At 38.6% G+C, this 72,089-nt stretch overlaps 1 protein-coding gene and 1 pseudogene across 1 annotated transcript; both read right to left on the reverse strand.

Moving 5' to 3' along the window:
• Nucleotides 1-29,586: 29,586 nt before the first annotated feature.
• Nucleotides 29,587-30,912, reverse strand: LOC132418758 (large ribosomal subunit protein uL4 pseudogene; annotated as a pseudogene).
• Nucleotides 30,913-54,749: 23,837 nt separating this feature from the next.
• On the reverse strand, nt 54,750-55,793 carry MAGEB16 (MAGE family member B16). The gene has a single exon (XM_060002133.1). The coding sequence runs from the start codon at nt 55,791-55,793 to the stop codon at nt 54,750-54,752; it is 1,044 nt and encodes a 347-aa protein (XP_059858116.1).
• Nucleotides 55,794-72,089: the final 16,296 nt, after the last annotated feature.

The following is a 72,089-nucleotide window of genomic DNA, read 5'->3' on the forward strand; positions in this document are numbered from 1 at the left end:
CCTTTGTCTCCCTGAAAGCAGGAAATAAATCTCCAATGTGAAAGGTACCCTCCCTGTACCAGGAGGGTAGAAGACATCCGTATCAACACAGGCAGGGAATTTAGAGCCAAGAAGACTGTATAAACGAACCTTGTTAATTCTTCGCCATTTACTACCCCTAGTCCAAATGCCTTTGTCAATTCTTCACAAAAAAATTGTTTCTTTCATTAAAAGGTATAAAAGCTGCCTGCTTTAGTCACTCCTTTGAGCTCCTATTTCTATGAGCTCCTGTACATACAAAATTAAACTTGGCTTTTCCTGTTAACCTGTCTTATGTCAATTTAATTATTAGACCAGCCAAAGAACCTAGAAGGGAAAAAAGGAAAAGTTTTCCTCCCCTACATAATGAATAATAAGATAGTCATTTCATCCTTATGACTCTGAAGCATTTTGAGGAACTGAGGACAAGAGACCAAATATTTTAACAAAAGATGTTCCCAATTCGTCTTATCATTCAGGAAATTCCAAGGGTTTTGGGAGCTCTGAGCCAGGAACTGTGGATGAAGACCAAATATATACGAGAAATAGATTTTGATCATCTGAACGTTAGGCAGGAAGTTAGCCATGAGCGACAAGAGGCGGCCCCGTCGGCTGAACATCCAGTAGCCGCCTAAATCCTGCCAAGCTATTTGCCAACCCCGCCCCAAACACACCCCCATCAGTAACCAACATGGTCAGGGGACCAGAAAAATCTCCCAATGGCCGACTGGAGGGACTTCCCCACTCTGGCACATGCACACACCTCACGCTATCATGTTCATAGATAACCTTTGGTGGCCTTTAGGCTCATTAAATGTTCATAAATATTCTATGAATACATACATCTGATTGTAACAGACAATTATGGGAAGGACATGCACAGCAGAGCCTCTTGTTATATAACCTGCAGCTGTCACTGTCAATCAAAGACCTTGCCTTAAAAACTCTACATCCCAGGGCTTCCCTGGTAGCGCACCGGCTGAGAGTCTGCCTGCCGATGCAGGGGACACGGGTTCGTGCCCCGGTCCGGGAAGATCCCACATGCCGCGGAGCGGCTGGGCCCGTGAGCCATAGCCGCTGAGCCTGCGGGTCCGGAGCCTGTGCTCCGCAATGGGAGAGGCCACAACAGTGAGAGGCCCGCGTACCGCAAAAAAACCCAAAAAAACTCTACATCCCAGCCTCCAGGGCCATTGCCTTCCTTGGCCTGGCCCACCTCTCTCTTGAGGTGTTCTCTCCGTTCTCTCCTTATCTTCAATAAACTCTCTTCCAACCGGTAAGACCTCAGATTCTTCTTTGAGACCTTACCAGGAACAGAGGCCCTGGCAGGAGGGGTCCCCAGACTCTCTTCTGCTAAACATGAATGACAAAATGTATATTTCTTATAAATCACCATATTGCAGAGAGAGACAGAGACAAAGACAAAACATACAATCACAGTAGATGAACTTTATTTAGATGCTAATTGAAACAGTTACTTAAAAAGAAGCATCAGCAACAAGACAAACACAATTATGAGACAATTAGGGAGGTATGAACAATGCCTGGATGTTTGAGGATACTAAGGAATAACTTAAATATTTTTAGTAGTAATGGCATCATGGCTGTGTCAAAAACACAGAGACTGTTTTAGAAACACAGCACTATTTAAGGATAAAATGGTGTGATGGTTAGGATTTGCTTCAAATTATCATGAAAAATGTGTGGCCATGCAATGGAATCTGGGTAGAGGATACAAGAGAGGTTTCTTGTTATTTTATCTCTACAATTATATATATTTTATATTTTCAATAATTAACTTAAAAATCCTTAAATCTTAAGAAATAGAATTATAGTAAGGATGTGGTAAGGACTACAACCCAGAAGCTCTCCATAGAGCTATAATAGAATTACAGAAAGGATGTGGTAAGGACTACATGAAGTAACACATATTAGAAACCTAACCCTTTTCCAGGCACGTATGAGGTATTTAGGGATCCATTTAAATAGACTGGAACCATTCTTTGAGAGCAGGGCTTCATAAACTTTCATGAGCACACACATCACTTGGGGATCTTGTGAAATGCAGATTCTGACACACAAGGTCTAGAAGGACCAAGATTAGAAAGGATCAATGAAAATAAAGGCTGGAAAATTTACGTTTGGGCCTACAGTGTAGAATCTTGCAACTACATGGGCTTGTAACAGGCATACAAATAACTATTATAGGAGGGAACCAACAGAGTATCAAATCCAACTCTGAGGAGGGCTTTTAACTCATTTGAAGTGCCCTGAGGCAATCTTAAAACACTATTAACTGCATGCCTGAGAGCGTATTCCATGGATATCTTTAAATATGCAATCCATTTTTTTTTTTTTTTTTTTTTTTTTTTGTGGTACGCGGGCTTCTCACTGTTGTGGCCTCTCCCATTGCGGAGCACAGGCTCCGGACGCGCAGGCCCAGCGGCCATGGCTCACGGACCCAGCCGCTCCGCGGCATGTGGGATCTTCCCAGACCGGGGCATGAACCCGTGTCCCCTGCATCGGCAGGCGGACTCTCAACCACTGCGCCACCAGGGAAGCCCTGCAATCTATTTTTAAATATTCCAAAATAGTATAAATATATTAGATAAGAAGTAAAACACAGGAAATTGAAAAATAAATAGGAAGACAATGTAGAATATAAATAATTTGTTTGTAAGGTCATATTCCTAGCTTCCTTACCTTCTTCCCAAACTGATACTTGTTGATATTATAATTTATTTAGTGGTCTACTTACATAGGATCAAGTTTCCTAGAATTTCATTAATTAAGATACACAATTTGTCTTCAGTTCAGCTACTCCAGGAAATACATAGTATTTTTATATAATTTGAATATAGAATATTTCCTAAGCAGCCATGTATTTTGCAGGGTACAAAAACCATTTTTTTAAAGTACAAATATAGCTGACTGATCAATGCTAATGATGGAAAAGTTTCAATAGTAATTAGAATAGAGAAGTATCAGCTCAACAAAGCAGAGGCTTGAGAAAACAAGAAATAGTTCTTTTACTTTTATTTGAATTGTCATGGCATCCCTATTCTAATTTAAAGTTCAGTTGTTTTTCTCCAAAATATACTATTCATAAGCATTTAGACTCAGTGATTAAAATATTATCCTAATTTTCAGTGTTTTTGTGTGTGGCTGAATGAAACCTGAAGTTTGTCTACCTCATGCAAATGAGTATCAAACCATGACTGTCTATATAAAAGGAGTAAACTGTTATTTCCAAAATCTAATACAAATGATAAACTCCTTCCCAGCCATTGATTAGCCAATTTTTATGAAGATATCAATAAATTAGTCTCCATTCAATTTCATTTCTTACACAGATGGTATATTACCATTTCTCTAAAAATTATTTTACCTAACTTGTTCATCTTGAATATGTTCTCCTTATTGTATAACAACACTTAAAATAAATGAAAATAATTCTTGTTTTGCTTATGCTAGAGAAGTTATTCAGGCAACTTTAATCTGTAGTCTGACGTAATTATTTTTCTCTATTATTCTCGAAATAAGATCAGACTAAGAAGGGAATGCAAATGTAATAAAGGACAGTTGGAAGTTATGAGATTAATAAGTTCTGGGGATGTAGGACTTCCCTGGTCGTGCAATGGTTAAGAATCCACCTGCCAACGCAGGGGACACGGGTTCAAGCCCTGGTCTGGGAAGATCCCACATGCCGCCGAGCAACTAAGCCCGTGAGCCACAACTACTGAGCCTGTGTGCCACAACTACTGAAGCCCGTGCACCTAGAGCCCGTGCTCTGCAACAAGAGAAGCCACTGCAATGAGAAGCCTGTGCACTGCAATGAAGAGTAGCCCCCGCTCGCCTCAACTAGAGAAAGCCTGTGAGCAGCAGCAAAGACCCAATGCAGCCAAAAATAAAATAAATTAATTAATGTATTAGAAAAAAAGTTTTGGGGATGTAATGTACAGTATGGTGGCTATAGTTTAAAATACTGTATTGTATCAAAAAATGGGCAGAAGACCAAAACAGACATTTCTCCAAAGAAGACATACAGATGGTCAACAGGCACATGAAAAGATGCTCAACACTGCTAATTATTAGAAGAATGAAAATCAAAACTACAAGATATCATCTCACACCAGTCAGAATGGCCATCATCAAAAAGTCTACAAATAATAAATGCTGGAGAGGGTGTGGAGAAAAGGAAACTCTCCTACACTGTTGGTGTGAAGGTAAATTGGTACAGCTACTATGGAGAACAGTATGGAGGTTCCTTAAAAAACTAACAATAGAGCTACCATATGAGCCAACAATCCCACTCCTGGGCATGTATCTGGAAAAAACAAAAACTCTAACTTGAAAAGATACATGCAGCCAATGTTCATAACAGCACTATTCACAACAGTCAAGACATGGCAGCAACCTAAGTATCCATCAACAGATGAATGGATAAAGAAGGTGTGGTATACCATGGAATATTACTCAGCCATAGAAAGAATGAAATAATGCCATTTGCAGCAACATAGATGGATTTAGAGATTATCATACTAAGTGAAGTCAGACAGAGGAAGACAAATATGGTATCACTTACATGCAGAATCTAAAAAACTAATACAAATTAATTTATTTACAAAACAGAAACAGACTCACAGACATAGAAAACAAACTTATGGTTACCAAAGGGGGAAGAGGAGAGGGAGGCATAAATTAGGAGTTTGGGATTAACAGGTATACACCACTATATATAAAATAAACAACAAAGATTTACTGTATAGCACAGACAACTACATTCAATATTTTGCAATAACTTATAATAGAAAATAATCTGAAGCTGTACACCTGAAACTAACATAATACTGTAAATCAAATATAGTTCAATAAAAAAATTTTTAAAAATACTGTATTGTATATTTGAAAGTTGCTAAGAGTAAATGTTAAAAGTTTTCATAGAAAATAATCTGAAGCTGTACACCTGAAACTAACATAATACTGTAAATCAAATATAGTTCAATAAAAAAATTTTTAAAAATACTGTATTGTATATTTGAAAGTTGCTAAGAGTAAATGTTAAAAGTTTTCAACGCACACACACACATTGTAACTATGTGAGGTGATAGATGTGTAAACTAATCTTACTATAACAATTATTTTGCAAGATATAAATTTATCACATCACCACACTGTAAACCTTAAACATACTCAGTGTTGCATGTCAATTATATCTCAGTAATGCTGGGAAAAAAGTTCCTTAATTTATAAGTCTAGAGATCATGGCCAGAGAAATGAAATTCTCTTAAATATAGCAGACACTTGCCACTGTGAGCTGTCCTTAGAGTCATCTGTACAAACTCCTTCCTGCTCTTAATTTCATATTTTTATTGTACTTGATTATTGTAATTATATTATCCGGGGAGAAGCTAAGAAACACTCAGAAAATATTTTGTTCATTCTGTGTATCTAGGTAACTGCATTCCTCAAATAGCACAGCTGCATGCAACTTTGCAAGAAGACCAACTATTAATGACCCAGAAAGGAAGGACACAAAATTTAATGGGCAGAAAAGGTCTAATCCTAGCTCTGTAACTAATTATCTGGGTAACCTTGGACATGTTGTGAATGCCCTCTAGATATAAATAACGTCAATCTTTTATAAAAAGATACTCTCCTAGACAGATATCCATATTGTCTTACAGATCTTAAATTCTACTTATTCTCTTACCTTGAGCCTAGATCCTGTGGGCAAATTACATGAGTCTGAAGGCTAGATAGGCAAATGAGAGCTAAACTGAAATTATAAAATTTTAAATTGCGTACTCTAGAAAAAGGCCATTAATCATTCAAGATGACTACTTGACTTTAAAAAATTATATATAACATGACCAGGGCAGAATAATTGCTATTATTTTGAAAAGAATAATTGTAATTGAATTATTAATAATAATTAACTCAGGGGAATGTGTTGGAAAACTCAGTGCAGGTGAAAGATTCATAAAAAAATTTGTAAGCCTGCAGTGAAAAATTCAGTAATTTGAACACAATCTTAACCCAACTTAATTGCATGCGTCAGAGATGATTCCACAGACATTTTGAGAAGGTAATGTATACTTAAATGGAAAAACATACAAATGGGTTTCCTAATAAAAATGTAGTGTGCTGTATGACATTATCTCAGCAAATACCAGGAAACTGTGTCTAGACTACAGAAGTCATTGTGGTGATAAAATTAATACTTTTCCTCCCCACTGTTGCCATTTCTTGGGGAAAAAAAAAAAAGAGTTTCTATTTTTAAAAATGCCACCAATTTGCTCTGCAAGTAAATTAAAATTTGCTTTCTTTCAACTGTGAATATCAACCAAACCGATATTAAGATTAATCTTTTTAAAAATTAATTTTTATTGGAGTATAGCTGCTTTACAATGTTGTGTTAGTTTCTACTGTACAGCAAGGTGAATCAGCCATACGTACACATATATCCCATATTTTTTTAACATCTTTATTGGAGTATAATTGCTTTACAATGGTGTGTTAGTTTCTGCTTTATAACAAAGTGAACTAGCTATACGTATACACATATCCCCATATCCCCTCCCTCTTGCGTCTCCCTCCCTCCCACCCTCCCTATCCCAGCCCTCTAGGTGGACACAAAGCACCGAGCTGATCTCCCTGTGCTATGCGGCTGCTTCCCACTAGCTATCTATTTTACATTTGGTAGTATATATAAGTCCATGCCACTCTCTCACTTCGTCCCAGCTATCCCCTCCTTTTTGGATTTCCTTCCCATTTAGGTTACCACAGAGCATTGAGTAGAGTTCCCTGTTCTATACAGTTGGTTCTCATTAGTTATCTATTTTATACATAGTATCAATAATGTATATATGTCAATCCCAATCTCCCAATTCATCCCACCCTCCCTTTCCCCCTTGGTATCCATACATTTGTTCCCTGCATCTGTGTCTCTACTTCTGCTTTGCACATAAGATCATCTATGCCATTTTTCTTGATTCCATATATATGCATTAACATACGATATTTTTCTTTTTCTGACTTACTTCACTCTGTATGACAGTCTCTAGGTCCAGCTATGTCTCTACAAATGACCCAATTTCATTCCTTTTTATGGCTGAGTAATATTCCACTGTATATATGTACCACATCTTCTTTATCCATTCGTCTGTCAATGGGTATTTAGGTTCCTTCCATGTCCTGGCTATTGTAAATAGTGCTGCAATGAACACTGGGGTGCATGTGTCTTTATGAATTATGGTTCTCTCTAGGTATATGCCCAGGAGTAGGATTGCTGGGTCTTATGGAATATCAATCTTTATATCCAGATTCATCTTTACAGTTGTCCCTTGTTCCTCTGTCCTTCTTCCTATTCCTTTCTCCAAGTGCAATACTGTCACTGCTTTTTTCACTATTGTTCCTCACATCCTTCTTTGTTTTTACTGCTAGTAATCAAATTGTGGCCCTTGCCAGAATCACAGAAGGAAAACCAAAGGGAAGTAGAAATAGAATGCCTGAGCTTCTTAGCCAGTATGCCTGACTCTGATTTCTTTCTCCAAACTTTTAATGTACTCTCATCATGGGATCCAGAGACCCTTTCTAAAACACAGATTTTGCCTGTGATCAATACCGTCCACTGAGTTCCTGCTTTCAGTAAAACAAAACCTGTTATTCAATTTAAAATTTACTGGTCTCCTCAATTCCATTTTGTCCTACCCATGCAACCAATTTATTGACACTTCTTGTAAACCATTCTCAGAATTATCCACTCAAGTGTCCATGGAATTTCATGCTTAGCTGCTCTTTTTACAGTCTTCTCCCAAGCACATCTGCCCCTTGCCATCTCAGTATTTTATTGGCAAATTTCTACTCATCTTCCTTGATCAAACTCCTCTGTTAATCAACTATCCCCATCTCTACCATCATACAGAAATGCATTCTTCTATTCCAGAAATTGTCAGTCTGTCTGGTTGACTGTATTACAGAAATTAGTAACCATGTTCTGGGATGCCATGTACACTAGTAAAGATTATGCCTAACAAGGGACATCTTGTTGAGGGCAAGGTTGTCCCAGCACAAGGCTCCATCCACCGAAACAAGAGATGCATTTTTCTTATTCTTGCAAATTTGATATATGCTCAGCAAGCTGTTCTCATCCACCTGGAGGAGGCACCTACTCCATGGGGAAGCACTGTCTAAGTTTGCCCTATTCACTTGATTGTGACAAACTTAAGCGCAGGGTTCATGCTCTTTCTCATTCATTAACATTCTCTATTTAATTAATTAAATTTTGTTGGGAGGAGTGAACACAATGATAAATTTATTGAGAATTCAACTTGAAATGGCAAACTTAAAAATTTGCAGCAGTCTTTCCCCATATTCTATGCTTTGCTTCAAGAGTACATGGGTCCATAAAATTAACACCAGTGTGGGAAAATAGGAACTAATGTTCTTTAATCTAGTATAAGGTATTTGAGGTACTGCCGTTATGGAAAGCAGTATGGAGGTTCCTTAAAAAATTAAAAATAGAACTACCACTGATCCTACAATCCCACTTCTGGGTACATATCTAAAAGAATTGAAATCAAGATCTCAAAGAGATATCTGCACTCCTATGTTTACTGGAACATTATTCACAATGGCCAAGATGTGAAAACAAGCTTAATGTCCATTGATGGATAAATGGATAAAGAAAATGTTGTATATTCATACAACGGAATATTATTGCTTAAATAAGAAGGAAACCTTAAAAATAAGAATTAAACCTTATAAAAGAAGGAAATGCTAGAATCGGAGACAACATGGAAATGCTGGATATGAGACAACATGGATAAACCTTGAGGGCATTATGATAAGTGAAAGAAGCCAGTCACAAAAAGACAAATATTGTATGGTTCCACTTATATGAAGTATCTAAAATAGTCAAATTCATGGAAGCAAAGAACATAATGGAATTGTTTCTGACAACCATTTGTAGACAGAAAAGGCACGGAAGAGAAATCTACTAGGGGGAAAGGCGAGTCTAGTTATACCTCAAAGATAGGCCCAAGATTTGGTGGGAAAGGGCTGGTTAGGCCACAGCAAATGGCTCAAACTGGAACCCTCTCTTAACCCAGCCCAAACTCAAGGATCCCTTGCCTTCCCCACATACAGATAATAATTGATGCCCATACTTGATCCCTCTACCTTCCCCATAGAGATAAGCCCAGCAATGCGGGTGGTTTCCAACTCTGGAAACCAGGACTACACAGAGCAGACGTTCCATGGGCACCAAAAGCGAGGACAGAGTCCCAGGGTTGTGTCAGTACATGGCTTTGTGCTGTGCAGTGTTTGTGTGCTCTGTGTGTGGGTCTGTCAATACCTCCTCCCAGAAAGTGCATTTCCTCAGGGACTGGGTCATGATTCTGCTCCAGGTTCCTCTATTCAATCTGCCCCTGTCTACACATGTGCAGAAATTTGTTTCGATTTGTAGCATCTGAGAGTATGAATTTTCAGGGCTTTTGTAGGTTTTCCCTTAATTTTAGAATTTCTATGAATCTCAGTGGGAGTTCTGTAGAACCATTTCTATTTTCAAAGAGCTTTTAAATAAATTATTTCAATATTATTTGAAAGTTCAAATAGAAGAGCTAAAATGAAACAAATGGCCTTTCCTTAGAGCAGTGTAAAGTAGAAATGTTTCTGTTATACATATGTAAAGGTATCAAAAAGAGGCCTAATTACTTTACAGGTTTCAACATGTGGTTCTTAATAGCAAAGAAGTTATTGCACATTTAATTAGAATAAGAGCCAACTAGGTGGACTTAGATGTTGATTTGATTATATATTTAAGTGCATTATTGCATTTTTCAATATGCTTACCAATATAGTTGAGTACATACATTAGTAGATACATTTCCCACATAAGTATTTGTAATTCAATATAATCCATTAGATTGAGAGCAGTATTTCTTATTTGACAGCAATATAATTTTATGATTGTCGCTTTTTCCTAATATTTTTTCTACCAAGACAAAGTATATGTGATCAAGACATGTTTTAATACATTTAGATGCCAAAATAAGTGTAATTATATTTTGACTGATATAAAGTTAGGGAGTAAAATATTAATATTCCAATTGTCTAACTGAAAGAATAAAATTGACTTCATTACTATGCCACTGAGCATTAGCTAAGCTATTAGCATTTTTCTAAGGCTATATTATGAATAAACACAACAAGGGGATTCAGAAGTGTCTGATTAAACCACTGATCACATTGTAGTTTATTTTTTTCACAAAGTTTTATATAGGAGAATTTAGTTAAGTCATATGTTACTTTAAAGGAGAAGATAAACAAGATTTACTATTACCATACAACATCATTGTATGTGTAAAATTAAAGTTTATTTTACATATCTAATATTCTGTATTATTTTTCATGTATAAATGATCCTCTATATACTAGGTAAGTCTGGCTGATGCTTTGATTGAAAATGTGTGAGATCTTAAGCAGATGACTCAGCCAAGTCTTGTTTGGACTCTTAATCCAAGGAAACTGTGAGATAATAAAGTGCATTGTTTTAAAATGCTAAATTTGTGTTAACTTGTTACACAGCTATAAATAACGAACACAGATAAGATCAAGGTAAGATTAGGCATGGTGCCACTCTGCTCCCACGAGACTTTGTATGTAGTCAGTCATTTAGAATTTACACACAACTAGTGTAACTCTTTGCTTACCTGCCTTCCTCACTAGTCTATCTGCAACCTGATGACAGAGATTGTTATCTATAATTCTAGAGTCTCAAAGAGTGCCTGATACATAGTAAGCACTCAAAAAATATTTGTTTTCAGATTAAATTAGGATTCTTAAGGAGGCCATCATGACAGTGAAGTGATGCGAAAGTGCTTGAAAAAACTGTTTACAAAAAGGATAGGATTTGGTTCTTACAAGAATGGTTAAGTTACTGTATGATATCTTTGAATTTTGAGCTCCTCAGGCTGAAAAAAAAATCATTAATATACTATATGTGACTTCAAAACAATAAGAATAATCATATAACCACAATTGAAAATTAGCTTCATTGATTTATAGTAAAGTTTCCAATATTCCTCTGCGATGAGAATAGTGGAGGCAAATATATATATACATTCACACACATATATATATATACATTCACACACACATATATACACATACACACACACATACACACACACACACATATACACACATATATATATATATATACACCAATAAACTCTGAGGTATGTACAAATACATGGGACTATAAAATACTTTTTCAAAAGTGACTGAAAGATACAGGTAACAGAGAGAGCGAGAAGAAGAGAGAGGATAAATTGCTTAATACCTACAAACCTACATTTCATCCTAACAGAACTGGGTTCAATATTATTTAGGTTCACACAATGATGACAGCAAGCAGGGATGGTACATTTTGAGGACACAGTCTATACCTACTGCTAACATTCACTATCACCTTCCTGTCATATGTAAAGGCCTTAAAAAGCTAGTAAATTGCTCTTTTCAAATCAAAAGGCATTTTTGTTTTCAGTATACAGAAAATGAATGTTGGCTACACAGTGAAACTCTCAATTGTTATTGAAAGCCATGGATATTGATTACACATTAAAAGAAACATGTAGTTCATAGATATTAGGCCAAATAGAAATAAGAATGTTAAAATCATTTCCTTTGAGATGCATTATATCTTAGACATAAAAATATTAATAGGTTTCTAGCAGGAAAAAATTATAAACACAGAAAGTATAGAATTTCAACTAATTTTGTATATTAGCTGAAGACTTCTAGTGTTTTTTTTTAATTTTTACTTTATATTGGGGTATAGCTGATTACCAATGTTGTGTTAGTTTCAGGTGTACAGCAAAAGTGATTCAGTTATACATATACATGTATCTATTATTTTTCAAATTCTTTTCCCATTTAGGTTATTACAGAATATTGAGCAGCGTTCCCTATTGTGTAGGTCTTGTTGGTTATCTATTTTAACTTCTATTTGAGTAGACTGATTTTGAAATGATATGTTATACAAATTCTCAAGGGTGTGGCACCTCAGATGAAAAAGTAACCAGTACTGCTTCTGGAAGCATCCAAGACATTTGGGGTTCTAGAGAAAACTAAATCTTCAAATTTCAGGGGTAAAGCAATCCTCATTTGTGAAGTTAATACACATGTAAGGGTTCTGGTCACCCAGTTTCCAATGTGTGGGGAAATACCAACAGTTCTCTGATAGTAGCTGGGTATCTTAGAATTTAACTAATTTCTGACACTATCTACCCAGAGACAGCATTAGATCCCACAGGTTAAGGGCTCAGTCCCACAAGACTGCCCTCCACCTCAGATGCCAATTGCAAAGCCAAGTTGTTATCTGTGCTTCTGACCCACCAGCTACGGACCGGAGGTTCCCATGACCTCCTCCTTGAGTTTGATTAATTTGCTAGAGCGGCTCACAGAACTCAGGAAACCTGTTTACTCACTGGATTACTGATTCAGTACAAAAGATATTAAAGGATAGGAATCAACAGCCAGACGAAGAGATACATAGGGCAAAGTCCTGAACAAAGGAGCTTCAGTCCTCATGGAGTGTGAGACCTGGCATGGTGGCACATGGAGGCATTCTGGTTCCCCAGTGCAGAAGCTCTCTGAACTTCCTCCCTTTGGGTTTTTGTGGAGCTTCATTACATGGGCATGAATTATTAAATTATTGGCCACTGATGATGGATTCAGCCTTCAACCCTTCTCCCCTCAAGGAGTAGGACTGAAAGTTCCAACCTTCTAATCACATGGTTGATTCCCCTGGCAACAAGCCCTCCCCCCTCCACCCCATCCTTGGGTGCTTTCTGAAAGTCATCTCATTGACATAAACCAGTTTTGGTGGAAAGAGGCTTGTTATGAACAACAGGATACCCATTTCACCTTCATGGCTCTGAAGCATTTTCAGGAACTGAGGACAAGAGACCAAATATTTTAACAAAAGATGTTCCCATTCCTCTTATCATTCAGGAAATTCCAACGGTTTTAGGAGCTGTGAGCCTGGAACTCCAATGAAGACCAAATATGTATTTCTTATAAATCACAATATCACAACATGGAATGAGTATATTCTATCGTTTTTCCGTCACAGCAAGTAGGGTTCATGGGATTTGTGTGGATATATGAAGATCACCCACTTGTCTCCTTCACATTCATATAAGAAATCATCTCATCCCATTGAGAAACTAGGCTAATTTGGAAACTCTTTAACTACTGAGATGCCCCCACTCAACTCGGCAGTAATTTCCACTATTTAAGTTACCCTCCCTCCACTCAGATATTTATTTAATATTCAGAAGGTTTCATTTTTTGTTCCAATCTCTATGTAGTGATACTTTCTGTAATTGAAAATTCCTCTTATTTTCCTTAATTTTGCCTTGTCTTTTGTAAGTAAAATAATTCTGCCTTCTTTTAGCCATAAAATTTCTCTTATTTATGCCAAGCCTTCCATATACTTACTCTACATATATGAAAATTTGCTCAACAAAGAGGGAAATCGACAATGAAACTTTAGAGTTACAAGTAACTCATCCTTTCTGAGACTCCATACACATTTTTTCTTCCAGTTTTATTGAGTTACAATTGACATACAGCACTGTATAAGTTTAAGGTATGCAGCAAAATGATTTGACTTACATACACCATGAAATGATTATCACAATAAGCTTAGTGAACATTCATCATCTCATATAGATACAAAATTAAAGAAACAAAAAAATATTTTTCCTTGTCATGAGAACTCTTAGGATTTACTCTCTTAACTTTCATATATAACATAGAGCCGTGTTAATGATATTTATCATGTTGTACATTATATCCAAAGTACTTATTTATAACTGGAAATTTGGAGGGTAAACAGTACATGACTAAAGAAGCAACGAATCACCGAAAAAAATCAAATAAATCAAAACATATCTGGAGACAAATGAAAATGAAAACACAATGATCCAAAATCTACGGTATGCAACAAAAGCAGTTCTAAAAGGGTAGCTTACAGCAATACAAGTCTACCTCAGGAAACAAGAAAAATTTCAGATAAACAACCTAACCTTACACTTAAAAGAATTAGAAAAAGAACAAACAAAACCCAAAGTTAGTAGAATGAGAGAAATAATAAAGATCAGAACAGAAATAAATGAAATAGAGACTAAAAAAAAGAGAAAAGATCAATGACTCAAAATAATAAAAGTTATTTATGACAAACTCACAGCCAGTATAATACTCAATGGTGAAAAGCTAAAAGCCTTCCTGCTAAAATCTGGAACAAGACAAGGATGCCCACTCTCACCACTTCTCTTCAACATAGTATTGGAAGTCTTAGCCACAGTAATCAGACAAGAAAAAGTAATAAAAGGTATCCAAATTGGAAGGGAAGAGGTAAAATTGCAATTATATGCAAATAACAGAATATTATACATAGAAAACCCTAAAGACTCCACACAAAAACTACTATAACTGATAAAAGAATTCAGGAAGGTGGCAGGATACAAGATTAACATACAGAAATTGGTTGCATTTCTTTACACTAACGATGAAATATCGGAAAGGAAATGTAAAAAAACGATCCCTTTTAAAATCACATCAAAAAAATAGCAGCACTATTCACAATAGCCAAGACATGAAAACAACCTAAATGTCCATCAACAGATGAATGGATAAAAAAGATATGGTACATATATACAATGGAATAGTACTCAGCCATAAAAAAAAATATGAAATGCCATTTGCAGCAACATGGATGGACCTGGAGATTATCATACTAAATGAAGGAAGTCAGAAAGAGAAAGACAAATACCATATGATATCACTTATATATGGAATCTAAAATACAACACAAATTAACTTACCTATGAAACAGAGACTCACAGACATACAGAACAGACTTGTGGTTGCCAAGGGTAACAGGGGTAGGGGAGGGAAGGATTGGGAGTTTGGGATTAGCAGAGGCAAACTATTATATATACAATGGATAAACAACAAAGTCCTACTATATAGCACAGGGAACTATATTCAATATCCTGTGATAAACCATAATGGAAAAGAAAATGAAAAATTATGTATATATATGTATAACTGAATCACTTTGCCATACAGCATAAATTAACACAACACTGTAAATCAACTACACTTGAATAAATTTAAAAAATAAAAAAAACTTGCAACAAAGAAAGATTAATGAAACTAAGAGCTGATTCTTTGAAAACATAAAAAAAATTGAGATCAGGCCTAAATCAATAAAATCAGAAATGTAAAAGGAGAAGTTACAACCAACACCACAAAAATATGAAAGATCATAAGAGATTACTATGAACAGTTATATGCCAATGAAACAGACAACCTAGAAGAAAGGGACCAGTTCCTAGAAATGCAAGTTTCCTAAGACTGAACCGAAAAGAAATGGAAAATATGAACAGACCAATTATCAGTAATGAAATTGAATCAGTAATTTAAAAAACCCGACAAACAAAAGTCCAGGAATAGATGGCTTCACAGGTGAATTCTACCAAACACACAGTTCTTCTCAAACTATGCTATCAATGCTTTTTAATTTATTTTTGCATTTTGCATTTAATGTATCAATAAATGGCCTGAGTGTTAACCTTCAAATACCTTTTCAATGAACTACAAAGAAAGCTAATGAAGTAGCAATTTGCTTCTATTACTAAAAGACTGAATATTGTATTTCCCAGACTCTCATTTGGTAGATATATGCAAAAGGCTGAACTGTCCTAAACAGTATCTGCACAATTGCCTGATCATTGTACGGAGAGCAGAATTTATCCCAAAATACGCCTCTCTGACGTGAGGATGATTTTAAGCTGATTTTTTTTTTGATCATTTTTTTAAAAAGCAGACATGAGAGAGGCTCTGATAACCACAGAGAAGTTACCCTTTAGTAAGAGATATTTATAAGGGAAATCTCCATTTGTAAGGGTATCACCCTTGCTGTACAGGAAGAGGGAGATGACTCAATCTTTACAGACCTATTTACTTATGCAGGAGGTGTGGGCCTAAATCTGCATAACAACCTTACCCTTGTTTACTGTGTTTTCCTGGTAACCTTTTATAACTGACCTGCCCAACCCCCAACATCTTTTGCTTTAAGCTGGAGGTAATATTTAAGGTGGTGGCTTGGGCCATTTCAGAGAGTTACTCAATTTTCCTCTGTATATCTCATGTACACTGCAGGTATACATATTATTAAACTTCTGTTTTTCTCCATTTAATCTGTCTTTTTATTACTGGGGTGTCTCGTCCAAGAACCCTAGAAGGGAAAATTATTTTTCTTCCCCCACAGTGTGAACACTCTATGTGAAATTTACTTTGACACAGACATACAGGTGTATTGTTTATATCATGCAATCTATAAACATTTTATGAGTATCTTGTTACTTTCTTTCTTTACAATAATACTTTGCTCATAAATTGCAAAAGTCTGAATTGAAACATATTTCATAATCAAATAGTTAGCTTAGAAACCCCATTAGGGGATTGTAGATAGAGAGGGAACTTTAGGGGGCTTTGGGAGACCACAATAAGATTAATGATCACTCAAGAAAGTAATGGGAAAATCCTGAAACAATGTGGGCTTGCTTGACTCATAAAGCAGAACAAGTTGGTTAGCATCAAAGCCAGATTGGCTTGCTTAACAACAAAATCAAGCCAACTTGATTAGCAACAAAACCATGTTAACAGAAGCATGAGACATGCCCCCAAACAATAAAACAATGGTGGCATGAGACCTGTATCCTGCCCAGTGAGCTCAGTAAGTTAATGACCCCCAAAACATGCTCTTTGACCCCTAGAACATGCTCTTTGCACAATGCCCCCAAAACAATAAAACAATAGTGGAGAATAAGGCCTACAACCTGCTGGTGGTGTCATCAAGTTAATGACCCCCAGGATATGCTCTGTGTACACACACCAAAAAACAGTCATTTATGGAAAGGTGACATTTCAAAGTGAAAGACCCTGATTGTACTGAGACCTGAAATAAGTTTTCCAAAGTGCCATGACAGTCCTGGCCTGACCATGTAGGGACAAGAAAACTCCCCTGTCCACCCTGGAGGAGGAGCTGATGATGGAAATGTGATGTCTACTCAAGAAAGACAAAGAAGGTCTTCTTCCCCTCCCCTCTCTTCCTTTGATTATAAAAATGTGACCCACTAAGTACTCGGGGCAGTGCAATGCTTGCCTGCCCGTTTGTAAGCCTCACAAGCATCCTATTGTAATAAATCACTTATCTATCACTTTGCCTCTCACTGAATTCTTTCTGCCATGAGACATAAAGGACCAGGCTCCTTGGAGACCCCAAGACCACACCTATTGGTTTCAATAGGATATTACTATAGTATAGATACTGAAAAATGATTCCATAGAAATTGACTGCATTACAAAAAATGTGTGTGTGTGTATGTATGTGTGTGTGTGTATTTACTCAACTGTAAATAATAAGGAAGCCATTCTGTTGAAAGGTCCAGGTATCATATAACATATAAATGAAGTGTGAGTGTTTTATTAACATTAACACAACTCTATGAATGAATTTACAGAGCAGAGCTGTACACATATAGATTTTAAAATTATTTCCTAATTCAGTAGAAAAAAATTAAAATATCAGTTTTCTCATTTATATTTTTAAGTTAAAATGTGTAGAGATCTCTACAGTAATAGTATGTTTCATTTTATTTGGGCCTCTGAGTTATAATTCTATTTGGGCTTTCACATCCAGTACACAATTGCAATGACCTAAAATATTTTGTATACTTACTGTATTTTGAGCCATCTACTTTTTTACTTTCCCTTAATGCAATGATATACAATAAGCTGTTCCCTTGAGGAAGAGAAAACTCATTGCAAATATCCTGCATTGTGTTTCATTCCTTTGCTTTTTTTTTTCACCTATAGGTGTCAGTTTGCGACCTATGTGTCTTACTAGTTTTTTGATTCTTTTATTTTCTATTTTATTTTTTAAACATCTTTATTGGAGTATAATTGCTTTACAATGGTGTACTCCTTTGCTTTTTAATAAAATTTCTGCAGATATGTTGAATCAAGATATGTTTATTTTATTGTGTAGCCAACATTTTAAATTTAAAAAATTGAGTATATTTTGTTGAATTTTAGGAGTTCTTTAAATACTTTGGATAACACTCTTTTATCAGATAAGTCTTGAGGATATATTTTCTCTCAGTCTGTGGCTTATCTTCTAATTCTCTTGACAATGTTTTTTACCGAGCAAAAATTTTTTTTTTTTTTCCCCCTGGTACGCAGGTCTCTCACTGTTGTGGCCTCTCCCATTGCGTAGCACAGGCTCCGGACGTGCAGGCCCAGCGGCCATGGCTCACAGGCCCAGCCGCTCCGCAGCATGTGGGATCTTCCCAGACCGGGGCACAAACCCGTGTCCCCTGCATCGGCAGGCGGACTCTCAACCACTGCGCCACCAGGGAAGCCCCCGAGCAAAAATTTTTAAGTTTAACGAAGTCCAGCTTATCATCTCCTTCATGTATCAATCCTTTGCTGTTGTATCTTAATTTTATTACCACACTAAAGACCATCTTGCTTTCCTCTTATATTATCATCTAAGAGTTTTACAGCTTTAATAAATTTTTGTGACAGGTATAAGGCCTGGGTCGTCTAGATTTTTTTTTTTTTTTTTTTTGGTGGATGTCCAGTTTTTCCAGAAACATTTGTTGCAAAGACTATCTCTGCTCCATTGTATTGCCTTTGCTTCTTTGTTAAAGATCAACTGTCTATATTACATGTGCCTATTTCTGGGCTTTCTAATCTGTTCCTTTGATCTATTTGACTATTCTTTCATCAATATTGCACTGACTTGATTATTGTAGCTTCACAGTAATTGAAGTAAGTTAGTGTCAGTCCTCTATCTTTGCTCTTCTCCTTCGATATTTTGCTGGCTATCTTTTGCCTCTCCATATAAACTTTAGAATCAGTTTGTCAATATCTGCAAAATAACTTACTGGAATTCTTACTGGGATTGCATTGAGGCTATAGATCAAGCTGGGAAGAACTGACATCATGACATTATTGAGTCTTCCTATCCATGAACATGGAATATCTCTCCTCTTATTTAGTTCTCCTTTGATTTCTTTCATCACAGTTGTAGCTTTCCTCATACAAATCTTGTACTTATTTTGTTAGATTTATACCTAAGTATTTCATTTTGAGGGTGCTCCTGTAAATGATACTGGATTTTTAATTTCAAATTCCACTTATTCACTGCTAATTCATACTTTAAGAGAAAAAAATTCATCAAAATATTCTGATTCACCACAGAAGGTATGGATACACAAAATGCATGAAGAAAGATATAAAAATAAATAAACATTTACACAGATTTTAGTACACAGCACATGTTGATCACTGGGTACTGTTAAAGGTAGATACTTAAATACTCTAACTTTGCCCTTAAAGATCTATTTTTGTTTTTGTCACTTAGGATTTTTCATCCAAAATAGCAGAACTCATGATTACAAGTGGTTTAAAAATAAGGAAAATTCAATATTTTGTAGTACATTAAATCAGGTGGTAGAAGTAATCAGGTGAGTATTTAATTTATCATAAAAATAAGGGATTTATTTTTGTCCAGCTATTCCCAGACTGATGGCTTTGTTCTAAATACATACACTAATAAATCAAAAAAAAATCTACCAAAGTTCTTACATAACACCTTCATTCAGCTATTCCTAGGGAAAGACAAACGGCATCTCTCCTTGTGCTTCTATTTTTCCAGAAGGCAAACCTTTCCCAGTAGCCATGCAGCAGAGTTCCCCTTGCATCTCACTGTTCAGAATTGTTTACCATGTCTGTGGAAAAAACAGGCTTTGACAAAGGAAATGGTACACCTACAAAAAGTGGGATTATTAGTGAAGAAGAAAGGAGAAATGGCTGTTAAAAAGGCAATCAGGGGGCTTCCCTGGTGGTGCAGTGGTTGAGAGTCCGCCTGCCGATGCATGGGACACGGTTCGTGCCCCGGTCCGGGAAGATCCCACATGCTGCGGAGCGGCTAGGCCCGTGAGCCATGGCCGCTGAGCCTGCGCGTCCGGAGCCTGTGTTCCACAACGGGAGAGGCCACAACAGCGAGAGGCCCGCGTACCGCAAAAAAAAAAAAAAAAAAAAAAAAGGCAATCAACAGAGTCCTCTCTAGGATTACAGTACATCAATGGGTACTGGTAGTTATAATTCAGGTAAAGTGTGAAAGCTGGTGATATCATGAAATCATAGCAAATTAAATCCACCATGAAGCTCATGATCATCTTTCCTTTTCTAGTTACTGATGAGGAAATCGAGGCCTAGGAAACCCAATTTAATACCATCCAATCCAAGGTCATGGTACTGTGTAGTAGTAGGACTTGCTTCAAGTTTACCAGATTTTGACTCCAGCATCTTTTCTATTAAGAAGATTTTTTCCCCCTCATTTGTTGGTTTAATTTTCTGTCTTTCACTAGTTCAGCAGCAAAACACTATCTTCAAGAAGAAAAAAATCAAAGATCTAAACAACTTAGTTCTTTTTGGATAAAGAACTTCTTTTTGGATAAAGAGAGATAGGGAAATTTTATGCTTCGAAAGATAATTCACGAGCGAATTGTGTTTAGGAGAAACTTGGGTTTATTTTAATATTTTTTAAATGTAGGAGAAAAATGTAATTTTTTTCTTCTTTCATTGAAATGTATCATAAGGAAAGTTATGAATGTTCTTTCATTTAAAGAGTTTTATCTGGTTATTCACTGTATAGTCTTAATTATCAAGTATATTTTTCCTTTAAGATAAACTTTTCTTTCATTTACCAAATTACTGCATGCTCACAATATATATCTTTTCAAAGATTCATTTTTGAACTAAGTTTTATATTGTTATCTATTTTAAGTCATGTATACTAAGACAAGTTTCAAAAGAATTTTATTAGTCCCAGGCTTGAGCCCAGAGTTTTCTGCTACTGGTTCTCCCCATTTCCCCAATAAACACTTTTCCCATCACCCCAAACAGACCTCTTAGGATCAAACCTATAGGTTGGTCCATCACACTGGGCCAAGCAGGGACATATTTTTCATTTTGAAATTTACATGCTTAGGCTACAAAAGTGAACTTCAGAATCAAATTCTTTTACTTTGTTTTTGATTTTGTTCATCTCTGCAATCATTTCCCTATGTCTGTTGCCTAATATTGTCTCTACTGGAAAAATGTGGAATCCCAGAATACTGATGAGAAACTTTGGGGTCCTGGTATATATCTTAGTTTTTCTCAAACCATAATCACAAACAGCTTTCTACTCTGCTGAGGCAGGCCAGCTACCTTATTTATTTATTTATTTATTTACTAACAATCCTTTCCCCAGGCACTTTTATTGGTAAACCTTACTGCTTATTGACAAAAAAAAGTGAAAGAACTCTTTCCTTCTTCACAAGGAGGAGCGGAGTTTATAAGAATGTGTGAAATACTGGATTATCAGGGAGAATAGTGTTATTCTCTAATAACTGCTACCAAACATCATCATCAAGTGCATTCCTTCCACATGGCACTTTAGGTCTCCTCTAACATTTTACCATTTGCATTTCCAGGCTAGGCCCAGATCATTTTCAGTTGCTAATTTGAAAGTATGCTTTTAAGTCATAGCAAATCTTCATTTCATCGAAGTGCAGAGAGATGATGGCTCACTTAGTGTCCATGTGTGTCTTAATCCTTACCTCACAGCAACCTCAGTTGCTGAGATTCTTTGGCACAGTTTACCTCTGTGAACCAATATCATGAGATGGTAGTGCCTAAATCACAGAATGTAATTCTTACCAACACTTTCAAACCCCTTAAACAGATTAAAAAGAAACCTCAAGTAACAGCTATTAAAACTGACGGAACAGGGGCTTCCCTGGTGGCGCAGTGGTTGAGAGTCCGCCTGCCGATGCAGGGGACACGGGTTTGTGCCCTGGTCTGGGAAGATCCCACATGCCGCGGAGCGGCTGGGTCCGTGAGCCATGGCCGCTGAGCCTGCGCGTCCGGAGCCTGTGCTCTGCAACGGGAGAGGCCACAGTGGGGAGAGGCCCGTGTACCGAAAAAAAAAACCAAACAAAAAACCCAAAAAAACCTGATGGAACAGTTTGAAGAGAGGTGAGCACAATACCTTTGTGTCACAGACACAATCAGACAGAGTGGCTTCCTTAAGGTCTTAGGAGTGGTTATGGACTATCCAACAGCAGTAGTTCAGTTTAGTATGATTTATGGGTTTAGTATGATTACCAAAACTTCCTGAAAATAGAAATTAGCAACCTAAATAATGTTGCAAATAAATGTCTGAGGCTTAAAATTACTTGGTCTCTTAATGAACACCAGAGAAAAATAATTAGTTAATTAACTGAAAGGAAAACCCTGCTGGGGTAGCCTTGTTCCCTTTTTAATTGATATGTACAAGTGAGCAGCCTAAGATGCCCAAATCCCCAAGAAAATGAAGGTAGAAATTTTGGTAACACACTTTTTTTTCGGAAGTTGCCAGCATTCTTGTGCAACTATGAAAATAGTTAAGTTCCTTTTTCTACACCAGCTGATCACATTGTCTATGTTTCACTCTCAGCATATAATCAGTGTTTGCTGAATGAATGAATCAATCAGTCAATCGAATTACTAAAGGGTCACATTACCTGATTCAAAATGTAGAGCCTTACCTCTGCCTCCACTGAAAAAACTCAAAGTGCTACAGCTGAGATAGGAGGGAAGGGGGCAGGACACAAATGTTAGGTAAATGAAGAAGGGGCGCAGCTGTTGGGATGCGATAAATCCTAGAACCAACTAGCTGGAACCAACTGAAACCAGGGTGGCTTTGAGAAGAGTCCTGCCATTGAGATTTAGCTCATTATACCTTCATTGTAATGCTCAAAATTACTCCCCGTTATGCCATGACAGTTCTGAAATGAAACATAAAAGGCCAAAAAGTTGGCAGTGGCCCAATTCCTGGGAAATCCCCACCCTTCCCTGAAATAGCAAGACTATTCCTCCCACTCATTAGCGTATGAAATTACTCAGCCCATAAAAACCAATGATCCCATACCCCAGGGCCGCTCTCACTTTCTGAGATGACCCCCATGCCCTGGGGCTGCTCTCACCTTCTAAGAAGGTCTGCATTCTGCCTATGGAGTGTGTATCCCTCTATTTTATCAAAAAAAACTTGCTTTCGCTTTTCTTTGGCTTGCTCTTGAATTCTTTTCTGCAGGAAGCCAAGAAGCCTCACTTGGCTGTCTGTCCTAAGGACTCCCACAGGTCCCAGGATGTGACATTTCCCTCTCCTGCAACACAGCTGTTCATCTAACTTGAGAATTCCCATGTGAAACTATCACACTGAATATCATAATGGACATCTCATTCCCAGGCCCTAAACTCTTCATCTTAGAGGTGGGAGTGTGCACAACAGGATGATATACTATGCTTCCTGCATTTCACTACACACATCCTTGTTACCCCAGTCAATTTAAGAAGAACATGTGCCATCTTCATGGGTTCTGCATCCAACCTGCAAAGTCTACACCTTGAGCCAACTTCCTACTCCAGGCAGTAACTGGTGCCAATGTAGGCCAGCAATCAAAGCCACAGAACACCTACTCTGTAGTGTGCCAAGCTCTCAGAAACTATGGAAAGGAGTCTGAGCTGAAGACACCATCTGGATTGATTCAGAAGACATGTCTTCCACATCCAGCCTTTCTTCTGTTGAATTACTGAGGTAATTAGCACCCATGTATCCCCCCTTCTAATTTCCAAGTGGAAAAACAAGACATACTTGAACCTGCACACCCACTTCCACTACTCATGGGACTCCTGGCCTGTCTTCCCTGTCATCACTCACCAATATCAACTATTACATAGCCCCAGCATCAGGGGAGGAGGGCCACTGTCCACATGAGAAGAAATACCCATCTCCAGCAGGCAATAAGACAATCCCCAGCAACAACTGAAACATCCATGGGTAGATGAATGGATAAATATGTGTCACCAGCAATGCCCACTGGGGTCCCTGAGAAAAATAAGATGGAATCTAGGTGATAAGATAAAGTTTAACTTCTTTTGTGCTTAGTCTAGTTTCACTTGCCAGTAGAGGGCCATGTGCAGAGGCCTTGCTCCTAACATGTCGGATTAGAGCTCCTAGTACAGAACCTTCATGCCTGATACCCCAATTGGCATGCTGTGTGCAAAAGTACTGAGCAGGACACATCAATTCAAGATGGCAGTAGCATACCGTGTGCAGAGATGCTGCACCCAGTGCTTCAGTCTGAACTGCCATGAGGAGAACAGCTGCACCTGACCCTCAAGGACTCTGCCCCTCCCTCCACAGATGAGAACCCTATAAAGCAGCCCTACTGATGGCCTTTTGGGGACAGTGTGTAATCTGGAGTGAGAGTGCACCTCTCCATTCTTTAATCAAAGAATAAAGCTTTCCTTTGTTTCTGAACCAAACTTGCTCTCCTTCTATTGGAGCAAGTGACATCAGGCAGGAGGACCCTTATTGGGGCCTGACTCGAAAGGGTCAGTAACAAGTTTTGGTGATCCAGATGGGATGGACCATGGCCTTTTTGCCTCCACCTATCCACTAGGCTCTGGGCTCATCCCAGCTCCAGTGGGAGGAAGGCAGAGGCTTTGGGAGGTTCATGTGAGGATGAATGACTGTGTGATCTTTGACTACACTCTGATGGGGTAAAATGGCGGTAACCTTTGGCCGAATCCAGAACAACTCTGCCCAGCAAACCAATAGCCGGATGAGGGGTGCACACAGCGTAGCTCCCAGAGTAATCCAGACTGTGACCCCCTGAGGGGATCATACTCTGGCATCCTTGGGGATCAGAGACTGAAACTCAATAATGAGTATCTTCCTGCTGCCTCTGGCTGGCCTTACCTTGGTACCGGACGCCTGGGGACGGTGAGGATCTGTGGACTAGAGGGAACCACGGCAGTCTTGCCTGCTGTCTCACCAGTAGTGCTGACCTCTTGACCCCTGTACAAGGCAGTAGCAGTAACACCAGGGCTTTTTGCCCTCCTCCCCAACCTCCAGGGGTCAACAGTAGCATTCTCCATAGTCACATTCAGTTTGGTAAGGGAAAGTGGGCAGCCCCGTGAGCCAAGAGGTGAGACCAGAACAAGGCCCAGGTAATAAGAACCACCTGACAAAACAGAATGAGGATGCTCGATCTGAGTTCAGGAAAAGGCATCGAAGACGCCCAAATGCAAACGGGTCCCAAGGTAGGTATGCGACCGGGGTCTTGACCTCTTCTGGTCAGTGCTAGTTTGTCTGAACTGGGATGGGGAGCCCTGTGAGCCACTCACAAGACCATTACTGGGAAGCCCTGTGAGCTGCTGGCAAGAACAGGAAACACCCACTGCCCGACCTCTCCCCCCCACTCTGCTTGGGAGGCGAACCTTGGGTGATTCTTTACCGACTGAGGCTCCACGGGCTCTCCTCCTGGTATCAGCACAGAATACCAGCTACTCCAGTGATCTGGTGAGTACGCTGTGGGAATCCCTCATGCTTTTAGCTCTCACCCGGCAAGAAGCCTGAAAACTCCTCCTCTTCAGCCAAAAGGAGGAAAGAGAAGAGCCCCGTCTCAGACATCTGTGCCACTCCCTAAGGGACTAAGGTGGTCAGGAGCCAACATGGCTAAGCTGTTCTGGCCTGGAGGCACTCCTGTCCAACCTCCTGTGGGACATTCTGACTGAGGAAGGACTGAGTATTTCAAGCACAGGCCATTATGAATTCAAAGGGAACCCCCAACTGTATCAGATCCCATGCCTATTTGGGTCTCTTAAGGAATCCAATAATGGTTTGGTTGCTGGTTCCAAATTTCCCAAACCAGAAATTTATTTGGGTCAAACCTTGGGGCATTTGTGTGCCAACAAATCACTCCAACCGCCCCCTCGGTAACCGGTAACAAATCCAAAACAGAACACCTAAGGTATGGGGAACCAAACATCTCCCATGTCGAAGGATAGCCCATTAGGGTGTATCCTGCAGAAATGGAAGTTTTTCAGGTATCACCCCCTAACTGAAAACATTTAATCTTCCTACGTAATATAGCCTGCCTCCAATACCAGCTGAGAGATGGGTAAAGTTGGCCTGTCTATGGGTCTACTAATTACCAGCCAAGGTCCAACAACCCACCAAGAAAAGTACTCTCTTTGAGTCAGGTCCCTGATGGAGAAGAAGAACTCATCCAGGTATATGTCCCATTTACCACTGTTGATCTGTATAAACACTGGAAAAGTCACAGTAAGGGGCTGATGGAAGATCCAGAGGAGTTCCTGAATCTGATTATGGGAATCTTTCAGACCCATGACCCCACCTGCGCTGACCTGCAGAGCCCCCTCAATGTACTCTTAATGGGGGAAGAAAAGGCCAAGGTCTTTTTAAAAGCCAGAGAGGAAGCAAACAAAGAGAACACAATGTAGTTTGTGTTATTTTCAGACCAGGGAATTAAGTGGTCCCAGATAACGAACCCACCTGGGACCACGGAGACAATGGAAAAGAAACAGAACCAGATACCACTACCTCTTGCCTCGTTAAGGTTGCCCACTGGCTGTTTAAAAACTGAGATACAGAGGAGAAAAAGTCAGAATAAAAAGGCCTGGCCGCAAGCCCATTTACTGCCTATTGCCCTCCAATGTCAACTGGTCGGCAAGGGAATCTGGACTAACAGCCCATGGAGACTCGCAACTCTGTTGCAGGGGATTACTCCGTGGGTACATCACTTGAGAGTAAACAAGCCAAGACAATGGACCCTTCTGACTCCTCTTCTGAAACTTTCTCCAACCTAAAACTCCTTTTCTGAAAAACGGCAAACGATAAGTAACCCTATATGCCTTGCTGAGCAGTAGACATTTGAAAATCTCTTAGCTGACCAGGGAAGGGTCTGTGTGCTGGCCAATACGTCATGTTGCTTTTACTTCAGTGCAAGTGGCCTGACTGAAGAAAGTGCAGACAGGCTACCGGAAACAGCAACTTGCCAAACAGAAGGCAGCCAGCCTCACCCGGCCGAACAAATGTGGAGCCGGGTAAAACAAGGCCTCCCCTGGGTCGCCGGTTTCTACTTTTCCTGGGCCCCTTAATAACCATTGTTCTCTTGCTGACACGTGGGCCATGTATCAAATTGTCTTGCGTCTTTTGTCTCCAAAAGGTTAGAATCTATAAAATGTCCAAGGGTGGTCGCTCAGGAACGCAAACAGGGCTAAGGCCTGGGGAAAATCAAAAATAACTAAAGGCAGCTGTGGGAAGCTCTGCTCCTCTCCCTGGGGTTATGACGACCCCCCAAATCAGCAGAAAACAGTCACAGAAGACAGACCGTCGCCCCTCAGCATCCCTCGAGAATGAGAAGCCGGCCAAAAGGCAGAGGAGGGAATTGTCACCAGCAAAGTTATTAACAATTTCTGGGAAATAGAATCTGGGTAATACAATAAAGTCTAACCTTTTTTTCTGTTTCTTTTCCTCTGTGCTTCGTCTTCTCTTCTCTTGCTCATATGGTGCTACGTGCAGAGGTCTTGTACCTGGCACTTCAGACCAGATTCTTAGTTCAAGATGGCTGCACCGGACACCTCAGCTCAGCGGGCCGTGTGCAGAGACGCCGCGCCCACGCTGGGATCTGGAGCATGAGCAACACGTCTGCGCCTCCCGTGCGAACTCCGCCCCCTCCCCGCTGATCCCAATAAAGCAGCCCCGCCCCTGGCCTGTCAGGGAGAGCAGGTGCTCTAGAGCACAAGCACACACCTCTCCACTCTTTGATTAAAGAATAAAGCTTTCCTTTGCTTCTGAACCGAACTCCGCCTCCTATTGACTTGAAGGACACTAGGCAGAAGGGCCCTTGTTGGGGCCCGACTCTAAAGGGTCAGTAACATATGTGGTATAGACATACAATAGAATACTATTAAACCTTAAAAAAAGAAGAAAATTCTGCCAAATGCAACAATAGGGATGAGCATCATGGATATTATGCTAAGTGAAGTAAACCAGTTACAGAAAGAAATACTGCATGATTCCACTTGTATGAGTTATTTAAAATAGTCAAATTCACATAATTAAAGACTGGAATGGTGGTTGCAAGGGGCTGAGGGGAAGGGGAAATGAGTTACCAATCAACAAACATAAAGTTTCAGTTAAGCAAGATGATAAGATCTAGGATCTGCTGTACAACATTGTACCTATAATCAAAAAATAATGTACACTTTAAAATGTTTTAAGACAGTAGATTTCACGTTAAGTGCTATTATTACACACACACACACACACACACACACACACACACACACACACACACACACGACAGCCACAAGCCCTGGAACACCAAGAGGGGTGCACTGGACTCCCAGTATGTAGGGGGTATTCTAAGGTAAGGTGGCTGTCTTTCATGTCTCTATTCCTTTCATCCAGTAGACTCACCACACTGAGATGTCCCTACTGCTCAGCGGGCAATGGTGATATTTCCCAAACCTATTCATGTAATTTGTCCTGGACCCTCCCCACCCCCCTGCCCCCAAATTCCCCATCTTCTCTACTTCCTGTGCTTTCTCCACATAATGCTGAGCTCTGGATTCAGAATCCTGACAGCTATCCTACACTGGGGTCCCTGGACTTGCTTTGTATGTGACTCTCATGGACCCTGCATAATGCTGTCCTCTTGGATCCTCACTAGCTAAGATTTTCCTGTCTGGCCCTATTCCTTGACACTTGGTCATTCTGATCGAATCCTTGCTTCTCACATGAAGGAGAAATACCATGTTGGCATAACAGAATTTTAAAGCATTCCAAGAAATATCCTGTTACTCAGGAAATCACTGTATAAATCCAGCTTAATATGAGTGAGGTTGTAATATAATTTTCGGCTAAACTTAATTAGAAAACAAGGAAATACAAAATATTAGTGAGACAATATTTTCTCACTCTTAAGTTTGACTATAATTTAAAGGATTGGTAAATTAAAGTGTCCGTAAATGTGTAGGGTATTAAAATACATTAATTTGTGAGACAGAACTAGAAGAAAAATGTTGGAAATAAATTTGGGCTATATTTATAAAAATATACAATCTTCTCCACTTTAACCCAATTTACATTTTGTATTATCTTTCCTTTGAGAAAGCATGCACATGGGCCCTATAATGCATTTCCAAAATGTTGACTTCAGTTCTGTAAATCATATTAACAAATGGGAAACAACTTAGTTTCCAATTAGTAGGAGAACAGTTAAACTCATTATGACACATACTTGCTTTGGGTATAGTTAGATAAGTGAGGTTATCTATATGTGTTATCATGGAAAGATCCACATTCATTTTATTAAGTGGCAAGGGCAAGAAGAAAAACATGTTACTTTTATCCATTAAATTAAAAATAGAACGTATTTCTATACTACATCTCTATATTGTAAATCCTAGAGTCATCTTTTTTTTTTTTTTTTATGTTTCTCACTGCCTCTTTGATCAGGTCTTTATTCAAAATTAGCTGTCCAAAATGATTTGACCTTTACCGAATAAACAAATTTAAGTTTATGCAGCAGCCTTTTCCTCTGTGGTGGGTTTCTTTTCTGTGGGCTTCTTTTTAGCAGGCTTCTTTTCAGCTGCTGGTTTCTTGGTCACTGCAGCTTTTTTCCCACCAAAGGCTTCTTTGGCTTCTTCAGCTTCTTAACGCAAACAGCCTCCTTTCCCTTCTTTCCCACCACAGGCTTCTTGCCTGGAATCCCCTTCTCAACTGATTTGGCTTCTAGTGCTGCTGCTGCCCTATCCATCCGGATTTTGTGGTTCTTGGCCCGGCGAAGAATGGTGTTCCGGCACATGGTCTTTGCATATGGGTTTAGCTTCAACATGATTCTCAGGTTTTTCAGTGGATTCTTCTTCAAGACTCTGCGATGAATCTTCTTGCTTGGTGCTCAGAGGGCTCTTTGGATCTCTGGGCTTTTCAAGATTCTGCTAAGGTCTGTATTGAGCATCTTGTGCGTGGGGAGGTTGTAGTTACTCTTGAGGGAGACAGCTTTACGCCAAGTGCCATACAGCTCCTCTAACTTGCGGAAAAGCACTTTCAGTCCAAATGCAGAAACGTCCCACATGCCCACCAGGAGCCAGTTTCAAAATGTTCAGTTTGCTTACATTAAGCAGAGTAATTCCAGGGATGTTTCTGAAGGCCTTGATGATACCATTGTCCTCATTATAAATGATGCAGGGTCCCCTGCACTGGATACGGTGACGGTTTCTCATTTTGCCTTTGCCAGCTCTCATTCGCTGCGAGCCGTAGACCTTTTTGATATCATTCCAAGCCTTAAGTTTCTTCAGGAGCAAAACAGCCTCCTCGGTCTTCTTGTAGCCTTCAACTTTATCTTCAACCACCAAAGGAAGTTCAGGAACTTCCTCTATACGATGACCTTTAGACATGACCGGCGCTGGTAAAGCCGAGGCAGCCAACGCAGAGCAGATGGCATATCGCTTCTGCGTTGTATTCACTCTGCGGTGCCAATGTCGCCAGGTCTTGGTTGGTGCAAACATGCGGCCCCCACGACACATATTTCCAAAAGCACCCTGGCCAGAATGGTGAGTGCCGCCACCTCGAACCCTGGGAATTCAAGCCACAGCTCTGCCAGTACCCCAAGACTCAGCACTGGTTTGATGATCTGCTAATTCACTGACAGCATAGGGCTGTCTGTTGTTTTTGCGCAAGTTGGTGTGAACAAAGTTCATAATATCTGGTCGAATGGGGGCCATGAACACGGCAGGCAAAGTGACACTTTTGCCAGATGACTCCCCCTTTTCAGAGTACACTGATATCAGTGGACGAGCACACGCCATGGCGGGGAGAGGACAAGGCCACGCTCCTCTCAACCCGGCGGCTCCCACAGGAAAAGCTAGAGTCATCTTTTAAATTATACACACTAGACTCTCATTTGTGGTAACCTCTCGGTGAGGGCATGAATTTTGGAGAAATACTGTAAAGCAGAGAACTTTGATTTATGTATATTGTTAAAACTCTTTTGCCACAAAAATATATGCATCAGTAGCTTTCTTATTAAGATATTAAAATAGGTCAAACAAAGAAAGTAGCTAATAAGATAGAGTATGTTAATAAGATAGAATGATTGCTGCATGATACAACACACAAAACCTGAATTTTGAATGGCTTAACACAAAGATATTTATTTTTGTGAAGATGAAACCTTATGTACATTGTCCTGGCCACACTACTATCAGGTGACCCATGGATCCAGGCTGTTCCACCTTCTAGTTCCACCATCACAACACAAACTCTCTGGGATGTTGCTGAATGAAAGAGAAAGCATAGAGGTGGCATACTGACTCCCATATTCTTTGGCCTGAAAGTGGCAAACTGCTTTTTCTCATATGTCAGCAGCAAGGGCTAGTCCAATGACATGTGATGGGGACAAAAACTATACATACCATTAAATTATACTTTATTCTCATTTTTATCTTCCTATTTTAAGCCTGCATAAAGTACTTTGGTGATAGAGTCCTTCTTTTTATCACCTGGGACACATTATGGAATAGTGGGAAGATAAATGAATTATTGATAAAAGACAGAAGGTTTACCTCTGGCTGGCAGGAGTGGAAGAGTGTGGGCTGTACACCAGTTCAGATCAGGGGTTTAGTCCCAGTATAGTCACAAACTATTCTGTTAATTCAGGCACATCCCAAGCTCTATGAACCTCAGTTTCTTCATCTCTGAAGTTGGTCTAATAATATGTCAAAAGTCTGTTGGAATGCATGTAATGTATGTAAAACGCCTGGCACAGTGCTTGGTATATCTTAAATCTTTATGAATGGGAATTATTACTCTGGTTATTTTGACCACAAACGGAACCACCTTTACCTATTTTTTTAATTAAAAAATTAGTCAAGGATGTATCAGAGTACATGAATCGCTGTAGGACATGAAATATCGAATCAGATAAAAATTGTTACTTGGCAAGTAAAAATCAAATAAAAATTTCCCCTCAAATAGTCTACTATATAATTTAGGTGTGGAGGTGTCATCCCAACTGGATGAAACTCAATGATCCTAGAATTTGTGTCAAGGACTAACTCCTTCCCTGCATGCCATGCAAACCACCGTTTTCATTCATTTCACCCTTACCAAAAATCTAGCCCCAGATTAGATTTGCCAACATACATTCAAGATAACCTGATTAAAATGTTCTATGAATGTAGTGGACTCTGGCCCTCCAAGCCCTACATATACAGTGCCAGCCCAGTGTGTTCTGCACATATCATCTCAAGGGACTATCATACTTATTTCTCAAACACTCCTTGGAGATAATGTGCATAAAACATTTAGGTTGCAATGTGTTCAACTGTGCTGGGACAAAAGCACAGGACACCTTCCATTTTTGCCTTTCTTCATGATCTCAAAGTAACGGCTAGAAATTCTCCCTCCAGGTTTTTATCTCTGAACACTGAGTTATACCATCTGAGAATGTGGCTCCCGCTCACCTCTCTCATAGCTGTATCTTCTCCACCACCCAGCTTAACAACAAATCACCTCATACAACTCAATAGCAAATGAATAAACACTCCAATTAAAAAATGGGCAGAGGACCTGAATAGGCCTGAAGACATACACATGGCCAACAGGTACATGAAAAGGTGCTGAACATCACTAATTATCAGGGAAATACAAATCACAATCAGGTATCACCTCACACCTGTTAGAATGGCTAACATCAAAAAGACAAGGCATAAAAGTGTTGGCAAAGATGTGGAGAAAAAGGAACGCTTGTGTACTGTTGGTGGAAATATACTTTGGTGCAGCCACTATGGAAAACAGTATGAAGATTCCTGAGAAAAAAATAACAATAGAACTAACATATGATCCAGCAATTCAACTTCTGGGCACATATGTAAAGAAATGGAATCACTATCTTGAAGAGATGTCTGCATTCCCTTGTTCATCACATCATTATTCACAACAGGCAAATATGGAAGTGACCTAAGTGTCTGTTTGCAGATGAATGGATAAAGATGTGATGTATGTGTGTGTGTGTGTGTTTGTGTGTGTGTACAGACACATAGATGAGTACATACCTACATGTGCACAATTCTTGGCTTTTGTGTCTCTGATATTCTTACTCTGCTACTCTTCCTGTGGAAATAAGTCTCCAGTTTTATAAAAGAAGTTGAAAGAACTTGCACTGAGGGACTTCCCTTGTGGTCCAGTGGTTGAGACTCTGTGCTCCCAATGCAGGGGGCCTGGGTTCGATCCCTGGTCAGGGAACTAGATCCCGTGTGCCGCAGCTAAGAGAGTCCACATGCCACAACTAAGACCTGGTGCAGCCAAATAAATAAATAAATAAATATTTAAAAAAAAAGAACTTGCATTGAGTGTTATTTTAAAGTCAGCTTTTTAGGATTACATTTGTGCTTTTCATAAAGGAGTCTTTCACTATACACATAGCAACTTATATTTCCTTTTGTCATGGAGACTTATGATTTAAGTTAAAGCAGTCCCTGAGCCTGTCTGTCTTTTTGTTTGGATTAAGAGTTGGAGGTTTACGCAGAAAAGAAGACTTTTCTCTTCTTTGACAGGAGCGTTCATCAATTTATCTTGAGTGTCCTGTAGAGCAAATCCATTATAAATATAATGCTAATGCTGGCATTTAGGCAGAAGTGATGATGTTCCAGGCAGAGTTCTAATGTTTATAGCTCAAGGAGGGGTGGATTTTAAAATCTTAATAAAATTACTGTGACATTATCATGATTGACTTTTGTAGCCATTATCTTGTCTAAATATTATTTTCTACCATGGATGTGTACGGTAAAAAACAAGTAAATTCATTATGTTACTGGATTCTCATATAGATTTATAAAGAATTTTAGGTAGGCAGGTGCAAGAATGGGAAACAGAGAGGATGACACTGGGAGGGTTGAGTAGGCCAGATGTGTGAGGAAAGTGTCAAAATGCTCATGTGAGCAGACTGTCTGATTAGATAATGACAGAACCGGAAGTGGGCATTTGATTGTTACTGAGATATGTGTTGTGATCTTCTGATTTCCTCCTGAATAATGAACACTTATACTTCTCAACCCTCTCTAAGAAATTCTCTGAAACAAGACGTTGCTTTGCAACATGTGGCTAAGAGACATAGCTGATTTTAGCCTGTCATTAACATGGTTCTGGGGCAGAAAAGCTGACACCTGAAGATGACACCTGAAGATTTTAGACATGATCAGTCTAAAAATACAGAATTCCTCAAAGGTTTCCCTCCATGGAAGTCATTTGGGTAATCTGAAGTTTTAATTTTATATCTGTGCTTTTACTACAGTACAAATACGCCAGTGTAGCCACATTATAAGCACGGGCATGCCATGCTCACACACAGAGGTATTCATACACATACACACACACATCAGCTTCTTTTTTATGTCATACATATTAGGGATATATAGATATAGATGCTTGATTAATTACAAATTCAAAATCATGTTCATTCATTAACAAAATCAGTTTTAAAGGACGTCAATTTGCGAGAAATCATTTGTTATTTGGGAAGTTATAAAATGCAAAACACCACAATGGAAAGAAATCACTGTGAATGTCAAAACCCCTTCCAAACTGCTGAGGACTTAAGTTGTCTTGGTATAAACTCACTGAAATTAGCATTCTTCACTCTTAAGAGAAATATGTAATTTTCTTCATCTCTTTGAAAAGAAATTATATGTATTCATAGCTCTATAAACTTATAAGCATCATCAGATAAAAATGAATAAACAATCATGGCAAATCAATTTTCCTTGAAATGCTGTTTGATCTGTACAAAGCAGACTACTTCAGATTTATAAATTGTGTCTTTCTGCTAACTGAGATTCAGCGTTCTGTCAATATTTAAAATTTTATAACTAATAGCCTTTTTTCTTCTAATTTTACTTCATCTGTTAAACATGAAAACTGAAATATTGATTTAAACAGGAAATGAACTTTTACTTAGGGCATCATGATTAATTAGTACGGCACATTCAATGTACATGTGCCTGTCTTGAGATTAACAACAACAACAAAACAATAGATTTGAGATGAAAAAATAAAATGCTTGAATATTATTTATGGACACAATGTAGAAAATAACTTATCTATTCTTAATGAATTTGTCAAAATTCCTACAGTTTTACATGCTGAGGGAGAAGATAGATTATAAGTGAAAATATCAAATGTTAATACTATAAACTCTATTTCACTCAGCTTCAGAAATCAGATCCTCAGATCAATACTTTTGTTGAGACCTGGAAGTTACACATATATCTAATACTTGGTATTTGACATTTTCTATCCCTTCATTTATATGCCCCACATACCCGGCTTGCCAAAGAAACCCAGGGCAGCTACTCACCTGTCTGCCCACTCTCCTTCTGAGAGTGTATTCTTGCTTAAATAAATCCTCACTTTACTTTCTTGACCTCCCTGTCTCGTTTCTGAATTCTTTCTGTGATGGGACAAGAACCTTACATTCACCAGGAGCATTTGTGCCTAGACAACTCAGGGGACAGACAAAGAACACAACTTAATATGATTTTCCAACCTTTCCTCTCATGGCCTCCTCCTTCCCACCTGCAGCCTCTCACCTGACCCTCCATCCCCAAACAGTCCCAAACAACCTTCCCTCTCTCCAGGTTTATTGTGATGGCTAATTTCCTGAAATACATGTTTCTACTCTTTATAGTTTTTCCAGGATTGATATTGGCTAAGAGAGTCAGCAGAACACTTTGCTGAAAAACTATCACTACACAACAAAACTTATATTTACTAACATTTGCTAAAGTCCTTGGTATTGCATAAAATTATTAGTTAAAAAAAAAATTATTAGTTAAACTTAGCACCTGTATCTCATGGAGTTCCAAAAGAACCATGGATTTCACATACTCTGGCAACGGAACATGTTTAAAAGACTTAAGTGTCTTTTAAACATGTCTGCTTGGTGCAACTTAAGGAAATTAACGGTAAGCTGAGAGTTCCTTCTCTACCGTACACATAATACTCAGCATTAAGTCTGTTTGTTGTTTGAATCCGGGGACTGACACTGAATTCTAGCAACTGTTGAATCTATTACTTAATGTAAGATGAAAACAGAATTAATAATGCTGGAAAAAAGGCACTTGAGAAAATAAATCTGCTAACCAAACTTTTATGACTTCATAATCATCTATCTGCCCTGTTTTGCTGGGCAAATTCTCCACTAGTAGTGTTAAAAGGAAAAATCCCTACCTGTAGCAGCATTTGTCTAGGTGGTATAAAACTGAACACTGTGGTTCATCAAAAATGTTCTAACCAGCTGAAGCTGAAAAAATACCATTATCTTTCAATGACTCTTACTGTACCTAACTGAAGGGGCTTTTCTGTCCAACAAATAGCAGGATTTATTTTTTACCCAAAATACATACAGACCTATGGACAATTCAAGTCCTCTCTAAAGTGTTAGTTTTCAATCCTTAATTAGCATAATCACTAAGTAACCCCCTTTCTAGCTAAAAACCTCCAAATCACCTCCACCACCACCACCAGTACTTTGTTAATTTACTTACTGGTAAGTATTATAGCTGTCATATCTCATATCTCTGAGAGTCTTGGTTTATGTTTAACAAAGGTTTAGGTTTTAAAACCTTGCTTCTCAAAGTGTGGTCCACGGACCATAAGCATTGATCTCACCTGGGAACATGTTAGAATCCTCAGACACTTCCCCCAAGAACTACTGAATCAGAACTTGCACAATAACAACATCCCCAGGGGATTTTTATGCAGAATTAAGTTAGAGAGGGGCAGGTCGAGGGCAGGATTTATCAGGGGTGAATCCGTGGACAAGTAACATCAAAAGCACCTGAAGAGTACTGGCACAAAAACAGAAATATAGATCAATGGAACAGGATAGAAAGCTCAGAGATAAACCCATGCACATATGGTCACTCTTTGACAAAGAAGGCAAGAATATACAGTGAAGAAAAGACAGTCTCTTCAATAAGTGGTGCTGGGAAAACTGGACAGCTACATGTAAAAGAATGAAATTAGAACACTCCCTAACACCATACACAAAAATAAACTCAAAATGGATTAAAGACCTAAATGCAAGGCCAGACACTATAAAACTCTTAGAGGAAAACACGGGCAGAACACTCTATGCCATACATCACAGAAAGATCCTTTTTGACCCACCTCCTAGAGAAATGGAAATAAAAACAAAAATAAACAAATGGGACCTGATGAAACTTCAAAGCTTTTGCACAGCAAAGGAAACCATAAACAACACGAAAAGACAACCCTCAGAATGGGAGAAAATATTTGCAAATGAAGCAACTGACAAAGGATTAATCTCCAAAATTTACAAGCGGCTCATGCAACTCAATATCAAAAAAACAAACAACCCAATACAAAAATGGGCTGAAGACCTACATAGACATTTCTCCAAAGAAGATATACAGACTGCCAACAAACACATGAAAGGATGCTCAACATCACTAATTATTAGAGAAATGCAAATCAAAACCACAATGAGGTATCACCTCACACCAGTCAGAATGGCCATCATCAAAAAATCTACAAACAATAAATGCTAGAGAGGGTGTGGAGAAAAGGAAACCCTCTTGCACTGTTGGCAGGAATGTAAATAGATACAGCCACTATGGAGGACAGTATAGAGGTTCCTTAAAAAACTAAAAATAGAACTACCATATGACCCAGCAATCCCACTATTGGGCATGTACCCTGAGAAAACCATAATTCAGAAAGAGACATGAACCACAACGTTTATTGCAGCACTATTTACAATAGCCAGGACATGGAAGTAACCTAAGTGTCCATCCACAGATGAATGGATAAAGAAGATGTGGCACATATATACAATGCAATATTACTCGGCCATAAAAAGAAATGAAATTGAGTGATTTGTAGTGATGGTGGATGGACCTAGAGTCTGTCATACAGAGTGAAGTAAGTCAGAAAGAGAAAAACAAATACCATATGCTAACACATATATATGGAATCTAAAAAAAAAAAAAAGGTTCTGATGAACCTAGGGGCAGGACAGGAATAGAGAAGCAGACATAGAAAATGGACTTGACGACACGGGGAGGGGAAGGGTAAGCGGGGACGAAGTGAGAGAGTGGCATGGACATATATACACTACCAAATGTAAAACAGACAGCTAGTGGGAAGCAGCCGCATAGCACAGGGAGATCAACTCGGTGCTTTGTGACCACCTAGAGGGGTGCCATGGGGGTGTGAGAGGGAGACGCAAGAGGGAGGAGATATGGAGATATATTTATACGTATAGCTGATTCACTTTGTTATAAAGCAGAAACTAACACACGATTGTAAAGCAATTATACTCCAATAAAGATGTTAAAAAAGAAAAAAAAAAAGCACCTAGAGAGCTTGTTTTAAATGCAGGGTCCTGGGACCCATGTCAGATTTATCTGATCAGAATCCTGTCAGGTAAAACCTTGGGAATCTGAACTTTAAACAAGCAGCCCAGGTGATTATTATGTACATTGAAATGTGAGAACTACTTCCTTAGAAACTGCAGTCATCAAGTAGGTTTTTTTTTTAAATCAAGAGAAGCATTGGAGACTTTTTTTGCCTCATAATTTTATGAAATTTAAATGAGAATTCAGTGCCTGGTTTTAAATTTAAATTACTCTGTGGAGAGGATCACTTCCTTATATATTTGCCTAACTGTAACTTTACAGTGATATAGGTACCTCTGAAATTCTGTCATGTGTCTTGCATCATTCATAGCTTGCCTTTTACTATGATTAATTTTATATATTGGACATTTTCTGGTATACACTATTGGTACATCTTACAAGTCAAATAGGAAAGCATTAGAAATATCAAGTTAAAACAAAAGGAGAGAATCTGATGTTAGTTTTCAAGTGTCAGGATATACAAAAATATTGCAGTTGTGCAGGTGTGGGTGTGCATGCACATGTGTGTGTTAAGAAGGGTGAAAAAATCTTTAACCTTATTACTGGCTTGGTTTTTGATTCAATTTTTCTACATTCAGAAGTCATCATATTACTTATTCTAAATGTTTGCTAGTACAGCTATTAAAGAATATACAATATAAACTGGTGATATGAGTAATTCAACATTTAAGCGTCTTGGTATAGCATAACATCATGTATATATATGTTACTGCTTCTCCTTCCCCGTTTTCTTTTCTTTTTTCTTTTTCTTTGAATACTGGCTTGAGGAATAGTGAAATGACTATGAGAAACTTGGCTGGAAAAAGCAACTTTCTCCACTTACCCTTAGATCTTTCTTCTGGCAGGAGTGAACAAGGCGAGGAGTGATTGTCTGAGGCACAGAGGTGGCTTTGGCATTCTAAGCACAGGGGGAGCTTGTCTTTTGGAATCCTGGGTCAGGTAGATTATGGGTTTTCCCAGAACGTCCTCTTGAGGCTGGCTCGTTTTTTCTTAACTTTCTCTGATAAGGCTATTTTACGATATATCTTTTATTTTTACTTCTTTTTTTTTTTTTAAAGAAGCTGATATGGCTTTTTAAACAAATAATTAATTAATTAATTTTGGGCTGCATAGAGTCTTCATTGCTGCGAGTGGGGCCTACTCTTCGTCACGGTGCGCGGGCTTCTCATTGCGGTGACTTTACTTGTTGCGGATCACGGGCTCTAGGCACACGGGCTTCAGTAGTTGTGGCACGTGGGCTCAGTAGCTGTGGTTCACAGGCTCTGGAGTGCAGGCTCAGTAGTTGTGGTGCCCGGGCTTAGCTGCTGCGCGGCATGTGGGATCTTCCCAGACCAGGGCTCGAACCTATGTCCCCTGCATTGGCAGGCGGATTCTTAACCACTGCGCCACCAGGGAAGTCCTGATGTCTATTTTTAAAAAAATTTCTAGGTCCCGTTCTCCACCAATTGAATCAGACTTCCCAGAAGAGGGGCCTGGGAATCTGTGCTTTCTCTTCTTCTAACATAAGTTTGAGTGGTAGAATGAGAAGACTTAGACTCCTTAAACTGTAATTTATTCTGACTATAATTAGTTTTCATGAATGGTGGAAAAAAAGGGAAGCATTTTTTTGTGGTTGTGTGGATTTCTGTGAAGCAGAATTCTAAATAATTCTTTTTTTAAATTTTTTTAACATCTTTATTGGAGTATAATTGCTTTACAATTGTGTGTTAGTTTCTGCTTTATAACAAAGTGAATCAGTTATACATATACATATGTTCCCATATCTCTTCCCTCTTGCGTCTAATCTTGTTTCGTTTATTTTGGTGTCATTTTGGTGGAATCCTCAACGTTTTTAACTTTACTATAACAATTAACTAAACCTGGCCAATTAGTTAACCACATGAACCACTGTAAATATTTGTATTTTATAAATTCTTAATTATCAGAGGGAATTCACTATAATTTGCACTGAATAAATTTACTATAAATTTGCATATTTGTTTTAATTTATTCAAAATGGTTAATTTATATTATTCACATTTTTATTCAAATATATCTCTTTATGTGTTACTAGGTTCATGTGCATGGTAATTGAATAAATATGCACTCGACAGCATTAATATTTAAATTTCTTCCATCTAATTTGTGAGGTCAATGTTTATAGATTTTTTTAAAGAGTCTGAATTCAGGATATAGAAGCGAAGTTTTTAAAACTTAGATTGCTTTTAATTCTAACATCTTTTAAACTACAGAAATCTATTGACAGTAAAGCAATAAAAAGTAGTGCTATGACAGTTAAGGAATGTCAGGGCAAAAGAAAATAATGCAGATTTATATTAATGAAATGGATTTATATATTAACCTTTACTGCTATACTGTTAGTTTACATTACACTTTTGTTTGCCTCTGTCTGTGTGATCCTTTTAGGTGTAAAGAAGGCTCAGCAGGTAAAAATTGGGGCAATTTTGACAACATGGGTTGTGAAAGTTATCTGAAATCATTACAATGCTTGGGCCAATCTTGCTAAGATTGAAATAAATGTATTTTAATTTCCGAAAGTGAAGTGTACTCAAGCCAATATTTTTAAGAAAGTATAAAAATTATATATAGGGCTTCCCTGGTGGTGCAGTGGTTGAGAGTCTGCCTGCCGATGCAGGGGACGTGGGTTCGTGCCCCGGTCCGGGAGGATCCCACATGCTGCGGAGCGGCTGGGCCCGTGAGCCATGGCTGCTGAGCCTGCGCGTCCGGAGCCTGTGCTCCGCAACGGGAGAGGTCACAGCAGTGAGGCCCGCGTACCACAAAAAAAAAAAAAAAAAAAAAAAAAAAAAGAAATTATATATATTATGTTTGATTTCCTTATTGGTTGTTCTGTGAGAAAAGTTGTGAAAGAAGATGCCATTTGGTCTCACTGTATTTGTTTTATCAATGGTCATGTTATGCTTAACTTGGGCATTCAAAGCCTTGTTTTCTCACTCAGCTTTAATAATCAGTACAACACTAATTGATGAGCTGACCTTTAATACTATACCACATTGCTGGGGAGGAGGAAATTTCCCCCTCTACCCCTCTTGAGTCCTTGTGACTGGACTAACTAACAATAAAATTAACACAAGACAGATTAACAGGAGAAAAAAGAAACAAATTTTCATTTGTGCACACTGAGGTCTCATAGAAACAGGACCTAAGAAGTGGCCAAAGTAGGCAACTTTTATACTTTTTAGACAAAGCAATGATAAAGTGAGGAATTTACAGGACAAAGAAACCCAAAGGACAAAGAAACTTAGGCTTTGGGTGCTTAATTAGTGAAGGATCTAAATAGAGTTTGGGCTTTGAGTAGTCAAAGAAGTAACAAGGTTTGTTTATACAGGATTCTTGGCCTGAATTCCCTGTCTCTGGTGATAAGGGTGTCCTTCTACCTCCAAATGCAGGGAGAGCACCTTTCACCTGATAGAGTCATCTCCTGCTTTCAGGGAGACAAAGAGGAGGGTCAAAGTGTCCCTCTCACATTGGCCATTTCTTAAGTAACTTTAATTCAAAATGATTAATATGCCACTGGAGCAACATGTGGGGCAGCCTGCCTTCCGCCCCTATAATACCATACCATACCATACCATACCATACCATACCATACCATATCATACCAGGCAATTCTAGGCATCTTATGTTAACTTATTTGTAGATATCAAATATTATTATTCCCAAACACTAGTAAACAGTTCTTCTAGAAATCTAACTTTTTAGTCCCTTGCATCTTCTTGATTAAACAGTTGCTTTGTCATGTAGATTTTGCCTGAATTGTCTCAAAAGATTTTCTTTACTTTTTATTTTGAATAATTTATGATATCACTTATTAAACTAGAGGTGAACTTCAAAGCAACGCTGTAGGTATCTGTGAGCACAAGTAACAAAAAAATTGACTCAGTTTAATGAACAGCAAAATTGAGTCTACTTTCAAAATTTGGAATGCAATATAAGAATTCTGTCTCACAGACTGTAACTTTTTTTTTTTCTTTACATAATGTTCTGGAATGTGTTTGACTAGATCCAAAGTCCAAAGTTATTTAAACCATAGACAGTAAAGTTACAGGCAGAGGTATGTTTCTTTTTATGGCATATGTGCCAAGTCAAAACCAAAATGGAGTATAAAAACATTTATAATGTAATTTTGGCAGGAAAGGAAACCTTAGAAGTATTTATCTAAAATAATTACAAACTCAGTTTAAAGTACAGGTTAAGAAGTGCATCTACTATGGTCTCAAGATTTATTGATTATTCTTTCTCATATAGTCTCTTCCATTTACAGTGATAATACTGAATATCTCAGTTCTTCTCTCAACCCTCCCTGAGACAAAAGAAACATAAAGTTGCTGAAACACTGAGTGAAGGAGTCATGATCTAACAGAAGTCAGAAAGAACATGATCCAACACAGAGGAGTCATTATTCTGCAAAATAACCCCCAGAGAATAAGTCAGAGCCATTAGTTTAAAGGATTGAGGATTTATTCCATATATCTTTGTGAAGACTGTCCCCCAGATCAAAGGCAAGGGTGGGACTTACAAAGGCAAAAGCCACAGGAGGATTTCTCAAGGAAAAGGTGTTGGTCAATTTATACAAATCCTTGATTTGGCAACTGGCATAGATTGCTGAGCCCGAAATCCATATGATGAATTAAAATAGAGTAGTCACAAGTTCACTAAAAAGGCTGGCTAAAGAGTCTCTTTTTTTTTCTGGGATCCTGACTATTTTTTTACGGCACCTCCAGGCTCTGGGTCATGTAACAGGAAAAGTCCTATGCACCTACTCAAGGCTCAGTGAAACTTTCCAGAACTCCAACAATAATACCCACCTTTTAGACAGCAGAAAAATAGGAAGGGCAGTGAAAAGAGTGTGCCTTCTCTCTAGAAACACAACACAGCCCTTCTGCTTGTAGCCCATGGGCTAAATCTTAATCAGATGACTGAACCTATGCTCACATGCCTAAATAAAGTCAAAGTTTTGTCAGTGAGGAGGAAAGGTAAAATGATTAGTGGGGTATCTGGTCATGTAGGCATAATGAGACCTTCTGATATTTAAATATTTCTTAATAAAATAACAGTAACGTTACAATATCACATTTTTCTCAAAGCTCTCATTATTATTTTTGAAAAGAATTCCAGGCACAAATAAAATATAAGAACGTACATTTAAAATCATAATTAGAATGGAAGTCCTGCATAGTACCTCTATAGTTAACTTTCTTACGTAATCTAAAATGTAATAACATGACATTGTCTCATTAATAACCCCAGGTCTGGTCTCTAGGTTTAACCAGCAGGGTTACGCTGGGAGACAAGAAAAGGTTAAAAAAAAATTCCCCACAAACTGACTGGATTGCTTCTGGTGCTTTTAAAAAATATTCATGTTCTTCTCTTTTTAGGCACATGGTAATATTGCATTTCCTCACCAATGCTCAAGTTATGTGTGAACATAAAATTTATTTGGCCAAAAACATGTGAGAAGTGCTGTACATTATTTTCCACGTTTAAGTGCCACTGGGCAATTTTTCAGATTCCTTTCCCCAGCTGTAATGAGTTTTGAAGCACATGCAGAAATTGAGTCTCCCTCAGCATAGGTCTCCGATTGTACCCTCTCCATCTATAATGGACATGTAGTATGAGGAAGAAATCAACTATTATGCAAATCCACTGATTTGGGGTGTTGTTTGTTACTGCAACATAATGTGTCTCAAAAGAATAAATTTTCTCTTCCCAAATGAGCCTTATGGTATTGAAGTTATCTTTCAGGTGCTGTTACAAATATAATAGAAGCCATTATTAAGAAAAATTTTAAAGTATCTGTAACCTGTTCTTTATTAAATGGTGTGAGAGGTAAACTTTATAGTCATCACACATTTTACTTTATGAGAATATGAAGCATTAGCATAAGCAAGAACAGTTAGCAAATTCTTATTCTAATTAATCCCCAAAGAACTGGTTGGCAAGGATCAGTATAAAAGACTGGTTTTAGCCACAATTTAAAATTGATCGATGGATGAGCTGTTCTCAGAAATGAATCCTTTGAAAATTATTTCCCACACTGATACGATCTGCTGTTCTTACCAGCAATATTGAGTTATGTACTCATTCAACAGATACATACTAGTTGGCACCCCAAGCACTCTTTTTAGTACTGGAAACATATAGTGTGATGAATAAGTCAGATCTGGTCCTCAAATAGCCCACCATCAAGTAGAAAAACAATTACACAATGTTTGCATTTGTACAAGGCAGGATGCATTTGGTATCATACGTTATATGAAAAAAAAATGCTCTATGAGTTGACAGGAGAAGAATATCACTATTTAGATCTGATAGAGAACTTCATGGAAGAGGAGAGGACATTTAAGAAGAATTAAGAGGTACTAAGCCTTTTTCTCACATATACACTGTACTCTGTTCCTTTTATTTATCATATACAAATTGGGCTCCAAAAAACAAATAAGCTCTTGATGGTCATAGTCTAGAGAAGGGGAATAAGTTCCATACAATAAAAGGGAACATGGAAAGAGGGGATGACAGAAGCATTGGGGGTAGCCAAAGGGAAGCACAAGCCATATGTGTGTACATATGGACCACAGGGTCAACATAGGAGAGTGTGAATGAAGGTTGAAAAGATATTAAAGTATTTATCATTCTGCATTGTAATTATTTCTTGCAGGCCTGCATTTTATGGCAGACAGTATGGTACATGAACTTAGGGGCTTCATCATTCAGGCTTGTATCCCAGAGTAGGTTGATCCAGAATACTCAGTCAACTGAAAAAAGGCCCTCATGGAGATATTTTCGTGGGCCCTGATCCTCACTAAAGCCTCACCAAAAGCTGGATCCTGGAGAGCCACAATTTTAAAATATTTCATTCTATTGCACTGAGTTAGCAATTTGAATTAGGCAAGTCTCTAAGTTAACCAGAACAAATCACAGGCAAGTGTATATACTAAGTGGTAAGCTGCCTTGATCCTCTCACTCCAGATCAGAGTTACTTAATTATTTTTTATGCCATCAGCCTCTTTGGTAGTTTGATGAAGCCTATGCTTCTTCACAGTATAGGGTGTTTAAAATACATAAAATAAGAGGCAAGAATTATGGAAGAAGCTAATATTCCAATAGACTATCAAAAAGTAAAAAAATCTATAAAATGTAGACTTCTTCATTAACACAATGCATAAGATCTAATGGTGGATCTAATGACTGTCGTACTTTCAAAGTAGTGATGAATATAAACAATATTTCAAACAACAGAAATGTGATATAAACGGTGGCCAAGTTACAGGTACAACTAATAATACTGTGGTTTGGGAATGCTCTAATGCAATTAAAAGTCAGTAAAAATAAAGTTGGAATTTCACATATCCACTTTGTTCTTAGACTACAGGTTAGGGCTCCTTGCTTAAGATACTCCTCAATTTCCTAGAGGTAAAGCAGTACAAAATGCAGGAAACATCCATTTTTACTGTCCTCTAGATGGCTACTTGTCTCTTTTCTGAACTCTTGGACACGTAAAAGATGGGATGAATCTAAAACTTCATCTCGTATCACTATTCAAGAAGGTGTTTTCTGTTTCACCTTCAGGGTACATATGATACTGGCTTTATAAACAAGATATGTTCATTACTGACATTCTAGACCCAGGAACATTAATCAAGTAAAAACAGAATTTTCCCAAAACAAAATATTTCATCAAGTTTTATTCTGGCATCTCTTAAGTAACACTAATGATAATAATTAGCTTTGTAAACAGGTAAATACAAATTCTTAGGTTCTCAAAGATTTTCTAACCTGTTTTTGCTATAGTACACTTAATTCTGTTTCCTGGGTTTGAGAGGCTCCTTTGGGGATGAAGCAATTTTTTGATTTATTTAAAAAACCACTTTCATTAGCTGCTTACCAACAAAATAGGTAAAGAAAAGTAATGGAGATAAAGCTTAAGTTAGTCTGGTTTTCTACTCACTATGATAAAAAAGATTGAAGTAATGGAGATTGCAAGTGTTGAACAAACTGAGCTTTGGAGATTTTATCAGTCTCCTATGGCTACTTAGCAAATTATCTCAAGCAGGGATTGTTTGCCTGGATACTTACAGGTGGCCTCTCCATGTAGCCCGGGCTATTTCACAGGATGGCAATTTGGTTCTAAAGTCAAGTAAGCCAAAAAGATAGAAGACTAGGCAGAAATTTTGTAAAATTTCCTGACCTAGTACCAGAAATCACATTGCTTCACTTCTGCTGAATTCTAGCATACTATTTGTTAGGATGTTCTAGCATACTATTTGTCACTAAAGCTAGCCCAGCATATCACCACATTCAAGGCAGTATTAAAGAAATTGTGGATATATTTTCAAACCACTCCAAAGATGTGTATGTATATACTAAGACATAGAACAGTCCTTTATTTCCAGTTCAAATTTTCCATTATATCTTGTACTATGAACTATTATAGTACATAAAAAAATGGAAGATTCATTGGTGACTCCTTTGCTATGTATTTAACTGGCTAATTTTTAACCACAGTCAAGCTCTCTTTGTAATGAAATTCTTTAATAAGGGTAGCCATTATGCATTCTTTTAAAAGTTGAGCTGGGGTCACCGATACTTCCTTTAACAAATGTACGTATCATCTTTTAATCTTGTGTGCTAATGCTTTGAGCAATTTTATTGATCCCCAAATGTTCATCACTAATTGAAACAGCTGCTTTATTTAAACAGTACTTACGAAATGACATTCAGACAAGCTCTGCTTCATGTTTTGTCCAGAAGTTAAGTCCAATTTGATCAGAGAGTTCATCTGTTCCATACATACTCTTTACCTGGGAGTGAAAGGGACTTCAAGACTGGAGCTCCACTTTCTTCCCTTTGACATCCACATGTGCCCCTGTGGTGAGAGCAACAAAGAGTTGAGAACAGAATTCTGGTCTGTACTTTCAGCATGGGCTGCCACGTTAGTGGAGTAACCAGTACAGGTGACTTGAAGGCAGCAGGAAGTCTTAGGAAGTATGGGATTATACCTTGTGACCAACAGTATCCTCAAATAGAAGTTGCTCTGGAAGCCCGCAGGTGAAAGCCGTAATTCAGACAATACGTCTGCATTTCTGTTTCCAGGACTCACAAGAGTCAAAAAGTCAGTAGCCTTGATTGTCCCTACTTGGTTCAGTTATATTTAAGACAGCTAACAACAGAGATGAGGGTGACACTGAGATACCACTGATTGAAAAGCTCAATCATTCCCATGCCTCATCCCAACTTCTATTTCTGACCGATCCCACCTCCTCTTATATTCTTTATTTTTTTCAGATTATTGAGATATTGATAACATATGTAAGTTAAAGGTGTACAATGTGATGATTAGTTACATGTATATATTGCAAAATGATTACTAAATTAATTGGCTAACACCTCCATCCCATCACATAATTGCCAGTTTTCTTGTGTGTGTGGTGATAACATTTAAGATCTACCCTCTTAACAACATTCAAGTAAATAACACAGCACCAGTTACTATAGTGACCATGCTATGCATTAAAGCCCCAGATCTTATTCATCTTATAGCTGGGAGTTTGTACCCTTTGACCAACATCTCCCCATTTCCTCCACACCCCCAGCTCCTGGCAACCACTATTCTACTCTTTATTTCACTTAGCATAGTGTATTCAAGGTCCATCCATGTTGTCGCAAAAGGCAGGATTTCCTTCTTTCTCGAGGTTGAATAATATTCCATTGTGTGTCTATATATGTATGTGTGTATACACACCACATCTTTATCCACTCATGCACTGATGGACACTTAGGTAGTTCCCACATTTTGACTCTTGTAAATAATGCTGCAATAAACATTGGAGTACAGATATTTCTCTTCGAGATAAGTGTTTTCATTTCCTTCAGGTATATACTGAGAAGTGGGATTGCTCAATCATATAGTAGTCCTATTTTTAATTTTTGAGGAATTTGCATACTTTTTTCCCTAGTGACTATACTAATTTACGTTCTTACGAACATTGCACAAGGGTTGCCTTTTCTCCACATCCTCACCAATACTTGCTACCTATTGTCTTTATGATAATAGCTATTTTAACAGGGGTAAGGTAATATCTCATTGTGGTTTTTATTTGTATTTCCCTGATGATTAGGGACATTAAGCACCTTTTCCTATACTTCTTGGCCATAGGTATGTCTTTGGAAAAACGTCTTCTAAGCCCTCTAAGCCCTCTAAGCCCCCAACATCTTGTTAAAAAAAACAAAAAAACAAAAAAAACAAATACAAAATAAGTAAGCCTCAGAGATATAATCTACAGCATAAGGAGTATGGTCAACAATATTATAATAATTTTCTATCAGGACACAAGGTTACTAGACTTTTCATGGTGATCACCTCCTAACATATGTAAATGTCAACTCACTATGTAGTTCACCTGAAACTAACATAATATTGTATGTAAACCATATTTCAGATTAAAAAAAATGTTTAATGTGTATTAGTTCTCGACAAATGTGAACAGGGTGAATCACAATTTCACAATCTCTGGCATCCTATCAAATATTACCAGGCATGCAAAGAAGCAGCAGTATGTAACCAAAAATTAGGAGAAAATTAATCTCTCATAATTGACCTGGAAATAACACGGTTGACAGAATGAGTAAATAAAGACATCAAAACAGTTATTATAACTGTACTTCATATGTTCAAAAAACAAAAAGACTTCAACTGGTTAGAGACATAGAAGATATAAAAAGACTCAAAGTGAACCTAAAGAGGTGAAAACAACGTCTCAGATATGTTTTTATGTTGGATATTGAAACAATAAAAAAGATTAGTGAAGACATGTATGTGAAAATACTCAACATATTTTTATAGTACACATATGTATGGAATAAAAACTAGGATCAGGTTTAAAATAATATATACCAGATGTTAGTTATATTTACCTTTGAGGAAGGGGCAGAATTTCTGAGTTATAAAGAGGGACAACTGTGATTTCTCAGTATTGTTAGAATTTCTTGCAATAACAACATATGCAGTTATTGCAGTAATTAAAATATTTGAATAAGCCCAACGCCAGAAAGAGTAGCTGTGTCTTAGCCAGGAAAGTGACTGATAAATAACAGAGCCTGAAATATGAACTTAATACAATAAACATTTCTCTCTCCATGTAGACTAGCAGACGTTCTGTACTAACAGGTGATGCAGGGGTCCAGGCTATGTCCTTCTTGTACGTTCACCCATAAACCCATGATTTCCACGTTTACTGATGAATGCAAGGAAAAACATGGAAAGTGGTAAAGTGGATATCAAATGTTTGGCCTGAAATTGACAAATACTGCTTCTGCTCACAGATCAATGGCAAGAACTAGGGCACATGATCCTTTATAACTACAAGTGCACTTGGTAATATAATCTCCTGAGGAGCCCAGGAAGGAGAGGAAGGCAAAATATGGATAAGCACTTGTAGTCTCCCCCATTAAGTGTTACAAAGTAAGTGCTCAATAGAAGAAATGCAACTAGTAAAATTTATGCAACGGCCCTCTTCATTTCCTGTTAGAGTTTCTGAGGAGGCCCAATTTCCTTGAAATTCTTCAACTTTTTTGAGGTCCTACTATGTGACAGTTGCTTCCAAACACAGACTCACATCAAATTTTCAAAAAGGATCCTGTAGAATACCAGAAGAAAGATTTTGCCTTCTTCACTCAGTAGTACCTTCCTGCACTGACCTAAACCTTAACTTTTTTGTTTGTTTGTTTGTTTTTACATCTTTATTGGAGTATAATTGCTTTACAATGGTGTGTTAGTTTCTGCTTTATAACAAAGTGAATCAGTTATACATATACATATGTTCCCATATCTCTTCCCTCTTGCATCTCCCTCCATCCCACCCTCCCTATCCCACCCCTCTAGGTGGTCACAAAGCACGGAGCTGATCTCCCTGTGCTATGCGGCTGCTTCCCACTAGCTATTTTACGTTTGGTAGTGTATGTATGTCCATGCCACTCCCTCGCTTTGTCACAGCTTACCCTTCCCCCTCCCCATATCCTCAAGTCCATTCTCTAGTAGGTCTGTGTCTTTATTCCCATCTTACCCCTAGGTTCTTCATGACATTTTTTTTTTCTTAAATTCCATATATATGTGTTAGCATACGGTATTTGTCTTTCTCTTTCTGACTTACTTCACTCTGTATGACAGGCTCTATAAAACTTAACTTTTAAAATCTTAATGGGATGAGAGTTTTCTTCTTCCTGTTGGTGCCTGGTCAAAATCTATGAATTTCTGCCACCTTCAAGATGACTGAATATAGCTCAACACTGTACAAGTGTCATTAGGCGCAAGGAAAAACCATAATTTTCTCGCGGATCATGCAGTTAGACAAGAGGCAGTAGAAAGATGCTGAATTATTTTTATCTCTGCCACCCAAAGTTAGCACGTCTGTCAGTAAACAATTTTTCACCTCCTGGAAGGACTGCAGGTCTTTAAGGAAGTTAATCCTCAGTAGATGCTTGCTTTGCGGTGATTTCCATGGTCTTTAATTCTCTTGCACTTCTCACTTACGAAGAGAACTTTTTTTTTTGATATGGACAATTTTTTAAGTTTTTATTGAATTTGTTACAATATTGCTTGTTTTATGTTTTGGTTTTTTGGCCGCGAGGCATGTGGGTTCTTAGCTCCCTGACCAGGGATCGAATACGCACCCTCTGCATTGGAAGGCAAAGTCTCAACCACTGGACCACCAAGGAAGTCCCAAGAAAGCTTTGATTATTAACCACATAGGTAACTACATATGTGTATGTGTTCAATGGCCAGTCGTAAAAAAATATATACTCATCAAAATTCTTTTGCAATATAAAGGTACTTTCAAAATTCCTTCTCCAACTTCAGGGTTCTATCCCCCAAATTAGTAGATTTTATGACAAATTGGACTAAATTCACCAGCACTTTGGAAAACGTTTTGAGACTGAGGCAGAGATGCTCAAAACTGGTGGCCAGGTCTAACTTTCAACATCAGGTTACCTTTTATGTGGAACAGGATGTTGCTATCACAGGGGTACAGGTGAGGGAGGGGACCACCAGGGAACTGGAATGCTCCAAGTCAGGGGGAGGCAGGTGAATTTTGCCCTATTTATTCCAATGGGAGCAGGTACAGCTTTCAGAGGAGGACTGCAGAGCTAGCCAGCAGGTCAGGTTCCAGTGTGAACAAGAAGGCTCACTGGAGAAGACCCAGGGGAAAGGCACTATGTTGCACAGAGAGCAGAAGCTGATAGAAATGCCAGCCCCTAGGCAGAGTCAGCTCTCAAGACATTGGTAAATGAAGCTCAGAGACAATCCCCAAATTGTGTTTCTTATTTCAAACTTCCTTCTTTATACCTGCTTTAAGTTCCTGCCTACTACATTCTTTCTGTATCCTGAGAGGTATTAAGGAGTAGTGAGAAGACAGATAAAGGGTCATAAGGTCTGACTCAGGCTGGGAAGAGTGGAACCTAGTGAGTTCCAGATGAATTCAGAGAAGAGGTCTAGTGGCAGCTCTGTCACAGTCTAGTCATGTGAAATCAGGTACGATCACAAGGTCTTTGAGCCTGAGGATCTTCTTTTATGTGAATTTGGTTTGGTAAGTCCTGTCTTCTGGGACTATTGTAATGTGTATTAAGTATACAAAACACATGGCACAGTGTCTGGCATATCACAGGGCTTTAATGAATCAGAGTTATTGCTGTGACTGTTGATTCCAAATCCTACCCCCTCACCTGTGTATGTGTGTGTATGAGTGTTTCTCTAAATCTACACTTTCTCAGAAAACATACAGTGCTATGGTATATCAAATCAGACAAAAATGTTCCTCAGCAAAAAAAAAAAATTTGTAAAAATTTACCCTCAGAGTTTATGTTCTTGAATTTGGGTGTTGGAATGTCTTCCCCATCTGGATGTAATTCAAATGTCCTAGATACCGTGTCAAGGACAAACTCCTTGCCTCTCTCCCAGCTGCTGTTTGTAGGGGTTCATAATACAGCAGTCCCCCCTTCTCAGAGTGGGATATGTTCCAAGACCTCAGTGGATGACTGAAACTGTGGATAGAACTGAACCCCATATATACTACGTTTCTTCCTATACATTCATACCTATGATCAAGTTTCATTTATAAATTAGGCACAGTAAGAGACTATCCAAATTGCCAGCATCACTTCTCTTGTACTTTGGGGCTGTTATTAAATAAAATAAGTGTTACTTGAACACAAGTGCTGAAAAACCTTGATCAATCTCATAAAAGAGAAAGCTACTAAGTGACTAACAGATGGGATACGCTGGACAAAGGGATGATTCACATCTCAGGCTGGATGGAGCAGGACCACAAGAAACTTAATCACAGCACTTAGAACAGCATAAAATTTTAAATGTGTGAATTGTTATTTCTGGAATTTTCCATTTAATATTTTCAAACCATGGTGGACTGCAGTAAGTAAAACTTTGGACAGCAAAACTGGGGTAAGGAAGGGCTACTGTATGTCACCCTCAAATATGCCACTTTGGCATACAGGTTGCTTTGAATTAAAGGTACTTGAGAAACAGTTAGTGAAAGGAGGACACTCTGACCCTCCTTTGTTCCCCTGAAAGCAGGAGATAAATATCCCTGCACCAAGAGGGTAGAAGGCATTCTTACCACCAGAAACAGAGAATTTAGGGCCAATAGGGCTATATAAACAAACCCTCTTACTGTTTCACTCTTGACCTGCCCCGGTTTAAACCCCTTTGTCAGTTCTTTTCAATTCATTGTTTCTTTGTCTAAAAGGTATAAAAGGCTTCCTGCTCTGGTACTTCTTTGAGTCTCATATATTTGTGGGGCTCCCATACAGACATAGAAAACTAAATTTGTTTTTCCCCTGTTACTCTTTTTATTACAAGAGGGTCTCAGCCAAGAACAAGAAGGATACAGGGAAAATTACTTTTCCTCCCTTACACCTTGCTTGCAACCCTGCCCCACTTTTTCATTCATTTCATCCCCACCAAAAATTAAGCTTTAGCTTATTTTTCTCCAAATTAGACTGAAGACAGCTTAATTAAATTTTCTTTTGAATGAAGTAAGCGCTGGCTCTCCTAGGCGATGGCCAACTGTGAGCCCAGTAGCTTCTGGGTGTCTGATCTCAAAGAAGTATTTATCTTTCTCAGAAACTCCTTAGAGGTGACATATACAAAAAAACTTTGTGCATGCGTTCAGCTGCACAGGAATAAGATTCAGGTAACCTTCCATTCCTGTTCCAGGTGAGAATTTCTCTCTGGTTTACTTGTGATCCAAAAGTAACAGCTAACAGCAGTTTACCACTCCAGACATTTGGGTTTCAACTCAGACAGACCATTAGAGGGTCTGGTCCCTCTCATAATGCCCTCAGCCTCATGTTGCTCACCACCCAGTTTCATGTAAAATTAACTCCCACTGAAAGACTTGAAGTTTCCCAAAGCCCCAAATGGCCACGCCTAACTGCATTACCACGCTGACAGTCTCACAGGACTGTCCACCTCTACCTACACACTTCTTCATTTTACTTGTCCCTTAGGAATTAGAAGATCTCATTATTGTCCATGAAGGATTCTTCCTCCTATATGTTAAAACGCTATGAGCAGGCCCTGAGTTATTAATCCTAGCATTCCCAATACTATCTACAGTTCTTTTCAAAGAGCAGCTGTTCAATAAAGGTTTGTGGAATAAATGATCCAGTGAATATGAGGTCTAATTCATTAACATGTTATACATTCTTTAAAGAGCTTAAGCAAATCTACGCATATATCATTTAATTTTACAGAACAAGAACTAAAAAGAATACGAAAGGCAAATTTTGAATATCTTTTAGAGATTCTTGATTTTTTCTATTGATCCCAGCTATCTTAAAGCTGACCTTTCACGTGTGCAAGGAAATAAATGCCTATAGCAATGCCATCTTCTTATTCCAGAAGATAAAATGGATAGTTTCACAATTTGTTTCACAAAACAACAAAGTTCTTGCTTTAAATATCATGAGTAGTAAATGTATGATCAGTATCATTCATAAATCTTTATATTTTGAAACAGTTAAATTCATAATAAAAAATATGAGTAATACATACATCAAAAAAGAGAATAAACTTACAAGTTATACATACAAAACAGGAACACACAGGCAAATACACTGTCTTCCTTTCTGCCCCCACCTCAGAACTAAATTCTACCAGCACTAACTGCGTCTTCCAACAATGCATGAAGAAAGTATCCCCGACTCCCCTAGGTGTGGGAGAAGCTGCTAGCCTTGGCACTAGAACTGGCAGTGGCTACAGAAGGAGAGACAGCCCTGCCTGAAATTCTGGCTCGGGCTCTCTCTTCTTCATCTTGCAGAGCCTCCTCATACTGAGATGGGAAAGAACTTGGGTCAGTCCCATGAACCTTGGCCAGAAACTCCAGGACCTTCATCTTGGTGGTTTCAGCGTGGGCTCTGGGGCCCCACAGGAACTTAAACTGCACAGGATCAGTGTTGGTCACCTTCCGGTACTCCAGGTATTTTTCCTTCACGAATTCTTTGGTGATGAGCTCCCTGGGCTCCCCAGAGATGAAGTGCTTCATCCCGGCATATATCCCGCTCACATTCAGAACTTTCCAGACTTCGTCTTCGGTAGCACAGTTGCCCTTCATGAAGATCACACCCAGGATAAGTATCAGGATGCCGGTCTTGGGCATGCCCACTTCACGGTGCAGCATCCCATCATAGGTGAGGCCCAATTTGATGAAGAGGCCATAGTGGTGATTGGTGTGATCCACTTCCATCAAATCAAGGCCAAAGACCATCTCCATGCACTCAGAGGCTCTCAGGAAGATCTCAGGAAAGTGGACTTCACACTCTTCGATGACAATCTTCAACATATCTGCCTTTGTTATTGGCTCTTTCATTTGATACTTGAATAGCAAGAAATTTACCAACATAGATACTTTCTTATCTAGAGCATCTATAGGCGCATTCTTGGGGCCTAGCACAGCCTGTGAGGTGCTCAGAGTATACTCTCTTTCTTGGCTATTGGACCCCTCATCCGATTTGGTGGGTGAGGTGGCTTTGATAGCAATGGAAGAGGAGTAGAAACACTGAGGACCCTCAGGAGTGCTGGATATACCAGCCCCAGGAGCCTCCTTCAAATCGCCAGGCATTAGAGGATGGCAGGAGAGATGGGTCTCCTCCAGAGCCTTGGAGACCTGTTCAACCTCCAGGCCCTGGGACTTTCTGAAGGTTTGATGGCATTGATCATATGAGTGCTGAGGACGCTTCTGACGCTGAGACATGATGACTCTTGTGGGTAGCAGTACGTGGACAGGAGGGTGGGCAATGAGATTCACCACCTAAGATAAACAGGGCATATGTGAGTGGCTTCAGCTAGTAAACTTAACTGTGGCGGCTCTTCCTGAGACCCAGAGGAGGAAGGGAGGGGTGGCCTCTGCCAGCTTCACTCCCTGGACCTCTCAGGGCTGTGGAGCCCCCTCTGCCATGGGTTGGTTAGCCCCACAATCCTCACATATGCTTCTCAAATTAGATTCTGGTTGGTAAGGTGCCCGCCGCCATCTATTGCCTGAGGCCCCCCTCCAGTCAAGGCCGCATCTCTGTGAGACCCCCAAAATGGAAGTGAGGAGAACCTCATGACGGGAAATCCACGGCTGACAACAGGGACGAATGCTGTGCACACCCTCCGTCCTGGGGTCTGAGGATTCCTAAGGCTTCACTCGGGGTCCTCACCAGGACTCCTGCAGGGCCTGAGATGCCTTCCTTTGGTGACATGACAACGCCTGTCCCAGACTAAGGCCTCCTCTCCCTCAGACTCCAGTGGCCGCGGTCATTAGCACCACTTCCGGCCGCTCCTGCCCGGGGCCTCCCAAGGCCGACCTCCCGGCCGAGGCTCAGTGAGTCGCTACTATTGTGGGAGACAGTCCCCTCAGATCTCACTCACGGGCCTTTGCTTGAAGACTCGTAGGTCGGGGACCCTGAGCCCCACGCACAAAGGCCACCACCTCAATCAGACGGCCCAACAGGTAGCGTGTGGTAAGTCAGCCTGAACCTGTCCGTGCCTCCCGGGGTCGGGGTGGGGCTCTGACCAGGTGGGCATCCCCCTTTCTGGGGCCGGCGGTCCCCCTCAGTCTTCATTTAGAGTCTCACCTGACACCGAGCGGCACCTGGGGCTGCTCCCACTGCTGACTGGAGTCTGCGCCTCAAACTGAAGCCCTCGCAGCCGTTAGCTCCGGAGGTGGAAGTCAGGGGGCGTGGCATCCAGTGAGGACTGCTTGGGTCTTTCCGGGGTCACCAGTAGCGAGGTCACGCTGTGCACGTAGCGCTCAGTTTCAGAGGGGTGGTGCCTGCTGGTCCGGCTCCCAGCCCTCACTTCGGTTGCCAAGCTCTAGCTGCCTCCCTCTGTTGAGCTGAGGTCTTGACGCTCATGGCAAGGTCCTCTTGCCACTGAGAACCCTGAAGAGTAACTGAGGGCGTATCTCAACCAGACAGACCTGCCTGGCCTTTAAGGTGAAAAGCAGCCGCTAGCCCATCTTCGTGTGACCCCCACCCCCACCCCTTTATTCTTTGTTGTTGTTCTCCTGGGTCCTCATTTATGGGGTTCTCTTTTGGCTCCTTTTTCATGACTTCAGGCTTTCAGGGAAATGCCTGATCCCAGCAAAGCCTTGATGAGTTCACTTACTGCAATCCTTGCAGCGCTTAGAATGGGTCATGTTCCAGCCTAAATGGAAAATGGAGAAGTTGGAGCACAAGGCAGGAAGGCGGCAGGACAGGGGGGTGAGCTGTCAGAGAAAAGTCATAGCCATCTATTCCTGCTTTCACCAGGCAGACTTAGCCACTTTCATAGGTTATCCACTAAAAAGTTTACTTTGTACATGGAGGAACTGAGACGAATGATTTTGAAAGCCCCTGTTTTATGACGCTGTTCCACACCTGTAACATGCAGTAATCGTATGAAGATGATGAATGTTATCTATTTGCATTTTTATACTTCTGGTTTATTTTTCTATTCTTATCTCTGTGGCTTTGTTTTCTAGTCCAGTTTAAAACAGTGGCTTAAATATTCTTTTCTTGAGTCTCCTCATCTATTTGGTTTTTGTATCAAGGGGAGCCTGCTTGTTAAAATGTGTGGAGTAATTTCAAATATTTTTGTGTGATTTGGAAAAGTTTACAGAACATGCTGATTAGTTTTCCCTGATTATATGGTGCAAGTAGCCTCTAAGCCTTATGTGATCTGTGTGGCTTTAGCCTACTGTTTCAGTTTGTGATTGCTGATTTCAATTTTCTATTATTAATGGGCCTCCCTTGCAGTATATGTTTTGCTGAAAAACAGCATTTCTCTTCATTTCTCTTGGGTATTCAAAGTTAAAGGCATGATATTTATAATAAATAATTTTGCATAGAAGTTCTCTGACATTTAGTGTACTACACAAAACAGTACTATGAACCCTGTTTCCCTGACACTCATCATAACCATCATCAATAGTTATAAGTCTGATCATATCAGTATTTTTTTGGTCAATGTGTTTGTTTTTTTGGCAAGAGCACTCCACAGGTGATACTTTATACTTCCATTAGGAGATATAAAATGTCTATGTGTCTTCCTTTTTTGTGATCTTCACACTCTGATAATTATGACCATTCTCCATTCTCCACTATGGGCTAGCATGGTAATTTTCTCATTCTACCATATCTTTAAATTATTAACAGAAATTTTCTATAGGCATAAACCTTTCCCTGTTGCCACTTTTTGCTGAGGTATTGTTTTAAAATACTGTTAGTGTTCTCTTAAAATACTTAACTCTCTGCACCTATATTTCATACACTATTTTTAACTATTATTACTTATTTCTGTTTCTTTTGTAATTGGTAATACTTATAAATTATTGGTCATATAGATCTTACATAACAGAAGAAACAACATACAAAATCTTCACATGTTCTATCAAGTAAAGAGCCGGCAACATTGGTCATTGAGCACATCAATAAATCTGGAGGAGAAAGAATGAAAAGTCTGGGAACATCTATCAGGTCAGTAACATAAGCACGTGAGATGACATGAGTTGGACAGAAGAAGAAATGCCAGCTCTCCTTCCTCATGTGCCACACGTAGTTTTTCTTCTTGGGCCTTTACTTTCAAAATGTGACAACTGGGACTTGGGAGAATGCTGCATTGGGAGAATGCTATCTGAGCCAATGATATGTTCATTTCACCTCCCACTACATCATCCCCCATGCTGACTTGTGTTGCTCTGCACCTCCAAGAATTATATGCTCTGAACTGTACTGTTCCAGAGAAGAGAGACACCAGGGGATAGCCTGTTGATTACAGACACACTGAGAACCAAGAGGTCACTACTGACCTAGATGCAGTGCCACGCCAGGGTGTCCAGATATGATGGGAATAGAATCCCACCTGTTGTTCCACCAGGATGAGTGTTCCTTCTGGAAGTTAGGAATTTGGGGGACTGGGCTTCTCTCCTTTATTTTCCAAGTGAAAGTGTCCTGAAGATTCTGCTGTTTAGCACAGAGACCCCCTTATAGAGGCCCCTGACTGGGCTATGGAGTATTTTAATGTGAAAGGCACAGGTCTCTCTACTTGCTGACGTTAAGGAGAGTCTGATTTAAGAGAGGGCAGGACTCAGGAACCCTGAGCTAATTCCAAAATGGGCAGGCAGCTCTTAGTGAACCCAGAGGGAGGGACTCTTCATCCATAAAGTAAATTATCACCACTCCTGACAGGCTAGGTCCTGAAAGTGCCTAAATGAGAAACTTCCACCATCTAAATGGTATTCTGGGTTCCTGGTTTGAGAGTTTAGTCTGACAGTCAATGCTGAAATGTCAAAGGGGACTCCAAGAAATAATTCCACAGAGTCCTAAGCTGAGGGGAACTTGAAGAGGAGGGACACCATCTAGATCATCGTCAATCATGATAATTACTAGCCCAGAGCAAGGCACACACCCATCTCTACTCCACACACTTCATTCCAGCTCCCTTCACCCTTGAGATCAAGGAACAATCCTTACTTACTCAAACATTATATGAATCTATTTCTGCTCGTCACGAGATAACCACTTTAGGTTTGAAACATGAAATATAGGAATGAAGAAAGAGAAAAAAGAAGAGTTTATATCCAGAAGAATATCATACACTATTCTTCATGCATTGGTTCTGTTTTGCTGCGTAACAAATTACCACAAACATACCAGTTAAAAAAACACACACAATTTAATTCTCTCATGGTTTTTGTGTATCAGGAGTCCAAGAATAGCTCAACTGCCTTCTGTGATTCAGGGTTTCTCCTAGTTGACATTAACATATTTACTGAGCTCTGCTCTAATCTGAAGGCTTGACTAGAGAAAAATCCAGTATCAAGCTCACTCAGTTTGTGGGCAGAATTCATTTCCTCTTGTCTGAAGAACTAACAGCTTAATTAAAAAAAAAAAAAAAAAAACTCTTGCAAAATCAGTTTAAATGGTTAAAAGTAGCCTGTAGTTCCAGGCCGGTGACCCTCTCCATAGGAAGTTCTCAACATAGCAGATTTCTTCTTCAATGCCAGCCGGAAAGTGAGAGCAAGTCTTTAGCAAAACACAGTCATATATGGTATCTGTAATCAAATGAATGATGTCCCATCTTTTTTGGCATCAAATGTAATGTAATCATGGGTGTGACATATCAGTTTTCCATATTCTGTTGGTTACAGTCAAGTCCCAGGCCTTGCCCATACTCAAGAGTAGTATACAGATACGTGAATACCAAAAGGTCAAGATCATGGTAACTACTTTAGACTCTGTCTACCACAATGTATTTCTGAACTCCATGAACCAAGTCTCTTCCCCATCCAAAATACATTAATATTCTCCCAAGATTCCCCCAAATCTGAATCTACTACAACAGCAATTTAAAATCTAAATCTCATCACCTAAAATAGGCTCCTATGCAGATGAGGCTCTTGGGGAACATACAGTTAAGTATACCAAATGGGGCACAATACTCCTCTCTCTGTGGACCTGTGAAATAAAAGAAACAAATTATCAGGCCCCAACACACCCTATATATAATAGTGGGACAGGGAAAGGACAGCAACTATAGACATTCTTATTCAAAACAGGAAAAGTGGAAGGTATAAACATTCCCTGGCCCATAGCATTGTGAAAGCCTGTTGGGCATATATTGTGAATTCCTTGATTAGACTTTAAGGCCTTCAGATAAATTTCCAAATGCCACTCTCTGGGTTCTAGGTTTCTCCTTGAAGTCATCCTTCATTTGTTATGGAAGGGAATATGTGTTTATAACTGATTATCCAATGCAATTACTTTGCAAACTGTCCCCAAATGTATAGAGACAGGGGCCAAACTCCTACCCCCCTAGTGTATCCAGGATTCAAGACTAATTGCTGAGACCCATTTTGCATTCCAGGCTTTAGTCTCTCAACTGTGAGATACCATCTGAGGGACCTGTTATCTGTTGAACAATCCAACACCTTTGATTTGCCCACTCCAAAGCTAAATTTAAACTTCACTCTCACAAAGGACATGCAGCTTACTGAATGTGCAAAAGGCCATGCAATGGGACATTTATAGATGACTATTCTAACTTGAACTCATGCCTCCTAACTCCTTTTTAAAAATTGTCCCTCTGGTTTACCGTGCTACCTCACTTCTTCCAACTTCTACACACAAAAATCTGAGCAACTCAAGCAATGGTACAGTGTCTCCCAAAGAGCAGATGTTCAATGTTTTGGAGATAAATGAACGAATGAACTTGGTATCTAATTATTAATATTTAATTTCTCCAATATTCTTTATAACTAAATACAAATAGATACCTTTGGTTTTACAAAATGACAGTAAAAAGCATTAGGAAAGATAAGAATTGACCAACATTTAATTTATTTGCATCAATTTCTTGGGGTAAATGATTTTACTACTGAGTTCTTTCAGATTTCCTAAGAAACATGGACTGCAATACCAGGTTACCCTGTTCTGGATTGCAAACATCGTTTTACAGTCACAAAAGTCCTACTCAATCTTGATACAAAGCAGTAAATATTCAACCAAAATTATACATAAACATAGGTTCTAAAGCTATTTAAACATGTATAAAAAGAACAGCACTTGAAAAATAAATGAAAGAAGAAAGCAAGGCTACATGGGAAGTAGGGATGGAGAGAGAGAGGAGAAAAGGAAGAAAGGGAGGAAGTGTGAAAAGAAAGGAAGGAAGGAAGGAAAAACTCCAAGTTACCACATAAATCAGGAATACAAAAATGACATAAAATTTTCCCTCCAGCCCTATGCTGGACCTCAGCTGCTTAAGAGTATTGACCTTAGTATTTAAACACTAAATGAAAAGTCTGCCTCAGGAGAAGCTGTTGAACTTTGCCCTGTAATGTACACTGACTATATGGCAGTAGAGCCAACCCTGGCTGCAATTTTGCCTTGGGATTTCCCCTCCTCATCTCTTAGAGCCTCTTCATATCAGGAAGGGAGTGCAGTGGGGACTATAACATGGGCCCTGGTGGAAAATACCAAGACTTTCATTGTGTTGATTTCGGCATGGACTGTTGGAATCCACACGTATTCAACAGCATGCAGATCACTGCTGAGAATCTTCCAGCGCATCAGGTATTTTCTTCCATCCATGAATCAGATGAGATTCATGAGCTCTTAGTAGAGAAGTGATTCCTCTCAACACATACCTTCATTACATTAATCTCTTCCCAGATTTCCTCCTCAGTGACTCAGTTATCCTTAGTAATCTAGTGGCCGGCCTTGGGCACGTCCTTGTCATTACTCAGTTTCCTATCAAAGGTGAGGTCCATTTTGCTAATAAGGGCATGGAAGCACTCCATGGAGACAACTTTCTTCAAATCAGTGATAAAACCCAGTTCCATCTACTCAGAAGCTATCCTGATTTCAGGGAAGTGGTCCTGTTGTTGACATTCGTTAGCATATGTGTCTTTGTGATGGGCGCTTTCATTTTATCAATGAGCAACAGAAACAACACTAAAAAAGTCACCTTGTTAGATACAGGGTCTGCACACAAGCACTTATTGTCAGGCAGGGCCTATGAGGTGCTAGAATTTTCCTTTTCTTGACTCTGTTAGCTCCTTTATTGCTTCTTGTGCATGATACAGCTACAGCAGTAGTGATGGTGGATGGGGGCTCTCGGAGGGCCCTGGAGAATCACAGGTGTCCCCAAAACAGGTAAGTCTGGGGAATACCCTTGAAAAGATAAGAGCCAGAAGAGTGGGACTCTTCTTCAGCTACAGTGGTAGTCTGAAACCCACCCCCGCCCCCCAAACTCTACATGTCACTTCAGCTATATCTAGGAAGCCTACAGCTTCTGGAGCAGCCCACAGCCTCTCCAGACTGAAAGCAGGAACAGATCTCTGCTCCTTGCTACCCAAGTTCTGGAGCACGTGGTCCTTTCAGATCTTTCTCATGGTGGTCTATATCTGTATTTGGAATTCTGGCTCCTTAATTAGTTTATTCTGTTGATAATATTACCTTCCTGCCTGCTCTGAGACTTTTGCCCAACTCTTACACAAAATGGATCAGGATCTAAGCACAATGGAGGAGCTGCAGCACAGGGTAGGAGCCTTAGAATGGAGGATGGGCTGTCAGAGAAAAAACAGGCTGATCTATTCCTTCCATTTACCCTGTAGAATTAGCCTCTTGAGGACCTTCAGTTCTTAAAGATGTACTTACTATACGGAAGAATCTGATAGTCAGGATTTTGTGAGCCCCTAAATTTTGGGCATTATCTTACATTGCATTGTCTAGTGTAGTGACTTTTTTTTTTTTTTTTTACCATCCTTCATAATGAGAATATAAACTATTAAGCAATGTCTAACAAGAGTTTGTCTGTGTGTGTATGTATACATATATTATCTGAGTTTCATAAAAAAAGACCGAGCCTTATTGTGTGCGATTTACTCTGATATCCTCAATTCTATTCCTAGTCTATTCTTTACATTTTATTAAAATAAAAATAATGGCCAGTTCTCACCCATTAAAGAGGCTTTAGGTGGTTATTGTACACTCCGGAGTCATACCGCCTCAAGCAACTCAAACTTTTATGCTTTACTGAAATGACCTTACTGATGGTTGATGGCAGCTGTGGTTTCAGGTACCACCTCAGATTCCTGCAGTGAAGCAATAGAAATCCACTGAACCAAGTCACACTTGGAATAACTAAGGGGGAACTTTAAAATGTTCCCTCTAATCTATCTTGTCTTCTCTCTTCTATTGTAGATTACAGACTCACCACAATTGCATAGCATGCCCGGTCCATCCATTGTGAAAAGTTCTCACACCTGACTTTAATCCATAAAATCAAACCTATCTATATTAGACTTATTTTTTTTGAACTTTTGAATTTTATTTATTTTTTTATGCAGCAGGTTCTTATTAGTTATCTGTTAGTGTATATATGTCAATCCCAATCTCCCAATTCATCCCACTATATTAGACTTAATCAAATTTAAAACATTTTTTGCTCTGTGAACGGCAATGATAAGAAAAAGAAATTACCATACAAAAACTGCGAGAAATATTTGCAAATCACATATCTGAAAAAGGGCTTGTTCCCTAAATAGAAAGAACTCTCTAAACTCAACAGTAATAGACAGAGTTCGGTTAGAAAATTGGCATAAAACTTGAATGCATGCTTACCAAAGAGGATTTATGGCTGCCAAATAAAGAGATGAGAATACATTAAACATCATTACACTTAAAGAAAATGTAAATTTAAACTGCTATGAGATGCCACTACATATCTATTAGAATGGCTAAAAAAGACAATACTAAAAATACCAAGTCCTGGTGAGGTTGTGGAGCTATCAGATCTCTCATACATTGATTTGGGAATGCAAAATGAGCTAGGCTCTTTGGAAAACCATTTGGATGTTTCTGATAAAACTAACTTATTACTTAAGTCTGAAAAGGCCCCTTCTGGATATTTTCATGGAGAAATGAAAACTTACACTCACACAAAAAAAATAGCATCTGAATTTTTATAGAAGCTTTGTTTGTAATAGCCAAAAAGCAGAAGCAAGCCGAACAACCTATGATGAGGAATTGATAAAAGACAGTGATTCATATTATACCACAACAAAAAAGAAGGGGACAAACATATGTATTACAATGGGAATCAATCTTCAGAAATAATGCTGAATGAAAAAATCCAATCTTAAAGGTCAACCTTATCTACTCTATAATTTCATTTACATAAAATTCTCAAAAGGCTAAAATTATATAGGTATATGTGTTTGTGTGTTTGCCACAGTCTTTCATATTCCAATTTTAATTTTAGTGTGTTTGGAATGCTGGTTTACTTTTTCATGACATTTGTGTGCTGCAACAATTTAGATCTTACTTATGACTTTTACAACTTCTAGTATGCTGAAGATGGAGTAACTGGGACTGGATTTTCCCACTTGTCTGAAACAATTTTAAAAAATAGATAAAATACACGACAACATTATTCAATATACTGGACTTCAGACCATGAAAACAGTGATCCCTGAGACATGAGAAAGAATGGATCTGAGCCTGTAATTACCCCAGCTTGCTGCCTGGAGCTCAAGTGGAGCCTGTGGTATCTCTGAGTTGGTAAGATGAAGCTGAGAGTGGTGAGAGGACGATGCAGCTAGAGCTCCTAAGAAAGAGTACCAGAGAGGAGAGAGCTACACAGAGAAAGAACTGTGGAGCCCACACAGGGCAGGAAGTACTTCCTGTCAAAGTGATAAACCCTTATCATTCATGGGGCATCAGGGAGAGTACTCAGAAGTGAGGTGAGGTAAGCCATGGTTCATGCTCTTCTAGTCCCAACTAACAAAGCTGGAAAGCAAGAACTGACAAGATTATTTTGTTTCTAAGTAACTTAATATTCACTACAAAACAGAGCTTAAGAATACTGATATATTGAAATTAAAAAAAAAACTGTGCATTTGTTCTGGACAAGTGTAAACAAGGCAAAATCACAATTGCACAAGGTCTGGCATCCAATCACATATCGCCAGGCATGCAAAGAAGCAGGAATATATAACCAATAATTAGGAAAAAATTAAGCAACCAAAACTGACCTGGAAATGATACACGTGATAAAATGCATAGACAAGGACATTGAAACAGTTATCGTAACTATATTTCATATGCCCAATAAACATAAAAATTAAGTGGGTTGGAGACACAGAAGATACGAGAAGATTCAGAATGAATGTGAAGAGGTAAAGCTACTGTGTCTGAGATAAAAGTATACATTGGTTTGGATACTGAAACAATAAAAAGGATCAGTGAACCCATGTATGTGAAAAACAGCACAACATATTTTTATGGCATATCTATGTATGAAAAACCAAATAACTAGAATGAGCTTTAAATTAATATATTTCAGATGTTAAATGTGTTTACCTTTGAGGAAGGAACAGAATTTTTGAGGGAGACAATTGTTAGAATTTACAATTGTAAAGGGAGACAACTGTTAGAATTTCTTGCAACAAGAATGTATTTACAGTTACCTTAGTAATTAAAATATTAAATAAGCCTAACACCAGAAAGAGTAGCTGTGTTTTAGCCAGAAAAAGTGACTGCTAAATGATATAATAGACAAAATTTGAAATATAAAGAGCTTAATACAATAAAAGTTTATTCCGCCATGTGAACTGGTAGACATTCTGTACTAAGAGTGAAGAGAAGAGACTAATTCAATGGGTGTTAATGAGCAGGTTACCACCGTGGGCAGCTGGGGCTTATTCCCATTGTGGACCTCTGGAATAATTCACCTCAGAGTTATTCCAACCAAAGGGCAAGGAAGATGGGTTATTTTTCCATCAATTTCCATCCATCATTGGTTGAGGACTGCTCCTACGGGCTTTAACTGCAACTTCTGGCCTGAGGCCTGTGAGGACTGAGCACCCTCCTGAGAACAGAGAAAGCCCTCAAGGAGAAAGGAGCAGTTTTTCATGAAGCCACTGACCTACAGGGAAGATTTAAATGTGAAAGGACATGGCAGGGCATGGATGACATCTGCTACAGATCAGAATTGGAAAGAACTTTGAGAAAACATGTCCCTAAAAGAGATGATGGTATGGTGGCACAATGTGGCCAGGAAAAATTTCCAAGCTTCGAAGGATCAAAATAGTTTCTACCTTTGCTATTTTACATCTGAGGGGATGTGGATACTGGCTGATGAACCTCTTAACCCAGAAGTGGCTTCTGATTTATAACATATGAAAATCTTCCTATTTATGTTTTTTATGTGAATCAAATTATTTTGGATTTTAAGAAAAGAAATATTGTTTTATCAATACATCGTCAAAGACAGAACCATCTTTTCCATGAATTCCACTATTATGATGGATTTCTTTATGGACTTGTAACGGAGGGGGCTGGCATTGTGCATTCCTTTGGGTCTTTGCTCACGAACATTTCATGAGTTGGAAAATGTACACTTAAGAAGATCGTTGGCTTTCACTTTCAGATTCCATATCATTAGGAAATGAATATTTTCAGGGAAAAGGAAACAGTGTATAACATAAAGCTTTTGACAGAGACTTTATACTTGAACTTGTACATTTCTATTTTTGTATACTATGAAAGAGCTAGTGATTCTTTGTCTTTGATAACATTAATAATTCCTGTTGAGTTGTTTAAATTTCCTATTCTAAACATTTCATTTTATTTAAATTTCCTATTCTGAATGTTTTTTTCAAACTGTTCAAGCACAAGAAAAATCAGGCATTTTTCCCCTAGATTTCTACTAATAAAACAACACATTTTGATCAAACAATTCTTTCTCCTGATTTGCTCTAATGAGATTGCCACAACCCAAATACTTCTCTGAGAATGAAAGTAATCAGTGAACAAAGATGACAAAATGTACCTGGAGTCCTTTTTTGCGAAGAGAAAATTATATCCTAAAATTATATTTATACTTGAGTAGGATGGAATAAAAATAGCAATATTCTGACAATCTTTGAGAGTAACTCTTTCTTTGCCCCATAGCCAGCTGAGAGTCTTGGGGTTTTGATTAGACACAGTATGAATTTCAACTATGGTCCACTGCCAATGTGTTTTAGTATATAATATAAAATTATAATGTGGAATATGTATATAGCAGCACATCATATATAATATGTGCTATATAATGTATAATTAATGTGTATAATGTAATTAATTTGTGATAAAATATAGTACATATATAAAACATAAACACACAGAAACCCTCAATTTGTCTTACAAAGGATTTAACATACTTAATATTCTTGCAGGAGTGACTTATTTTCTTGACACATAGACTTCAGTGCATTTGAAAACAAAGGTGCCATCTTTAAAATTTGATTTGTTAAATGCTTCTCACAGTAGTGAATTAAAATCATATCCATTTAGTTTCATTGTCATGCTACTTGTCTGGTTGATATGCTTGACTTGTTTTTCTAGTTTTCTGGAGAATTTCCTTACATGGAATTAAGCCTTAGGACACTTTTTTCTTATTTGCTGTTATGTATTGATTACTTACGTATATTGGCAACAAATGGAAAGATAAGTGCAATAGTGAAATTTGTATTATGCTTTTATACTGTATCCTACCTTAGGGTTGAGAAGGTTTTTATAACTATGCTCTGATTTCATTAAGATTAGAAAAATGGAAACCTTCAGAGAAAAGTGACATTGCTTGAAAGGAAAAGACCAGCATAGATAAATGAAACAAAGGATAGCCTGCCTAACCAGCTCCAGGGCCTTAAAGAAACAGGAAAGCTCTCCATGGATAAACAGCAGGGTAACAAAAAAGTCTTCAGTAGAGCAAGATAACTTTTTATAGTTATGTTGTCCAGCTGTTACACCTTCTACCCTTTTTAGCAACATGCTCCACTCCCTCTGGCAAATTCCATGTTCGTTAAAGGAAAGGGATCATTATTCAGTAATCTGAGACATTCAGATAGTCTGTTGTAGACTTAGACTTGAAGAAAACTGGAAAGTGAACAAAGCACTTTTTATGACCAAATTTATACGCTTCATTCTCTATCATCCAAGATTTAACATATTTCAGCTCAGCAGCTTAGCTGGGCTTAACAAGTATGCATGTTTCTGAGTGCTTCAGGATGGTGAATAACAGTTACTTAAATGGAGGAGGCTTACTGGCTTCTTGCCATAAATTCTTTGACAGTTTCCTTGCTTAGTATGGAATTAGATAATACAAAATATAAAAAACTATCAAGGAGGAAGAACTTCATTTGAGTATCTCTGGATACATACTGGATATAAATTATGTATTAGTTAAGATATATTTGGAGGAAAGAATACATACACTCATGTCTGCAGAGACTGGACATCCTGTGAGTGGTCTAGAAGTGAGACTTGAAGACAGAGTTTCTCCTTAAAATAAATAATAGCACACTTTAATAAAAATAGATCATTAAATTGTTCTTGTCTCCTGCTCTCAGTTGGATTAAACCAGCGTTTTAAATTATTTATGTGCTATACTCAAAAGTATAGTTTGCATAGATATAAGAGGGAAAACAAGAATCTGGAGTGGAGGAAAAGTAAAATCTCCTAAGATATTATGGTGAAGATAAAGTAGGACAGTGGCGGGGTGGGGGAGATCAATGCCAAAGTCACTGGGAAATTGTAGAAAGGGTTTATCTTATAGGTGCTGGAGGATCCTTTGGGGCCACAGTCCAATTAGAAAATTGTATAACAAAGATCAGACCAGGGGGCAGAAATTTCTGAATGCAGTGCTAAAATGCTGAAAATCAACTATTCATTCATTCATTATTTATTCTTTCATTCAATTAATGTTGGTGAGTCCTTATATGTGCCAGAGTCTGTGTTTGGCACTAGACATGCCAAAATGTACAATGAGGACAAATGGTGGGAATCAGAAATTGTGTCTGAGAAAACAGCAATTGCCAAGATTTTGCTGCACAGATGGGAGATTAAAAAGAAGTCAGACATATTGAACTTTAAGCACTTTCAAGAAACTAAACTGTATAATTATGATAGGTTAATCCAGGGGCAATAAAGGTACGCAATAATTCTCCATATTCTCTCTAGGGAAAGAAGGAACTAAGAACTGAAGATGGCAAACTGAGTGATGCGCATCCTGCAATTAGGAAGAAGAATACGAAGAAACTCAAGAGTGTGACGATGAAAAAAGATCATATTTGGTGAGGAAGGAAATGTTGTTTGGAGTTTTCAAACACCCCTTCTAGTGTACCTATTTAATAACATTTTCTATTCTTCCTCTTCGAGAGAAACATGTTTTCTTTATCTTATCTGACTACATTTAACTATATGCTTAATTTTAAACACAGGGCAATGTCATCGCATGGTGAATTTCATAACACCGTAAATTTTTTCTTTAAAATGAAACGCACACACTGAAGCAAAATTTGAGTATGGTGCTCATGTTTAGTGTTTCCTGTACTACTCTAATTGGATGAAACTGCATACAGGAAAATATACTCATGAATTTTGGTTAAAGGTAAATTTTTTAATTAAGAGTAATTATGTGCAAAAAACGACATACTTAAAATAACATTCCACAATACGTATAACATTTTGCTCAACAAAAGCAGATAAAATAATAATTTTCAAATTAACAGATCATTAATCTTGACCTTATGAGAGAACAAAGCAATTTATTTCGAAGATAGTTAAACCTAATATGTGAAACCTAATAAAGTTGAAATATTAGTAATGTAACTGTTCTCCTTTTAAATTTGTGTCAAGTTTATAATGTAATGAGAGAGCAAACAAGGAGAATATTAACTTCATAAAAGCTAACAGCAGGATGTTTCCTTTTGCTTGGCAGACAGTAAAGCAGAACAGAAGCAGGAAAAGGTTCAAACCTGAGCACCAGCACTTACTATCCCTGGGACAAGTCCGTTTTCTCATATGGGGACAGGGATTGTTCAATGAAGAACATGTGATGATATACTTAATGCACTTAAGCCAGCGTCTGGACCATGATAAATGCTAATTCAATGTTATTATTGTTGTTGCTGCTGTTATTATTACTAATTCATCAGAGTAAAAAGAAAACACCTAAGCATATAAGAAAGGATACTATGCTGTATTTGATTTATCACAAAGATTTCAAAGCACTGACCTTGGAGCGAAATACTAGTTATATAATTTGAAACAATTTACTTGCCCTCTCTCAGCCTCAGTTTCACAGGTTACTTTTCCCCCAGGCATCAGTGGTTGAGCTGACTTCGAATATTCCAATAGTAATGCAATTTTTTTTATCTTATGCTAACTAAAGAAATATAACAAATGCTTCTCAGGGATGCTCATGCTCCAGTAAACTATATTACTATATTTCTAAATAGAGAGTTCAAGTGCCAAACTACCGAGCTTTTCTGGCCAGCCAATATTACAGCCTGTCTTAAGTACGTATATCAGTGTTACCAAAACATCTTTGTATAAATCTACTTCTCCAACAAGCTTCAAGAGATCTTAAAATGTCCATGTTTCCTTTGGATTAAAGCACTGATGGCTTCAGAGGAAAGCAAGTTGGTTAGGTGAGTAATGCAATAAAACATATAACCTTGAAAGAGCCTTAGGGACTGAGATCAAAGGCTGGTCAAGGTTAACAGAGGCAAACTTGTAATGTGAGAAACACACATCTAGCAGCAAATTCCGGGTGAGTGCTGTCTCTTCATCCCCACTTGCCTGAATAGTTGTTAAAGTCCAAATATTGTTTTTATGCACCAGAATAAGTGGCCAAGAGTCCTTTAGAGTACTGTTCTGTTGAAGCTCCCTAGAAAAAGGCAAGTACCATAGAAGTGATAAATGTTAAGAATCCATAAGATGATGAATCTCTTTTAGTTAGACTATTAGGGAAAGACTATCTAAAAAAGCTACCAGCGTAACTGAGACTTAGAGAATGAGTAGTACATTTATACGTAAACTTGGATGTGGTTATAAATTCAGGGAAGGTGGACGACAAAGCAAATTCTCAGAATATGGAGTTTTCCCAATTAACCGGGACACTGAGCCTTTGGGAAACTTGGGGAGTTGGGGCTGTAAAGGTAGGCTTGTGTCAGTGATTTTTTTTGCATCATTCAACGAATAGTGAGGAGTCATAGGAAATTTTTATGTGGCAGTATAACATAAAAATATTTTTCCAGAAGTTAATATAGCAGTCTAACATTAGAGAGAAACTATTTTGAGTTTATGGAATCGATATGGTAGATGTTTTCAGTAGTCTAGCCATGAAGTCACAAAGTCATGGACAAGAGTGGTGAGGACAGATATGGACAAATAGGGGCAGAGGCAAACAAACAAACAAACAAACAAATCAATAAATAAAAGTATATTTGGTAGGACTTGTATGCCAGGCCAGCCTACAAACACTAATCCAGTTATAAAGACTCTCAAAATGATTACTTAAACCAAGTTTGTTTTACTTTCACATAAGTTAAATAATTCAAAGGACATAAACTGGATTGAGGATACAAATATGAGTATAAATATTTCCTCAAGGTTTTCAGAGTTTCTCAGAGGTCCACCAGCTTGGGGGTTAATGCAACCCATGCTGAGAGAGATCAGGTCTAGAAACGTGTGTGTGT

Source organism: Delphinus delphis, chromosome X (genome assembly GCF_949987515.2).
Source record: "Delphinus delphis chromosome X, mDelDel1.2, whole genome shotgun sequence".
Taxonomy (NCBI): Eukaryota; Metazoa; Chordata; class Mammalia; order Artiodactyla; family Delphinidae; genus Delphinus; species Delphinus delphis.

Bases quoted from the DNA above. Each gene is read 5' to 3' on its own strand.
- MAGEB16 (XM_060002133.1), bottom strand. From the start codon at position 55,793: ATGTCTCAGCGTCAGAAGCGTCCTCAGCACTCATATGATCAATGCCAT.